Source organism: Urtica dioica, chromosome 1, assembly GCF_054948205.1.
Source record: "Urtica dioica subsp. dioica isolate 48M chromosome 1, U.dioica_male_clone48M_v1_H2, whole genome shotgun sequence".
Taxonomy (NCBI): Eukaryota; Viridiplantae; Streptophyta; class Magnoliopsida; order Rosales; family Urticaceae; genus Urtica; species Urtica dioica.
Window position 1 is genome coordinate 17645741 of NC_142756.1, and position 71613 is coordinate 17717353.

The 71613-nt window shown below is 41.3% G+C and overlaps 5 protein-coding genes and 1 non-coding gene across 9 annotated transcripts; 5 read left to right on the forward strand and 1 right to left on the reverse strand.

The window, feature by feature from the left end:
- Positions 1-10458: 10458 nt before the first annotated feature.
- On the forward strand, positions 10459-12418 carry LOC149407617 (autophagy-related protein 8C-like). Of its 2 annotated transcripts, none has more exons than XM_089614592.1 (6): positions 10459-10477; positions 10799-10850; positions 11403-11458; positions 11551-11603; positions 11923-12041; positions 12145-12418. In XM_089614592.1, the coding sequence occupies exons 2-6, from the start codon at positions 10814-10816 to the stop codon at positions 12237-12239; spliced, it is 360 nt and encodes a 119-aa protein (XP_089470718.1). In that variant the 5' UTR covers positions 10459-10477; positions 10799-10813; the 3' UTR covers positions 12240-12418. The 2 variants fall into 2 exon arrangements, with proteins under 2 accessions (XP_089470718.1, XP_089470723.1); XM_089614597.1 differs by lacking the exon at positions 10459-10477 and adding an exon at positions 10615-10680.
- Positions 12419-12711: 293 nt separating this feature from the next.
- On the reverse strand, positions 12712-14088 carry LOC149407618 (uncharacterized). The gene is made up of 2 exons (XM_089614607.1): positions 13991-14088; positions 12712-13242 (listed from the first exon to the last, which is right to left on the reverse strand). The coding sequence occupies exon 2, from the start codon at positions 13227-13229 to the stop codon at positions 12978-12980; it is 252 nt and encodes an 83-aa protein (XP_089470733.1). The 5' UTR covers positions 13230-13242; positions 13991-14088; the 3' UTR covers positions 12712-12977.
- A 264-nt stretch (positions 14089-14352) lies between these two features.
- TRNAN-GUU (transfer RNA asparagine (anticodon GUU)) lies at positions 14353-14426 on the forward strand. The gene has a single exon. It is a non-coding gene; the product is annotated as a tRNA-Asn (tRNA).
- Positions 14427-31055: 16629 nt separating this feature from the next.
- On the forward strand, positions 31056-37959 carry LOC149407620 (uncharacterized). The gene is made up of 4 exons (XM_089621071.1): positions 31056-31114; positions 31683-31701; positions 37418-37807; positions 37888-37959. The coding sequence occupies exons 1-4, from the start codon at positions 31056-31058 to the stop codon at positions 37957-37959; spliced, it is 540 nt and encodes a 179-aa protein (XP_089477197.1).
- Positions 37960-38864: 905 nt separating this feature from the next.
- LOC149407621 (phosphate transporter PHO1 homolog 9-like) lies at positions 38865-43017 on the forward strand. 3 transcript variants are annotated; one of them, XM_089614618.1, is made up of 13 exons: positions 38869-39548; positions 39636-40014; positions 40099-40147; positions 40226-40297; positions 40391-40520; positions 40616-40736; positions 41108-41366; positions 41451-41555; positions 41625-41669; positions 41750-41902; positions 41994-42272; positions 42394-42533; positions 42620-43017. In XM_089614618.1, exons 1-13 carry the CDS (start codon positions 39068-39070, stop codon positions 42714-42716), a joined length of 2310 nt encoding a protein of 769 aa, XP_089470744.1. In that variant the 5' UTR covers positions 38869-39067; the 3' UTR covers positions 42717-43017. The 3 variants fall into 3 exon arrangements, with proteins under 3 accessions (XP_089470739.1, XP_089470748.1, XP_089470744.1); XM_089614613.1 differs by having other exon boundaries at positions 38865-39548; positions 40226-40520; XM_089614622.1 differs by lacking the exon at positions 42620-43017 and having other exon boundaries at positions 38866-39548; positions 41994-42294; positions 42394-42532.
- An 8129-nt stretch (positions 43018-51146) lies between these two features.
- LOC149407622 (uncharacterized) lies at positions 51147-51494 on the forward strand. The gene has a single exon (XM_089621083.1). The coding sequence runs from the start codon at positions 51147-51149 to the stop codon at positions 51492-51494; it is 348 nt and encodes a 115-aa protein (XP_089477209.1).
- The last annotated feature ends 20119 nt before the right edge of the window (positions 51495-71613 follow it).

A 71613-nucleotide genomic window follows, 5' to 3' on the forward strand; every position in this document is an offset into this window, starting at 1 on the left:
AACCTTCACTCGTGTTCCACATATATGATTTTAGATTCAGCTATCCAGGCATGAATCAATCATTGACCATATTTTAATCCATCGCCCGAACTCGGATGCCCAGCATGCGATTCAGTTTAATACGGAGACTACAGATTGATGAATGTTAGATAAATCTTTTTTTAAGAAATAACCTCTTTCAATTCAAATAAATAATAAACGTCGAACTTTATTTTATTAATAATTTCAGATAGAATTACAAATAAAATCTTCTCGTGGACAAGAATTCCTAACAATCTCCCACTTTGACCTAGAGATGATATGGCATGATTCTACGACCCATCCCTTCTATGTGTTTAAGAAACACACGTTCAGGCAGTCCTTTAGTCATCGGATCCGCGATGTTATCCAACGTCGAGATCTTTACAACAGCCACGCATCCCCTTCGAACTATCCCATATCAAGTGGTATTTTTCGTTCTATATGCTTTCCTCTCTTATGGCTGCGAGGTTCCTTTGAATTTGAAATTGCTCCAGTGTTGTCATAGTGGAGTTGCACATGCTCATTCATGTCAGGAACTTCCTCCAGTTCAGCCAAGAAATTCTTAAGCAAAACAGCCTCTTTGGCTGTCTCGGAAGCTGCAATATATTCAGCATCCATTGTAGAGTCTGCGATGCTAGATTTTTTTATGCTTCTCTGGACAATTGCTCCTCCATTGAGAGTGAACATTGACCCAGACGTCGACTTCAACATGTCACGGTCTGCTTGAAAATCAGAGTCATTGTATCCCTGTACCACCAAATCATTACTTGTGTACACAAGCATCATATCCCTAGTTCTCTTAAGATATTTAAGAATGTGTTTAACAACTATCCAACGATCAGGACCAGGATTAGATTGGTATCTACCAACAAATCCCACTGCTCAGCATATGTCGAGTCTCGTACACAGCATATCATACATTAAGCTCCCAACAGTTGAACATTCCTGAACGCATTGGTAATAATGCACCATGAGCATTTTGCATCGAGAAGCGAGCAAGTACCTTATCAACATAAGTACTTTGAGACAAAGCTAGTAGTTTGTTCTTCCTATCACAAATGATTTGGATCCCTAGAACAAAAGTAGCATTCCTCAAATCCTTCATTTGGAATTGCTTTGCAAGCCAAGCCTTTATGTTAGACAACAACGCTATATTGCTTCCTATCAGTAGGGTGTCATCCACATAAAGCACCAAGAAAACCACAACTTTACTTTTTGAATACTTGTATACACAAGGCTTAGAAAGATTTTGTTCGAAACTATAGGTCTTGATCACCTCATCAAACCAGGAACGATACGCTTGCTTAAGTCCATAAATGGACTTCAATAATTTGCAAACCTTGTGCTCTTGACCCTTTTGTATGAATTCATCTGGTTGAGCCATGTAGATTTCTTCTTCCAGACATCTATTCAAGAATGTTGTCTTTACGTCCATTTTCCATATCTCATATCATAATAAGCGGCAATGGTCAAAAGAATTCTGATAGATTTAAACATGGCTACAGGAGAGAAGGTTCCATCGTAGTCGATTGCTTCTCTTTGGGTGAAACCCTTAGCCACAAGTCTAGCCTTATAAGTTTTGACTTGTTCATCAGCTCCTTTCTTCCTCTTGTAGATCCATTTGAACCCAATCAGTCTAATTTGTTTAGGTGCATCCACAAGAGTCCAGACTGAGTTCGAGTGCATGGACTCTATCTCTTGATTCTTGGCGTCTAGCCATTTATCTTTGTCCCAGTCGACCATGTCATCTTGAAAGGATGCGGGGTCATCGTCGTTCACATCCAATGCAGCGACGTTTGCTTCAAAGACAAGATATCGATCAGGCTCTCTAGAGACCCTCCCATTACGGCGAGGCTGTAAAAACTTGGACCGTTGTTTGTGTTTTCTTCTTCATCTCACACTATCACATCAGTTGTAGGTGGATCCTTTCGAACGTTAGTCGTCGGGGTTGGTCTAATCGTTTCCTCAAGTAATATTTTACGACGAAGTTTATGAGCTTTAACATAATCATCTTCAAGAAAAGTAGCATGAGTGGAAACGAAAGTTTCCTATCAATAGGATCATAAAAAAATACCTGTTTTTGTTCCATCTAGATAATCAACGAAGAAACATACGTCTGTTCTTGGTTCCAGTTTACTCGATTTCTTTTTCAAAACATGAGCAGGACATCCCCAAATTCGGAAATGACGCAAGCTAGGATTAGCTCCGTCACATAATTCCTTGGGAGTCTTGTAAAGATTTTGAAGGAACTTGATTTAAGATATGCATAGTAGTTAGTAATGCATAACCCCAAAAGAATGTAGAAAGAGAAGAGTAGCTTATCATGGATCTTACCATGTCTAATAAAGTTCTATTTCTCCTTTCAGCAACTTCATTTTGCTGCGGATTACCAGGAGCCGATAGTTGTGACACAATCCCATGTTCCAACAGATAATCGGTGAACTCAGTATCTAAGAACTCGCCTCCCCGATCAGATCGAAAAGACTTAATAGTCTTACCTAATTGATTTTCAACACGTGCTCGAAATTCTTTGAACTTATCAAAAGTATCAGATTTTCGATGCATTAGGTAAATGAAACCATATCTAGAATAATCGTCAGTAAATGTGATGAAGTATTCGTAACCTCCTCTCGCACCTTCACTCATAGGTCCGCAGACGTCAGAGTGAAATAGTTGCAGTGGTTCGGTGGCTCTTAATCCTTTTCCAGTAAAAGATTTTTTGGTTATTTTTCCTTCTATACAGGATTCACAAACAGTCAGAGTTCCCACATGTAGGTGTTTCAATGGCCCAAGCCTTGAAAGCTTCTCTAGCCTCTTTATATTAATATGACCAAGTCTTAAGTGCCATGGATATGTTTGTTCACCACTAGACACTTTAATTCTTTTATTAGATGTGAGTTTAGCTACCTTAAACATTTCAACATTAAATGTACTTTTAAATTCAGTGGTTAAAACATATAAGCCATTGCATAAAAGAGCATCACATATAATTCTTCTATCAAAAGAAACACTCATAGCATTCTCATTCAAAGATAAAGAATATTTATTTTTAAGTAACTCAGAAACTGAAATAAGGTCTCTACAGAACCCAGGAATAAAATAAACTGAATCTAATATCAAATATTTATCTCCAAATTAGAGTCGAGCTACTCCTAAATCTTTAGCCATGACGGACTTTCTGTTCCCCACTCTAAGTTTTAGTTCATCTCCCCTCAGTTCTTCCCACGAGTCAAACACCTGTAAGGTTGTACAAACATGATTAGTGGTCCCCGAATCAATTATCCAGGACAAGAAAGAATCTCCAGCACAAAATGCATCTAATCCATGTAATTAAGTGAACGGTACATTACCTCCACACGACTCAGAGCTAATATCATCATCATTAGAAATCACTATTAGTGATGACTCTCCCACTGCGAGAACATTCTCTAATGGTAAATCTTCTGGTGAAGGTTGACAGGGCGGTGATGCCACAGTCGGGCACCCGAACATACATTATCAAACCATCACGCCAAGTAAGAAGTTTCCTTTAAAACTTCGACATCTTATAATTCGGGCCGTAGCCACGAAAATAAGTGATGAAGTCGGCGTATTCCTCGGCAAGCGAATTCAGAATGATTTCGCCCCGAGTTGCCTCATCAATCTTTGTGCCTTTATAGGCGGCTGCATTCATCCAATCAGCCATGTCTCGCATATAGAGAACAACACATTCTCCAGACTTCATTTTGTTATCCATTATAAGTTTCAAGAGATCATAATTCGAAGCCATGTTGAAATTAATAAAATACAAGTACATAAATTACTATTGAAAAGAAAAACATTCATCATTAATAAAATTAACAAAGTTCTTGGCCATGAGAGAAATTTGATCTGACACATCTCCTTGATCTTTATTCTCTGAATGAGTTTCAGCCTTCAGAGCTAAGCCCGTGTTCTTCTTTTTAAGCTCCCTCATGTTGTTAATGGTGCCCACAAGAAGAGTTGTAATCTTTATTTTGTACATTTGATGTAATAAAGTCTCATGAAGACTCTTGCTTGTAACTGCCTATTCATTTAATAATAAAGTCGAAACGTTCATTCATTCTTTCTTTGTTTGAAGCTTTATGATAAAACCTTAGTCTTTTAGTCCATAAACAAACTTAACAACTTACGAAGAGACAAATGTAGATTTGCATGAACAAACTCTTCGTAGTTTGCTTAAAACAATATATTCGCAATCTTAGGGTCAAAGGACTATTGACCTCAGTACGATTGTTAGAAGAATCTATGATGTCTGGTTATAAGGCATTGAGAGTTGGAGACTCTATAGTTCTTCTAGGTATCTTTCGAAGGTACTGAATTGACCAGTGCACTTCTAGAGACAAGATAAGAACAAACCATTTAACCTCTTATGTCTCGAAGTCACTATGTATGAATTGCATAATGCTTACCTTAATCCTGAAATGAGACATGTCGTTTCACACCTTAGTATTCTCATTTGAGAAAGTCAGAGTTCGGACTCACTATGTGATTCCGAACAGGGCCTATTGGTGAAGTACTAAGTTGTGAGAATGTCATGAGTAACTTTGTGAAGTTCTCATAGATATGGAATTCATGTACAAGATTGCTGAAATGCAATGTATGTCACCTCATGCTTTGTTCCTTGGAGTGTGAATAAATGAACTGGCCAGTGTCCAAATTGAGTCCTGACTCTTTTGGATGAAACAATGTGACTTGTTAGCTCCTCGTCAATACATTGTTTCTAACTTATTCACAAGCGACAAAGGAGTTGAGGAAATAACAGCTAGAAGGGCAAAATGGTAATTTAGTAAATCCCGACTAGCTGATGACATTCATGAAGGGTAAACATAGATAATATTCAGTGGATCCGCTCATCATAATTAGGTCGAATTCTTGAGTAGAAAATAAATTCATTTGAACCGAGAGATTTTCAGTGTCGACTCTTTAGTGGAGTCAGTTGGCATTAAGCTAAACTTGGAAAAGGTTTGTGAACTTTTGAGTCCAAGTGTTTAGCTCAAGCTTTGTTCATTTGGGTCCATGAGGTCACCGTCACGAATCACATCGATAGGAATAGTTAAACTGGAAGCTAAGTCAAAACGAGAACGAAAATAGTCAAAAGGGTAATTTTGTCTTTTGAGACAAATGATGAAATGAATGTCAATAAATTTTTTGACAAGTTCATTTGATGACTTAATGTCACTCGGTCATGACTTGATCATTGGGCCTGGTGAATTAATTTCATTTCATAAGAATTTTATTGAAAATTCTAAATGGGCCTTTTCTTATGTTGTCATGAACAAGTGAAGAAAATTCTAGAAGCCTTTTCTAGACATAATGGGCGCCTACCCTATAGAGAAATAGAAGAGATTATTTAGTGCATAAATGTATCAAGATACTTGCCAAAAGAAAAAGAGGAAACAAATTTCCCACACATGCCTGTAGGGAATCGGCCAAGTAGAGTCAAGGCAAGGCAAGGAACAAAAAAGGAAACAAATCCAAGCCTTCTAGAAGGCTGCCTTGGCCGTGTGACTTAAGTGGGAAAGAGGCAATATTTGCTCATGAATATGTGATATTCTATAGAAGAGGAAACTACCTTATTGAAGGTAAAGCCTCTCCTATAAATAGGAGCCTCATTTCCTCACATTTCAATTCATCCAAGTTTAAGAGATTTGAGAGACTCTCTCTCTAGAACTTTGGCCGAAACTCCTCTCTCTCTCTCTAGTTCATTTTCGATTATTCTTGTTTTGGCACCTAGGTCCTCACTCGACCTAGTGTTTAGCTCTGCGACTTCAAGACTTGTTCTTAAGTCGTAGTGTTTAAAAGTGCCCACTCACTGATTCCTTTTATTTCGAGTGATTTAGTGATAGAAACTATCGTGGTTGCTCGAGGTGCCGAGGAAAGAAAGAGAGACGTGCTGCGAGGAGACGAGGGTTGCAAACTTTCCAAAAGCTTCTACAAAGTTCAAGCTTCAAGAAAGGTTAGTAAACTTGTATACTCATAATAGTTTTTAATTACATGTACTTGCTCTTTGTCTAGGTTAGTAAAAACTGTTTTTACTTGAAAAGAAATTTTTTAAAATTCCGCCGCTTCCCGAAGCGTTTAATCTTTTGCTTAAACCCTAGATCAATTCCAACACCTCACCTTAAGCTTCATCTCAAAAGTCTCGAGGGATCCTAGAAGATCATCAAGTTGAATGTTCTTTACATCATGAGTCTCTTCAACAACAACCACCTTCATGTCAAATCTATCTGGAAGAGATCACAACACCTTGCTCACAAGCTTGGGTTCCTTGATAGGTTCTCCCAAAGCAAACACCTCATTAAAAATATCATATATTCTAGCACCAAACTCAGCAATAGTCTCATCTTCGTTCATGTTAAGATTTTCGAACGTGGTAGTAAGCATTCAGAGACGTTGTGATCTGACCTTGGCAATGCCTTCATGAGCAACAAGAAGAATATCTCGTGCATCTTTTGAAATTTCACAGATGGAGATAAACTTGAATATGTTCTCATCAACATTAGCTAATATGACATTCATAGCTTTTGAGTTTTCTATAAATTCTTTATGATGATCATCTGTTCATTAGTCTCGAGGAAGATCAATGGCTTTTCCATCCTTATCAGTCGTAGTCGTAGTCAGAGTCTTTCATCTATTCTCAACAGAATTCCACGCTTTATCATCAATAGCTTTGAGAAAAGCTTAAATCCTAGCTTTCCAGTAACCATAGTTATGTCCTTCCAACAACGGAGGTCGCCCGATACTCTGTCCCTCCTTCATGTTTATCTTAACAAAAAGTCAATAGACACACCAGATCACACTCTGTGAATTGAGTTACCCCCCTCTAATACCAATTGACATTACTTCATGTGATTAAGATGGTTGTTCAATTAGCATGTTGAATAACTTGTTGAACAACAGATTGCTTTGAACAGTTTTAATCAAGACGATAAACAAACAAAACAATCAAACATAAAGCAATAAGGACACACAAGAATTGGAAACCCTGTTATAAAAAATCTACTCTAGAGGACTGATACGTCCAGGTGCAAATAATTCACTATAATCAATCGTCAAAGGAAGAAGAATATTAAGTTTGACAAAAGTCTCTTTTGCAAACACCGTCGTCTTAAACTTCCAATGGATGTAGATATGAGCTCCCTTCATATTAGAGACTCCCTCTCTATGTTTCACCCAATCTTCTCCTGAATATTATCTAGCACGTCAATGCAAACACACGCACTCTCAATCTCTGATAAAAGAATGAATCTAAAAATTGCAAGCACCAATAGCTAGTTGTCGATGAAGATCTAACAGGTTTTTCCAAACAAGCCATGCCACATGAGATCTAACAGACTTTGTTCTTATTTTTCGTTCTTTTTATTAATTCTTATTTGAAATACTTGTCGTTTTTAACCGAAAATGTTTATTCACCAATACATAATTTACTTCTCGGTATCAATTCTTTATCTTTATTGTTTATTCATCGATATATCCATGCAATATCCATATTTTCATCAACCATCTTGGCACACCATCTTGTATCTAAATTATTTTAGGAAATTTCGTAAATATTACATTTGGAATTTATGTTCAAATTGACAAAAATATCATCCAACACATCGATTTCAAATTTTAAACACAACACTCATTCTCTTTCTCACTCCTATCTCTTACACATCTCTCTCCCCTCTCTCACTCTCTTTCATCATTTCTCTCTATCCTCTCTAACGCTTTCTCACTGTCACTCTCTCCTCTTTCATGCTCTCTCTGTTGCTCTCATATCCGCACACTCTCCACCTCACACAAGGTCTTCTAGCTCATCTCCCCTCGTCTCCGCCATCCATCATGCTCATAGCAATTAAAAAAATAAATGATTTGTGTATTGAAATTTTGTTTCTTAGATTGAAATGCTAGAATTTTTTTATTTTTTATTATTATTTTTTTTTTATGGATTTTGCGTTTACAAGTTTGTTAGATGTTATTGTTGATGATTAGATGGTGTATATTTTTTTGCTGTTGCAAGAACCCATATGAACAAAGGATTCAATGTGCTACGATGGCTTGCGGTCGTCGCCCAACATGTTATGTTGCGGTAGCTTGCGGTCCTTTTGATTGTGGGGCCTTGCTTAATATGTTTTTGTACACAACTACAGATGATCGCAGGTGAACGCATATGACCACATATGACCGCAACAGGTCGAATAGGTATATTTTTGAAAAATTGGATTAAAAAAAGTGAGGCGCTTTTGTCCTTTTGTGAGTTTTAGTTCTCTCTAGTGGGAAGTGGGTTTTGGGGGTCGCTGTGGGTTTTGTGGGTTGCCTGAGAAAACATGAGTGCTGGTGAGAACAGAACAATCGGGAAACACGGGAAGTTGAGTATAGGGGATAACACAAACAGTGAGACTTTATCATTGGGCTCAGGAGCTGTTACTGAGGAAATGAACAGGGAAGAGAACGAGGAGGAGGACTTGGAGATGGCGACTTCATTCCTCGCAAGCAACCTGCATATTTCGACCAGGACGACGGCGGAGGTAGCCAGAGGGAATGCCTCGTTCCTAGCCGGAAAAATGCTTTCCACTAGGCCGGTGCGTGTCAAGCAAATCTACGATGTCTTCTCGGTGGTTTGGAGATGTAAACGCCCGTGGAATGTAAGGGAAATTAGACCTGGTATTTTTCAGCTGAGATTCGATTTGAAGGAAGATGCGGATAGGATCTTGGATGGCAGACCTTGGACGTGCAAGGGGGCTCAGTTTCTGGTACAGAACTGGCCGGAGATGCTTATGGTGGAGGAACTGACGTTCGATACGTCGCCGTATTGGATGGGGATGTTAGGACTTCCACCGGGCTACTTGAATGAGAGGAATGGGAGACAACTGGCGGCGATGGCAGGCAGGGTGATAGGGTTCACAGGAAGGGATGCTACCTCGGTCCGTTTGAAGGTAGTAGTAGACATAGCGAAACCGTTAATGGCTGGTTTATTCCTGGAACGAGATGGCTTGGCCCCGCTGTGGATACAGTTTAAATTCGAGAAGTTGGGAAGGCTCTGCTTCAAATGTGGGATAGTGGGTCACGAGGAAGACGATGGTCACATTCGGTGGATGTGGAGAAATGTTGTGGGTGCGAAGTCTGCCCAGGAAGCGGAGATGTTGGGGATCTATTTAGCCGTGTTAGTGGCGAAGTTTCGGAACGAGCAGCGGGTTGAAGTTGAAGGGGATAACAAGCAAATTATGGATAGCTTGCAGAAAGGTTTTGGCTGTCCGAATTGGAGCTTGGAACCACTCTTTGATCAAATTATTTGTGCTGCTCAATCTTTTGTTTCTGTTAAGTTTTGTTGGATTCCAAGAACGGGGAACGCGGTAGCTCACTCTCTTTGTAAGAGCACTGTCGTGAACCAGGTGGCTGGGTTTTGTAACAAGGCTGATGTAAACCAGGAGGTGCTTACAGCAATCCTCTCTGATTCTGGTTAATGAATTTTCTGGGTTTAAAAAAAAAAAGGTATATTTTTGAAATTTTCAAGTTTCTGTCAATTCTTTCCAAAATTCGTAGAAGAACATGTTAACATTTTACCTTTCATAATAAAATATTGCAAAAAATGTAATAAATTGACCTAAATTTTGTTTAAAGAGACGGCCGACACAATGGACTAAAGAGGGTGAGCTAAATTTTGGCAGCTGAGAAGTACAAACAAATTAAATTTCTCTAGAGGTTGCAAATTTTCTTGGTCTTCCTCATGATAGAGAGAGAGAGAGAAAAAATATTAGAGATTTAAGTGAGATAAATGACAATTTTGTCAAATTAAACATATATTTCAAATTCGAAGTATTTTTCTTTATTTAGTAAATTTCCTCTTCATTTAAAATTTTCATTATATTTTTTGTAAACTATATTTTGTAAGTCTAGCAACAAAATCTATGATTACTTGTCTCCCTTAAAACACTATTTTTTGACATAGTAAGCAAAATTTACTTATATTAAATAGTTGCGTGTGAATATGAGAAGTTTTTTTGTAAATTTATTTATTTATTCATATATTTGATTATATGAAATATGTGTTTAAATTACATAAAAATCTTAATAAAGATAAATGGTATGAAATAGCCGATTTAAACTATGACTTTTGCAAAATAGTCATAGTTTCATTAGGTATAGCAAAATAGTCAATTGAGAGTACTACGACTTTTAATCCTGTCTCGATTAATTTTAATCCAACCTTCATAAAGCTTACATTCTGTCTTTATAGTTCGTGGGATTAAATTTAATCCAACCTAGATTAATTTTACTTTGGTTAATTTGCTTATAATTGACAAATTATGGCTATTTTGCAAAAACTTAAGTTCTATTTAACTATATAGCCGTTTGAATGGATATAAATCGAGAGAGCGAGTTGGAGATAAATCGAGAGATTGAACTCACGCTGTGAGCCTGTGACGCATGAAAAAATACTTCACGGAGGGTAAGTTCCTTACCGTAGCTGTGGAATTGTAGAAAGTATTATAATTTACGAGTTTCTTGTGCGAAAAGGTAAAAATAAAATACATTATCTTGGGAAACAAATTAAATATTAAAATTCCTTCTCTTCGATTCCTGGCTTTCTTGTCGGGATCTCAATTATATCAAATCTCTCTCTCTCTCTCTCTCTCTCTCTCTCTCTCTCATGTAAATGAATTTTACAATTTCTCTATCGAGTTTGATTTTACTATAAAACACCAAAACCCTAATTCACTTTCGGTTTTCGGTTCGTGACTTTCGTGTGTGTTTCCTTTGTTGATCGCAGAGGTATATTGTTGCCATGTCCAAGTGTTCGTTCAAGATGGAACACCCTCTTGGTTCGTATTTCTCTCTGATCCTTGCTTTATAGAATTTTTTTTATTAATTTATTTTACTATTTACTTGATTTATTTCCACGAATTGAAGAAGCAGTTTTGATTCCTCTAGGTTGGGTTATAACTTATGAGTACCTTTTTTGGGATTTTTTTTGTCGGAGTAATCGGCAAAATATTCATAAGAATGTAATTTTGATAACCCGATGTTAAATTACTGGTGCATTCCTGATCGATCGATTTTCTGAGTGGAGTATAGTTAAGAATTCTCAAATAATTGAAGGGTTAGAAAAAGAAAAAGAAAAGCAGATGAAGAAAATTGATGATTTAGTCTTTGCGGTTTTCTCAAATGTCAATCTTTCCGAGTAATTCAGTTATGGAGTGATGAAAACTGAAGTAATTGCTCTATGAATAATGTATTTCTTAATCAGATTTTCTAGTCTTAATTCTGGCTACCATTAGTGTCAGAACATTCTGGTAATTTTTCCTGGTATGTTTATGCGTTTCAAGAAACGCAATTACTAAGAATTCGATTCTTTGTGTGTGTGTGGAAATCAGAAAGGAGACAAGCTGAGGCTCGTCGGATCAGAGAGAAGTATCCCGACAGAATACCAGTACGATTATAATTTGATCGTGCCGAGTCTGTTCTCGTCAAGATTATCAGATTTGACTATATACACGTTTCGTTAATGTTTATTTTCCGCAGGTGATTGTTGAAAGGGCCGAGAAGAGCGATGTGCCTGAAATTGATAAGAAAAAGTTAGTTTCTTTAACCCATTACTTTGTTACCTCGTATAAATTGTTTATTGTGTAATTATTAATGAGCAGTGTTCCGAATCTAGCTCGTTGCCTTCCATTTGTTTGATTTAATCTTCGGGGGCTGTTAGTAACATTGATTTTGTAAGATAATGTTGAGGTCTTTCTTATCTTTTTGATCAGTCATTTGAGATGGGACAGGAGCGTATTCGTTTCGTTCATTTTGTGACACACACACACACACACATGCGCGCACACGCATAGTTAATCGAACGATTTAATAATGAAAATTCTGATCTGGGTTTGGTTCGAATATGCGCAGATATCTCGTGCCAGCTGATCTAACAGTCGGACAGTTTGTGTACGTGGTGCGGAAGAGAATCAACCTCACTCCCGAGAAAGCCATTTTCATATTTGTCAAGAACATTTTGCCACCCACTGGTGAGCCATTAAACGTGTGTCACATTTTTTTAGCAGCATACAAAAATACGGATTTGCGCATATTATATCGAGACCGTGCTTATAATCGTTTGAACCCTTCCAGCGGCTATGCTTTCTTCGATATACGAAGACAACAAAGACGAGGATGGTTTCCTTTACATGACCTACAGCGGCGAGAACACTTTCGGGCTCCCCTGAATCGCTGCGACGAGCTGCGTTTGTGTGAATATTGAAGCGAAGGAAAACTAAGAAACAAGTTTGAAAGTTTAAGACCTCTCGTGTATATCTTTTATCATCTCATGTCCATTTAACATCATTAATACACTTGTCTGACTCAGCTTTTTACTTTTGAAATGAATAATTGTCCGACTTCTCTAGTTATTGTCTGGCTATGTCAATAATTTAATAATACTTGTATGTTGCCTGTGCATTTTAAACGGAACCAGAATTCCGTTCAGGGAATTTTGGAATTTCGGTTCTGGTTTCATTGGGAATGAAATGTTCTAATCCAACAGTAAGGACTCAACAAATTTTTTGTTCCGCCACACCGAACGGAACCAGAAGCGACTGCAAATATTGGTCTCATAACAGCAATTCCGATTCTGCCTATTTACACATGCTCAGGATTTGGTTTCTGCATCTCAAATGATCCCAAAAAAATTTCCCGAAATTTACGGCAAGATAATGCAAGCAGCGTATATTAACAAGAGCCGTCTGTACAGCAGATCTCAAGAGAAAAGAATATAAGTTTGTTAACCTTTTTTTTTATCTTCCTATCAAACACAATGCCAAATTTAATGCCGTCTGAAGAATAAAACTCAAACAAAAGAATATACCAAAAACTATCCAAAATGTAAATAAAATAAAATAAAATCACTCTGAGTTAGTCTTTTCAGCTAGAGAGACTAGCTAGCTTTTTTTTTTATGGTGTAAAACCTACTTAGAGGTTCTCTTCTGGTACTGATTCTTGATCCACTTGACTCCGAAGGAAGTTCCGGTTTTGACCTTCTGAGCTCCGAAGATCGCAGCTACCTTTGCCTTGGCGAGACCCACCGAGGCCGCTGCTTTCACATCATCCATCTTCTTCCCGCTCTTCTTCTTCTCCATCGCCTTCTCGTGTTCATTTTCTCCGACGCCGTAATTCCCCGAACCCCACTGATCAGACCAACTCGGTGCTTTGCTTCCCATGGCTTCTTAGATTCTGGAGAAGGTTCAAAACACGAGTCACGTATGAACTTAAGAAGAAAAGGCACAGAAATCAAATTATGTTCATCCAATTTTTCTTAGGTCTTGGGGGTTATTCAAGCGCTTTAAGCCCACGGATCGGACCAACTTGCCATCGCTTTTTAGATTCCGAAATTTCTTAACATGTGAATTACGGAGGAAATTGAAGGTTCAAGCAATATGAAGAAGAAAAAAAAAAAACAGAATCAAACCATGTTTATCCAGCTTTTCTTAGGTGTTAGGGATTACTCAGGAGTTTAACTAAAGCTACGGTGTAGGGGTATTAAAGAGTTTCAAAAACATTAATTCCCACATAATTGGCACCACTAATCCAGGAAAAAAAATATAACATATAAAAAAATTACAAATTCGGCGAATATTACATATATCTCGGATTTGATGGAAAAGCTTGAATAAGACCCATGGTCAAACACTTTCTATGAATATTCATCATCCAGTTATCGTATCTATTGAAATATAGGTATACAGATTCAGTATCAAAATCTGCCCTAGAATTACAACTCGAAAAGGGAAAAAAAAAAAAAACTAAAACTTGTCTCAAATTAAACCGATTATAGTACGGAAAACACTGTTCCATTCATCCTCATAATCAACTAGCTCTTATAACTTAGCATCGAATTCGAAAGGATAATAGAGCTAAGAAAACAATAATATTGAAGTGAAACTCAGACGAGCCATGAGGGAGAGAGTGAAGCTTCTTTTACCTTCGAGATATCTGCGATGAGATTGAGAGAAAAAAGGGAACGGGTTTTGAGGCGTGACGTTAAAGAGAGAAAAAGGAATAACAATATTTTGGAGCGTGAGTACTAACTAAGACGGGTTTATATATATTATAACTTTACATACATCCAGACTGGGATTAAGGGTTGTTTTCGTAATTTCGGTTAAATTGGCTCATATAATGCGAAATTATGTGAATTGACTTTTGTGTTATGCTTTATTTTCTTTTCTTAATCAATATCTTAGCCGTCCTACGTGCTTTACACCTATGATTGGGTATCATTCGACCAGGATTTATACATACTTTTATTTAAATACTTAGTCCGTGGAATTACCGCAAGATCATGCTGGAATAGCTCAGTTGGTTAGAGCGTGTGGCTGTTAACCACAAGGTCGGAGGTTCGACCCCTCCTTCTAGCGGTTTTTGCTAATTAATATTCACTGCATTACATCAATTAATTGTTTAAAAAAAAAAATGGAAAAATGTTACAAAATAACCGTTTGAAACTAATTGATTATTAAAATAGTCAAAATTTCAGATTTTCAATAAAGTAGTCAAAGATACGTTGTCAAATATTTTTTGACAATAAAATTACAATTTTTGATAATTATTATAAGGAATTTATCATTTAAAAAAATATTACTAGATTAATTTTATTTTTGAAACTTGATTCCTGCACATTGTGACTATTCTTCTAATCTTAAGTAAAACTTGGATATTTTGTAAATCCTTAACTTTAAATCGGCTATTTAACCAAATCACAAAAACAAAAAAAAATTATTCTTATTATTAAATAACATTTTATAAAAAAAAAAAAACTAATAGCATTTATATTAAGAACACGTTTTCTTATTTCAGTGCCCTCAAATGTTATTTTTGTATGTGTACTAAATAAATATTAGGATGAAATTTATCATAGATAATTTCAAGATTCAAATGGTTTGTGGTGCCACCTTTAACTCCCAAGTAATGCAAACTCGTTTTCAACCTCTGTCTTGGGCTTCCTTCGCTCCATACAACACCACCAAGGCCTCAACAAATTGGAGTGAAAAGCATCGGCATATGACCTGCATCCGTGACAACTTCACTGTCATATATTGGTCTCTAGCCACAACCGTTATGCATTGATGAGATTACTCTAGATGTGTCACGGTCATTCGGGAGACGACTGACTGGGAGGCCGCTGGGGGCTTGAGACGGGCAAGAAACGTGTGCCAAGCATGGGCAAACGTCCTGCACGGATGGCAATCTCCTAAGGAAGTCTAAGGGGATCTCGGACGGGAGTCGAAGGCAAAGACCCGGTCACTCATGGAAGTCATGGCAAGTCAAACCGCAGTATGTTAACGGTGTCTATTCGGGGTACCTCGGTGTAAAGCTCTCCCCTACCCGACAGTCTCAGTGACTGAAGTGAGCTTCCCGTGTAGAAAACGTTATCACAACAAGCAACGCAAGGGACATGGGTGCCAGAATCGGGAAAAAGCATTTTGCAAGAAGCTTTGGGAACGTCGCGATTTTGCGGTTAATCCAAACACACTTCGCATTTCAAGTACTTTGTTCCTCCAACGCCGAACGAAGAAGTAATTAAGATACGTTGGGAAATGAGCGAGTTGAAATCTTTGATCATGAAAGCCTTTGGTGGAAATGGTAGTATTAATATCGGAGATGCTAATGTCGAGTCACCTAGTGTCAAGCGTGTGGAAGAATCTCAACGAGAAGGTTGTTGATGATGAATAGATGGCAAATGTTGCAGAACACGTCAATGAAGCGGTCTCTTTAGGTATGTTCATTCGTTTTTTTTTATCTAATTTAGTAATAAAGCTAAATGTCTTAGAGAACAACTGTTGGCCATCGTCCAAAGATTGATCCTATCATTGTTGATGATCATCCGAAGATCGATCCTATCATTGTGGAAAAACTCAATAGTGTTTGTGATAGTTGCTCATTGAATTCAACCACCCTGAGTACACCGAGTTCGGATGAAAGCGTCGAGTGTCTTCTTTTCATTGATGATGTTGTGAAAGGAGGCACGATTCATGTTTCGAATGGGCGAGCGTACATGAATGGAAGCGTAGTTTAGTTCTTACCTTTGAACGAAGAAAATGTACGCATGACCGTTTTGGGGGTTTTGATTAAAAAAGAAAAATTGCCAATTCCCACCGAAGAAGCTCAAACCATTGAAGATGCCATAGGGCGGTTTGTCTCATGGCCGAAGATATTGATAGAAATGGACACGGGAATAGAGAGTCGTGGTCCGGTTGTCAAACAACTCTCAACGCTCGGTTTTGAGAGTGAACCTAGCATCGATGATGATAAGAAGATTTCGTACGAGTTGATTAATGCCAAGTTTTGATTGCTCGCTCAACATGCCAAAAAAGTAGTGTTATCGGAATGGGTTAGTCCAAGTCTCACCGATATCCCAATTCTGATGTCATTTGAAGATGTTTCCAAGTTTTTGTAATACTTGGAAATTGGCGCAGGGAGCATAACAGTTTATATGGAGTAAGTGTTTTCTTTATATGTATTTTTTAATATCAATATTCAATATTTAGTGTTTTGATCAACTAAATACTTGTTTGTCATAGCTATCGCTCGAAGCTAGAAAAGGCGAAGAAGAGTCGAGACTATTGCTTTATAGATCTAGGCTTAAGATTGCACATCGTAAACAACGACGATGACGCTTATTTGTCAAAACGAGTCAAGGACATTGGAAACGTGGTACGAAAATGCAAATTTGGTGCACTAGCTTTGATGCCGTATAATAAAGATAAGCATTAGATGCTCGTTGTCCTCGACCTTTGGAGGGATAGCGCTATGTTCTTCGACCCGTTGAGAAATAAAATGCCAATCGATTTAACTCGATTGATAAGCAGGTAATATTTTGATTTCTTGAACTATTTTTATCATAAATCATTGTAGTGGTTTTTTCTCTTATGATTTCCGTGTTATAGGGTTTTTGTGGATTTCAAGCTCGAGCACCAAAACGCCCATAGTAACGGCGAATCAACGTACATCAAGGCTTGGAACGCCCCGAGACAAACCGGAAACACGGAATGCGGGTATTTTGTGATTTCTTATATTCGCGATATAGTCGTAGGTGGTGTAGAAAAGAATCGATAACTTATGTACAAATATTTATTAATTATGATGATTAGTTAGTTTTTAGTGAATTTTGGATTGCTTTTAGATGTAAATATTTGCTTTTGAATGTTTTGAAGATATAGATATATTTTTTTTTTCTTCTGGATTTGAAGATTATTTTCAGGTACCAGTTTTTACAACGGGTTTCAGTACAGTGTAAAAACTGATACTTCTCGACGCAGCGACTTAGATTTCTCGCCGCCACATGTAACATGTGCCGCGACGAGAAATCTGAGTTGCCGTGGTGAGAAAGATAACAAGAGTACATATTTTTTTAAATCTTAAATTCGCCGTGACGACGTTTTATTTTCGCCGCGACAACAAATACCGCCGCAGCGAGTTTTTTTTTTAAAATTCAGAATATTCCTACAACGGATCTGGATCCGTTGTAGAAGCCTGTCGCCACGGCTTAGAATATACGTCGCCCCGGCAACGTAGAATTTTTGCCGCGGCGAAGTATTCTTCAACGGATATTTTAACCGTTATAGAAGCTTCTCGCCGCGGCAAGAATTATACATCACTGCATCGACATTTTGTAAAAAAAAAGAAGATAAACTTCTTGTGGCTGCAACGTATAATTGTCGCCGCGGCAAGAGGCTTCTACAACGGTTAAAATATCAGTTGTAGAATATCTCGCCGCGGCGAAATTATACGTCGCCGCTACGAGAAGTTTTAAAGTATTTGAAAGTTACACAATGAATTCATACCGTTGTAGAAGCTTTTACAACGGTTAGATATCCATTGTAGAAGCTTGGATTCTACAATAGATATTTAAGCATTGTAGAAGCTTCTACAACGGTGGATTCTATAACGCTTGACAAGCGTTGTAGAATCATTCTACAACTGTTTTTAAGCGCTGTAGAATCGTAGTTTTGTAGTAGTGATCCCACTTACACTTACGTTGAAATCATTCCCTTTCCCTTAGAATTTTGTCTTTAATCTTAACTTGCTCTTCATCACCATCCTTTTCCCTTCCAATTTCATTTGAAAGCAAAGGCTGCACCTTTAAAGCCGATATCCTCTCATGCATCAAAACTAGACCAAAGCCATCGACTTCCTTTCTTAACCTTTATGATATGCCCCTTAGTGACATTAAGGATTTTGTGGTTTTTTTTGGCTAAGAGCATCAGCAACTTTGCTTGCTTTTCAATGATGATAATGAATTTCACAATCATAATTAGATAGGAATTCAAGCCATCATCCTTGTCGCACATTCAATTGTTTCTGAGTAAAGACGTACTTGAGAGTTTTGTGGTTGGTGAAAATATCACAATGCACACCGTATAGATAATGTCTCCATAACTCCATGGCAAAAATGACTGCTCTAACTCAATGTCATGAATAGGATATCCTTGCTCATACTCTTTCATTGTCTTGACGCATAAAATACAATTTTTTCCATCCTGCATTAGAACTGCTCATAATCCAAACTTTGACGCATCACAATATACTGCGAATCATTCGCTTCCTTGTGGTACCGTGAGGATAAGAGCTGTTGTTAGACGATGTTTCAACACCTAAAAAGACTCCTCGCGGGCTGTGGTCGAAAGAAATTTGTGCTCTTTTCGGGTGAGTTGAGTGAGTGGCATGGCAACTTGGGAGAATCCTTCCACAAATCTCCGATAGTAGCCTGCTAATCCAAGAAAACTCCTCACTTTTGTTGCTGTTTTTGGTTGTGGACCATTTCAAAACCGTTTCAATCTTTGCAGGATCTACTCTCACGCCTTCCTTAGACACCACATGTCCTAAGAATATCACTTGACCCAACCAAAACTCGCACTTGGAAATTTTTGCATGCAATTGACGCTCTTGTAATCTTTTCAAAACAAATGCTAAGTGTTGAGCATGCTCATCTTCGTTCGGAGAGTATATTAGGATATCAACAATGAAGATAATAGCAAACTTGTCTAATTAGTCTTTGAATACCCAATTCATCAGATCCATGAATGCTGTTGCAGCGTTCGTCAATCTGAACGACATTACCAAGAACTCATAATGCCCATAACGAGTCTTAAATACCGTGTTAGGAATATCTTCTTTGCGTACCCTAAGTTGGTGATAACTTGATCATAAGTCCATCTCCGAGAATAGTGACACATTTACCAACTGATAAAAAAGATCATCGATCCGTGGTAATGGATATTTATTCTTGATAGTGACTTGATTGATACCCCTATAGTCTATACATAATTGAAGGGAACCATCCTTCTTTCTTACGAATAAGATTGGAGCTCCCCATGGTGAGAAACTTGTCTCACAAAACCTTTGTCAATTAACTCTTGTAATTGAACTTTTAGTTCTTTTAACTCGACGGGAACCATCCCATAAAGGGCTTTAGAAATTGGAGCGGTACCCAGTAAGAGTTCAATTGTAATCTCTATTTCTCTTTCTGGAGGTCAACCACGTAGGTCTTCTGGAAAGACCAACAAGAATTCTCATACTACATTCACGTCTCTCAGGCTTCGTTTTTATCCCTTCGTCCTATCCATAATATTGGCGAGGTACCAGTGCATCGACACGCTAACAATCTCTGAGCTTGCATATATGAGATTCTAGGAATGCCTTGTCCCCGCGGTGTTTCTTTAAATTGGAAATGCTTCATTCTGGGTGGTCGAAAATACAAAACTTTTTGACAACAATCTATTGTCGCATAATTAGCGCTTAGCCAATCCATTCCTAAGATAATGCCAAAATCTTCCATATCTAACATTATCAAATTTGAATGAAGTATACGTCCATCTATATACATAGGTATATCTTTATACCAGTATATAGGTTGGTAAACTTCTCCACCAGGGGTGGACACTAAAAAAGGGCTAGAGAATAGATTTTTCCTCCATTGAACCTCTTGCACTATTCTACTTGCTATGAACGAATGTGATGCTCCTGAATCTACTAGTGTGTATGCATAAATCTCGTTAACAAGAAGCTAACCTGTCACCATGATTGACGGTACCGCTTTAGTAGTTCCGACTCGACATTCTCCAGGATGATGACGTACGCACTTTAGGCATTGCGGTATACCTCCAGTGATGACTTGTGGAGTTCTTTGATCATTCAAGTTCCTCATTTTGTTTTTCCCTTCATTGGATTTGTTTTTGTGTCTCTTGTTGTTGTTATTATTCATGTGGTTTGAGTTCTGGGGTTGAAACCTTCCTGTATTTCCACGAGGTCTTTGCCTTGACTGAAATCGATCTATGTCCGATTTGTCGATCTAGAACTTGCTTCTACTCGTGTATTCTCTTTAAATCCATTTGGTCGATGAGAGTCAAGTACGTCATCCCAACCATTAATTCGAAGGGCTCGTTGAATAGCACTGACGTATGTTTGTGGGTCTTGCTCGCCACTATCACTTGCTTGACGATGTCCCTCTGAAGTCCCTTCATTGGATTTGTTTTTGTGTCTCTTGTTGTTGTTATTATTCATGTGGTTTGAGTTCTGGGGTTGAAACCTTCCTGTATTTCCACGAGGTCTTTGCCTTGACTGAAATCGACCTATGTCCGATTTGTCGATCTAGAACTTGCTTCTACTCGTGTATTCTCTTCAAATCCATTTGGTCGATGAGAGTCAAGTACGTCATCCCAACCATTAATTCGAAGGGCTCGTTGAATAGCACTGACGTATGTTTGTGGGTCTTGCTCGCCACTATCACTTGCTTGACGACGTCCCTCTGAATTCCCTTCATTGGATTTGTTTTTGTGTCTCTTGTTGTTGTTATTATTCATGTGGTTTGAGTTCTGGGGTTGAAACCTTCCTGTATTTCCACGAGGTCTTTGCCTTGACTGAAATCGACCTATGTCCGATTTGTCGATCTAGAACTTGCTTCTACTCGTGTATTCTCTTCAAATCCATTTGGTCGATGAGAGTCAAGTACGTCATCCCAACCATTGATTCGAATGGCTCGTTGAATAGCACTGACGTATGTTTGTGGGTCTTGCTCGCCACTATCACTTGCTTGACGATGTCCCTCTGAAGTCCATACATGAACTTAGTCTTCCTAGCAGCATCCGTAGGTATGATGGATGGTGCGTACTTTTCCAATTCATCAAATTTAGCCGAGTATTCGGTGACCTTCATATCACCTTGCCATAATTTCATAAAGTCGTGCACCTTTGAAGACACACGGGCCTCACCAAGATACTTATCATGGAACAACTTCAAGAATCTTGCCCATGTTAGAGTTTCCACATCCTCCATTTGTACCATGATCTCCCACCAACACTTTGCCTCTAAATCTAATTTTGATTTACGGGACATGCTACACGCTCGTTATCAGCCAGATACATGTAAGTGAAAATATGTTGAAGTCGCTTTACCCAATTCTCCGCTGCCGCAATATCATGGGATCCATCAAACGTTGGTGGTTTCTGTTTCCTGGACCTTTCATACATTAGTTCTCCAACATCCGGTGCTAATGGTACCATTGCCAATATATTCTCCTCCAAATCGGCTCTTTCATTTGCTGGTGGCACCGGGGGATAATGAACTGGAGGGTTTGGCACCGCTGGATCACCTTCAGGTGCATTAGGTGGCGGTGTTTCCACACCGATAGTGTCTAACCATGCCAAAACAGTGGCTAGCAACACATTTTGTTATTGGATATGAACATCTCGCTCTTGAGCGGCGGCTGTTTGTCGCTCTAAACTCGCTTTAACTTCATTTAGTTGCTCTGCTATTTGTACAGGTGTCAATTCTTGAGCCATTTTTACCCAAGATGAGACCTACACACGTATTTGACGCATATATTTACTTATCATTCAAACATAAAAAAAAAAAAAAATCTAAGTCTAGTCTTGTATTCATAAGCACACAAAAGTCATACAAACATAGTATTAATACTTATATAAACAAGACCACTACATACGGACAACCTCAAAAGATATCATACATACACTTCTTTGTTACAACAGATTGTTTTTTTAGAAGTACCCAAAAAATACAGTGTCACTATGACATTCGAAAGGTCATCCTAAATACTACACATATATGTGTTTATATACACATATAACCCAAAAGGAAAACATGTGTATAACCCAAAAGGAAAACATTCATCACCATACAGACTTCTGCTCTATGGCTCGCTAGGGTGATAGTCATGATCGTCGCTCGGTCGTCCTCTGACTGCTCATCAGAGCCCTCATCCAAGTCATCAGTAGAATCCTCCATTGTGTCCTCCTCTACTGCCTCGATAGGATCCTCAACCACGTCCATGATAGGATCCTCCACTTGATCCTCCTCGGGATCCTCCTCCATGTCCTTCATTGTAGTTCACCGCTTGGAAAATGCTCAATGGTGGTCTGTAATATAGATGAACACCATATAAGATGTCTTTCACCATCCGATCTGTGAAAAAATCCATTGGAGCTGGATACATAATCTCATCATGGAACCGTGCATAATACTCCGCGATAGACTCTCCGAAAATCTGACAGAACCTAGATACCTTCGCTCGCCAAGTCGTGATATTGTATGAGTAAGAAAATCGGTACGTGATATCTGCTCGTAACTCCATCCAATCAGAAAGTCCCTCTATCTTACGCGTCTCGATCCTCTCACCCCAAAATCGTGCAGCTTCTCCCCTCAGCATAAGAGCAGTAACTCCTCCACGATACTGGTAAGGAATTCGCATATCGTTCATCCATATCAACATATGCGAAAACCAGTCAGCAGCAGTGATCGGGCCTATCTCTCCGTAGAACGGCTTAGAACCAGCAAGGATCATATTCATATAGTCAATCCGGACCCTATTGTTTGGAGCAGGCATTAGGGCACTACTCGCTCGTGACGCATCAGATGGAACTGGGGCTGCTAGCTGCTGGTCAGCATTCGATTGCGCTTCATATTCGTTGCTCATTTTGCATCAACAATCTGTAGAGCACATCATTAGTTGTTCACATCTCAATATGCATATAGATAAAGTTCAAGGCAAAGTGTATATCTAGTTCACCTCTTACACAAATAATTAACTTATAACTATGGTTTGCCTAGTTGACCATGTTTTGCCCTGATACCACATTGTGACGCCCGCCCCTTAGGAGCTTCTCTCTTAAATGTTTAGACGAAAAATGAAGTGAAGGAAGAGAGAAATTCTAGGTTTTATCTAAAAAAAATTGGGGATTTTTTTCACTTGTCCCTAAACTTTTTAAAATTCTCTTGAGACCCCATTTTTGTGTTGACACCACACCAACACCCTTTATTATGATGACAACTCAGCCATCCTTACTGATGACTCACGAATTTTGCAGATAAGTCCCTCGAATGTTGTATTTTAGCCCTTTTTATATAAAAAAAAAAAAATTAACATTTTAGCCATCTCTCCTTATAAATTCTGCAAAAAAAATTATTTAAAATAATTTGCTTCCTTTTCTGGCTACCTTAATAGAAAATATAAGGTTCTGGAAAATTTCACATTTATCCGATATCGTTTGCTAACTATTCGGGATTTTCCGAATCTTGTGCTCGAAATATTCTATTTTCTCTTTATGTGGCCGAACCTTCTCGGAATTTTCTCAAAATTTCCAGTCCAACTCAAATACATGTTTATGTTAGAAGAAAATTTATTTTCCATAATTTTTTGACTTTTTCTATCATGAGGGCAAAAATGTAATTTATTTTTAACGTTTCGAGCAATTTTTACAAACTCAAATCATTAACTCCAAAATTCACTATTATAATGTGAGAGAAAAATTAAAAACCATATAATACTCAAATAAAAATCCTTATATATTATATAATGTGAGAGAAAATTAAAAACCATATAAAACTCTAATAAAAATCCTTATATATATATATATATATATATATATATATATATATATAAAACTTTTGACATTTTGATATAGTCGTGGCGAGAGCAGATAACCCGGTGGGTTACATAACTGAAGCTCCTACGAATCCGAACAAAATAAATGACATGTTTCTTATTTTCTCATTCGATTCGTCAATCTCAGCGTCACTCAACAAGATGAGCTGAGACTGCACCCTTTTTGTTATTAGAATTATATTTTACTCAATGTTATGAGCGTCCATTGATATAATCAGTTCATGAGCTAAATCCTCCACATATTCAATTCGTATCGAGAAATGTCAATTATTTCGTTATACATTACTTGATGTTACTCAATGTTACTAAGCATTCTTGCTTCCCCAACGAATTCTTTCGTATGTACTTACTACGAAAGTACGCGCAATCAATCGGTTCTGGAATCAATCCTAAGGTGAGTCAACATTGACCTTCTTTCTAGAAGGATGGATTATGTATCTGTGAACCACTTTCCGCTCAGATGTATTTATTAAACTTCGAGTAGCCATTAACGAATGAGTAAAACAACTCGATAATACAACCTAGAAGTCTGTGACCACTTCAGGATTATATTAAGTTTCACTGTGACTATCATAACGACATATCAATAATCAAAGTCTGTCCAGATTGTACACATACCAAATATGTAGAATGTTCCCCTCAAATGATCAAATTTTCACTTGTGTTCTACATATGTGATTTTAGATCGAGCTATCCAGGCATGAATCAATCACTGACCATGTTTTCACTCACTGCCCGAACTTAGATCCTAGCATGTAACTCAATTTAATATGAAGACTATGGATGATAATTGTTATTGATTCTAACTAGAAAATAACCTAGTAATCAATAATGCTAATAAAGTAAAATTGCTATGATATTTAGTAATCATTCATGTTTATCTTATTATCTTCAGCGGACAATATTCCTAAGAATCTCTCACTTTGACCAAAGAAGATAAGGCAGTGTCCTTAGATCACTAATGCTCAGCCATCGCACAACAAACAGCTCAGATTTCTAACTAGGATTGAGATTCTCACCTTAATTTATATCTCTATCAATTCTGTCGATCGATGTATATGACTCATTTGATATTTTTCCAGTACCTGCTTCTTTGCAAGTGATATTTGACTTACCACCTAAGTTCAAGTCAAATTGTTCATAGTTAATGATTTACTATTGAACACATTATCACTTTGCATATCTTTTAGGTCATAAGCCAGTCTTTATATCTTTAAGATAGTAAGACATATTCTTGGTGTACATCCCTTGTGGCGCCAAAACTAGTTGTATTATAGCATGTTTAATCTTTATTACTTGGTTATTTATATTTTGTAAGAACTATATATTGACCTATTTCCATTACTTGGTTATTTATATTTTGTCCTTATTAGTCGTGTTCATATTCAATAAACACAAGACTAAGAATTTACTATATTTTAATAACCCGATATCTCAATATTTCCATAAATGTTAGTGTTCAACACTTTATTATTTCATAAAAATTTATTCTTGTCTAAGGTTTGTTTATCAATCTCGCTAATAGAGTCTAGCCTCGTCAATCGAGTTTATACCTTATTTCAATAAATATAATTTAGACAATGGAACAAAATTGCCATTTCTAAACTTAATGTTATAAAAACAATTAGCTCAATCAATTTACCTATTTCATAATTTAGTTAACCATTAATTGGTATGGACTTTATTCATGACACATATTTATGAGTTCACAAATCGCTCATTTTCAAATCTTGATTCTTGATAAACCTTCATGTATACTTATACTTGGTTTATACGACACTTGGATCAACTTTTTATTTTCAAAAAGTTTAGTAGAATAACTACATTGATCCATGTCTGGTTTTTTCTAACATTATCCAAAGTGAAGTGTTCATTTTCTTAACTGAAGATCCCGATGAACTAGTTCGTGGTAGTAGAGAAAAGGACAAAATCGTTGCTGACGTCTTTTCTCAAGGGTTAAATCCATTCTTTAACAAATAGCTTTTCAAAGCTCGAACATATTCATATGTCTTTTTATAGATCTTTCTATTTCCATTAAGTCAAGGACTTAAAGGATAGATCAATTAAAATCGGGTTTATGACTTTTTCTAGTTAGTTTGATCTTTTGTGATACTTCACGATCAAGTGTTTCCATTTGAAAAAAGATCTTGTTGATAATAGCAGTAATGTTCCAGTTAAGGATTCTCCCACTAGCTTAATGATAAAAGTGGAAAGGCTCCACTCAAGGATGCTTTCACTCACCCATTGAATAATAGTGGCAATGATCTAGTTAAGGATGCTCATACTCGCTTATTGAATATCGTGGCAAGCACTACTACAAAATTGGGATCCTACAACGCTTAAAAACAGTTGTAGAATCCAGCGTTGTAGAAGCTTCTACAACGTTTAGATATCCGTTGCAGAAACTTGGCTTCTACAACACTTACGCATCCGTTGTAGAAGCCTCTACAACGATAGAGTTCCATTGTTCAATTTTCAAAAATTCCAGAATTTCTCGCCGCGGCTATGTATATTTCTCGCCAAGGCGAGGTATTCTACAACAGATAAGACATCTGTTGTAGAACTATCTCGTCGCAGCGAAAAATATACACCGCCGCGGCGAGAAATATCTGGGTTCTGCCCCAATTCTCGTCGTGGCGATGTATATTTTGAGGTTGTCTTCTAGTTTTTCTTTTACGGCTACCACTAGAACTAGTAGTAGTGGACGACATGAAATCTAAGAAACACAATTCCAACTAAATATCAAATGCAAACTCAAATCCAACGAAATATCAAACAAATATGGTGTTTTAACCTAAATTATATCAATCCATACTCTCAATTCCAAACAAACACATATTTTCAACCTAAATTATACATAATTCTCAACCAAAAACTAACCCGAGTGTAGATGAGGAGCATGGGGGCGTGGAAGAAAGAGAGAGTATGAGTTGTCACCGGAGATGCCTAGGCATGTGTGAGTTTGACGTAGTGGTGGATTTTATGGGTTTGTGGTTGTGGCTTTTGTTGGTTTGAGGTTTGGGTTTTATGGGTTTGTGGGACCGCTTGCGCGTCCGCCTTGCTTTCCAAAAAAGACGGAGAAGAATAGTGAGGGTGGAGAGAGAGTGAGGAAGGACAAGAAAAGAGCGAGGGCGGAGAGAGAAAGAGAAGTAAAGGCGGAGAGAGGGTGAGGGCAGAGAAGAAGAGAGAGGGCGGAGAGAGAGAGAGAGAGAGAGAGAGAGAGAGAGAGAGGAGAAGAAGAATGAAGAACAATGAAGAATAAAGAAGAAGAAAAATTGACTAAGTCTGAAATTCGGACGGGCTTTTTGAAAAAAAAAATTAAATTTTTAGGTTTTAAAACGATTCTACAACGCTTAGAGTAAGCGTTGTAGAACTCTCGCCGCGGCAAAGACTATTTCTCGCCGCGGCGAGACTGCTGAAAAGTAAACCCATAATTGTCTCGCCGCGACAAGAGATAGCCTTCACCGCGGCACGAATATCTTCTCCAAAAAAGGCTCTCTAGAACTCTTCTCGCCGCGGCAAAGAAGGATTCTCGCCGCAGCGAGGTTCATTAAATTTCACTAATCTCACAACGCTTAGATTATCCGTTGTAGAAAGTTCTCGCCGCGGCGAAGCTTTTACAACGGATAGTCTAAGCGTTGTGGGTGATCTGTAATATGGTGAAATTTTACAACACTTATAGTAAGTCTTGTAGAAATACCAAGCTTCTACAACACTTATAGTAAGCGTTGTAGAAACATCAAGCTTCTACAACGCTTAGCCATAAGCGTTGTAGAAACATTAAGCTTCTACAACGCTTAGCCATAAGCGTTGTAGAAGCAACCAGTTTCTACAACACTTATTTTAAGTGTTGTACAATCTCCAGTTTCCACAACACTTAGCCGTAAGCGTTGTAGAATATGGATTGTAGAATCCAACATTTGTAGTAGTGAAGGTTCCAATTAAGGATGCTCCCACTCAATCAATGCACTATCAACACTAACGTGGTTTGTGTCTCCTTATTACCTCTCACTCATATAAATCATTGTTGGTGTTTAAATAATAATTCAGACGCAATCATTGCTCTATATAGTTCTTACACTTTAACTATAAAGTTACATTCAACATAAGAAATAAAGAAAGCAATAAATGCTAATTAAATTTCTAGCAGAGATTTATCACTTAAAAATATAAATTATGCTTTTGATAAATTATGAAGGGTCATCCAATTCTTTCATATCTTCTATCATTTGTTTCTAGGGAAAACATTAATGCATATCACAATATCATAAAGCATTCAATAATAAAGAAAACAAATATTTGTTGGTACAACCATGTGATTAGAAATAATGAAATAAATAATAAAGAAAGATAAAATTCATAATTTCTAAAACAACTATAAAATGTCTGCAATCCTGAAAAAATTGGATTATTATTTTCACACATCACGATGTTCATAAATAAATATTAATCCAGTATATGAAAGTAACAAAACTAGGGGGATATTAGATCTACGATTGGAGCATGAGCTTCTCTACAACTCGGGCTTGAATCCGACATTGTGTAGCAAGCTCCTCGACTCAATCGAGCTCCATTAAATCTTCTCTGCAACACAAAAGATGAATGCTCGTGATTAATTATCCTAAAAAATATTTTGAGGATATCTTTAATCATGAATTTTAAGGTACCATACCAGCATTCTTCTTATTGTCTCAAGCTCAGCCAAGTGCCTCTTCCAATGACCATCTCTGTTGAAGCGATGACATATACCAACGTTATATCGCTTCTTCTCTTTCCCTTTTCCATTCCTCTTGAATTTTCTATTTTCCTTCTTTGCAGGAGCTTTAGAGGACTCAACACCAGAAGACCACTTCTTCTTGGTTTTAGGCGAAGAATCTTTGTCAGCATAGTGAGTCGACCCCTTGTTCTTCCCATGTCGAGAAACAGACTCAAAATTATGTAATTCATTCAACAACTGAGATAGTACATAACTCAACTTATTCATGATATAGTTGGATGTGAACTGTATGAAATCACTCGATATGGAGTTCAGTAATTAAATGAATTTCAAAATTACGCACCGCGGAAACCAAAATTATCATCATAGTGGATGTTATTATCGTCACGGGATAATATGTATCAAAGTGGTGAAGAATCTCGAGACTTGTAATCAAAGGTTATAAGACTCTCTAGATGTCTTATAACCTTTGATTACAAGTCTCGCCTTGTAATTAACAATATAAGTTATCTAATTTCATCTTCCTCGTAACGATACACTTATTAGCCAACTTCCAAGTGTTGACATGATAGAGTCTCTTTCACATCTTATGGCATAAGTCCATAATTGACTCTCAAACAAGTTTATAGACTCTTAATATGTTATTAATATGTTAAGTCAATCCTTTAGCATATATGTTAGAAATTCATAATCAAATGACATTTTTACATATAATTACTCGGGTCGTCTAGATCCTTCAGACACTATTTCTTTTTTCGCCTCTTGATCAAGTACTTGAGTTATTTTCTCAATAACCTTAATACTTTACTAAGATGAGCTCGGTTCATCTTCCTTAGAATTATAAGGAAATATGCATGCTCGAAGAACGAAGCAATTTCAGATTTTATAATTGAATCTTACTGTATATTGGGTTATTCGACATATACACAATAAACCAATGAGCATCACTAAGATGTGCGTATGCAAAGAAGATGCAACCAAGGCTTTTGGTTCAATCTTCATTTTTTTGGGAGTGGTTGCCAATACACAGACAGAGTACCCCCCACATTCACAAGTATATGTAGGAAGACTTCATTCCTTTAAATAACTCAAACTAGGATATAAAATCCTTCTTTTAACATACCTTATTCAGAAACAAACTGTTATATCACGTGGAGGTCGCATACAATCCAAATACGGTGGCGCACTCAGATACACAATTAAAATTGTAGTCTTCAAGTTTGTACAGAATAAAAAAAACACTAGTTTCTCATGAATATTTTAACAACGGAAAATAAACAAACCGTCTAGAAACTTCGGGAATGCAAGTTTCCGTTAGATTGAAATACAAATTTTTAAGATCATTAGCCATAATGCTATAATAGGCGGGAATAATTGACAAATCTCTTAAATATTATTTAAATAAATAATAAACAAAACTAATAAATAAGCATGTAGACATGAGTACAAAAATAAAATAAATAATTAAAACTGAGTTGAACGAAAGCCAGTGTAAGAGAAAGAAATGGAGAATGTCGAGACTTGTTTGACGATTTCCTTAAAACGTTATTGATCTCCCACCGGATGCTGGAAAACATATGTAATTGCCTCTTAGGATACAACGACGTACGAGATGAACAAAGCACCACCTTGTTCAACTCCGGCGAACTTGAACATGTGCTAGAAACTACCACCACCGCAAGAGAATTGAGAGGAAAGTTAGAGATATTTTGTGTGTGTTTGAATTCTGCCTTTCTACCCTTGTCTTGGATGTTTTTCTAGTCATAATGAGCAAAACAATTCCAGCCTTATATAGGAACAAAGGCTGAACGGTTATGGAAACATAGTAATGCACCATGAATTCATTTTACTGCCCATAATGCTCATAATTTTTAACGCTTTTAACTAGCCATAATATATGGTGTTATGTGCACTTTAACAGCCATTAAAATGGAAAATCGTTTATAACAAATTAAAAATTAATGAATGAACTCAGCCTAAAATATTTAGACTTCAACCAAGCCAAGCCAAGACCAACTCGGCACGATAGACCGACTGAACAGACAGTAGGGACGGCGTGCGTTCGTGTGTTATGGATATGAGCTTGCCTACGCTCCAATATTTCTACATATAAGCACAACAAATCCACACATCTAATCCATGTAGGACTCTTGTATGTGCATATCCATTCACAACACACTTAAAATTTCCTTCACAATATATTTAATTTTTTTAACACACTTTTAAACATCAATTTCTCATTTACCTTAACTCGATTTCGGAAAATAAATAACCGATCTCATAGTTCTCGTAACAAGGAATAGAATATGTCAAAAAATTTCAGTTTCAACGAGTCGTTTTCACAAATATTTACCCTCCATGAATGTGAGAATGTCCAACCACGTGGCATCATCAACCTCAAAGTCTGTTTCGTTGATGTTCAAGAATGCGTTACTAACTTTCCATAGGGAATCTTCCCCTTGTTGAAGTAGTTATCCGATAAATCGATAAGGGTGCCATGTGTTTGAATTTTGTCTTTCGATCGCCGGTGGGAGATCCATAGATAAACTCGTGATCAATAAATATTCGAAACGCAAAAATCTGTTCACATAATTATATTTAGTAAAACATTATAAGTTAAGGTTTAAAATCATTAGAAGACTATAACAAATTCAAAAATTTAGGAAAATAGTCAACTTAAAAGTTTGACATTGCTAAATGTCCAACGTTTGTTAAATCTATTTACCTAAGATTTACCAAACATTGGCTATTTAGCAATGTCAAACGTTTAAGTTGGCTATTTTCTAATGGACCCTAACAAATGATAGCTTACCTGCATTCGATTTCTCGTAGCTTGAAATGGATCTCATCCCTCTTTGATATCTCTATATTCCGGAGTAGAAGACTATGCATCAACATACCATGAAATTCCATTTCCGGAACAAAGAAAAAGGACCAAAGGGTGACTTCTTAACCCTAAGACAGATTTTTAAATTCTTGATTTTTTTCTTCTCATAGGCAATACAACCTCCACAAGGTTTTTCAAAATAGCCAGAAAATAATTTTCATTGGGAATAAACAAAGTCACCATCTATAATATAATGCAAACAAAACTAATCAAGTTAACCACATTCAAACAAAAATAATTTTTCTCAATATTTACTTTTTCTCCTCAACAATCTATAATATACCGCAACTCACCGTATACTGTCATGTTTTTTTTTCTGCGCAATAGACCGCAAGCTACCGCAAGTCTAAGCATGAGACCGTATAATACCGCAGATAAGAACCCTCAAACCATGAAGCTCAACTATTTTAAACAATTCTATCACATACAAGCCAAGATTCCAACAAAAAATAACCCTAATAAATCAAGTCCAATCGACAAAAAAATCTAATATTAATCTATCAAGTTAAACACCAACACCAATTCTAACCCACGAATCTAACATCCATGTGCTATATAACACTAAATCCCTTCTACAGACCTTTTTCCGGCGAGGATTTCGCCTAATGGAGAGCTTGATGGGGCACTAGTGGCGTGCTTGCAGCATGCGACGCTGGCTTCCGTTGTGAGGTGCGATAAAGGTGCTTGCAACTTTAAGCTTCGATGGCGGCGGGCAGCATGCGGCGGTGAACACTACTACAAATTTTGTTTTCTGATGCGCATGACTATCATGTGCGACTAGTCGCACCTAAAAGTCGCATCTAAATGACTTTCGGGTGTGACTAATCGCGCCAGATTGTCAACCCAAAGTCCAAAAAATTTCACTAAAATTGTTTTTGCTTTTGAGTATTAGGTCGCACCTGATAGTCAAAAAAACTATCCGGTGTGACAAAGTCGCACCTGATAGTTCACAATTTTAAGCGGGCCAATTCTCCCCCTCATTTTTTCATTCATGATTGACGTGGCATTTTGGGTTAGTGTTTTTTGAGATATTATTTGATGCGACTAGTCGCACCTGATAAATTATTAGGTGCGACTAGTCGCATCGAATAGAGCTTTCGGGTGCGACAAAGTCGCACCTAAAATTTAGGGTTTCTATAAAATCAAATCTCTGCATTTCGTCTTCCTCATTTCACTCCGCCGATTTAAAAAAAACACTCTCTCCAGTTCTGCAATTGCGCTCCGCCCTATCCACCACCTCCGCCGCGCTCCACAGCCTCCGCCGTGCTCCGCCGCTTCTCTCTCTGCCACCAGGAAAAGAGGAAAAAAAACAGAGCAAAGGAAAAAAAATTTCGTCAACAATAACCGCTCAAGAACGTCCCCGGCCGCTTGAACCACCATCGCCTCTCCTTCATCTTCTCTTCTCATTCTTGCTTGCGCTCGGCCAGCAGCTTCTCCACCAAGCCGCGCGCGCGCCACTAGCCACAAGGAGAGGATCGGGACCTCCGCCGCGCTCCGCCGTCTTCTCCGCCTCTCAACCGATATTTCTCTCTCTTGAATTCGCTCTCCCTTAATTAAACTCAGTGTTTCTCTACCTCTCTCTGCCTCGCTCACAGCCTCGTCGTCCCGTGTCTCTGGACCTCGCCGTGCGCTCAGCCCCGGCCCCGCTGCCGAGTTCCTGTCCTCCGAGTCCCAGCCACCGAGCCGTTGTCCCCGAGTCCCAGCCTCCGAGCCGCTGTTCCCGAGTCCCCGGCCGGCAGTCTTAGGTTAGTATATATATTAGTTTTTTTTTATAAATATATATTAGTTAGTAAGCTAGGTTAGTTAGGTTGATAAATATATATTAGTGTATATATTAGTTAGTTAGGTTAGTGTATATATAATATGTTAGTTAATATGTTAAGTTAGTTAATATGTAGGTTAGTTAATGTGAAATATGTAAGTTAATATATGTTAATAATTGTAAATGTTAATTAGCTAGTTAGTAATTTAATTTTGATTAGTTTGTTTAATTTGATTTTGATTAGTTTATGTTAATTGTAATTGTAATTGTAATTAATTTGATAACATGTTAATGTTTTGTAATATGCTACTTTGAAATTGATTAGTAGCTGTATTGATAATTTCACATGTTTAATAATTTAATTAGTTTAGGTTAAAATTAAGTTTTAATTGTGTTTTGTGACCTGTTTAGTATAAAATGAAGTTTAGATTAAAATTAAGTTCATGAATTTGTGATTAGTTTTGTTTGGTTGATTTAACATGAAATGTAATTGAACTTTAAATAAGAAAAATAGTTTGTGACATCTTTTGATAGTTTGTGATATTTTGTTAATTTCGGTTTTTCATTTATAAAATGTTGTGACCGAACCACGGAGATTCGGTTTAGGACTGAGCTAATCTGTAGGATAGTTCTGGATGGTTTGTATATGTTTTTAAATAATTTTGCAGGTTTTTGGTTTGTTAGTATAATAGGGGAAACTCTGGCGAAATTTCGGTAGAGTTTCGAATCAATTAGTCTAAAAACTCCCAACTTATTCAATCCGACTTCAAAATAACATACAATTCATAATCTCTCTTTCATTTTGTTCTCCGTCCTTTATCAATAACTCTTCACAACTTTCATTTTTCGCTCTCATTCTGCGAAATGTCCAATCCAAGTAGAGATTGGATCACGGAGAATAATCGGGTGACATTGCAGTACAAAACCGGTGTTAACGAGTTTATTCGCGCTGCAAGAAGATTCCACAACGAAAATGACAAATATCGGTGTCCTTGCAAACCTTGCAACAACGTGAGATGACACGACATCGGGGTTGTCAGGAATCATTTGCTGAACAAGGGGTTTACCCTAGGCTACACAAAATGGTATCATCACAGCGAGCTCGAGCGTGCCGTCCTTCCTCGTGAAGAAGATTCCATCGGATGAACAAATCAGAGAGGAATATGAGGATTGCACGGTGTTGTGGAGGATATCAGGGATCACGAGAATTTCGATGGATATCAGCGACAAGCAGCGGAGTCAGGTCAAACGTTTGACATAGACCAGGGGGAGCAGTACGCGATGGATACTGTTCTCGGGCAACGTCAAGATTGGTCAGTCGGGATAGGTCCCTCGATCCCTAGATCATCGTATCTCTTGGCTCAGGCTCAGGACGAGAGCTCGTCATCAGGTTCGTCATCGAGGCGCGTTCCAGATCCAGTGGTTAGCGAGCTACAAGCAGCGTTGGTCGCACAACAGGTCGCAATGGAAGAGATGAGGCGTGATCAACGAGCTCAGATGGAGGCCTTTCAGCGACAGTTCTTTGCCTACACACAGCATCATCCGTCTCCCATGCAGACATCCCCCGCGATGCTGCACCTTGGGACGACGCCGCCATCAGCTTCAATGCCGAATGTTCAGACGCCACCATCCGCTTCAATGCCGAATGCTCAGACGCCGCCACCAGCTTCAATGCCGAATGCTCAGACGCTAGATTCAGTAGAGTGTTAGTGGCATCGTTTGAGCGGCAGCGCACCAGGACGCCAAGGCGCACGAGGAAGATCTGGCGGAAGAGGAGGTCGTGCATTGAAGAATTTAATATTAGAATTTCTATTAAATTATTTATATAATTATTATATGAATCAACATATATATAATTATTATTCTAATTAATATTATATAATTATTATTATTAAAATTATTTAATTAATTTAACAAAAAAATATTGATTCTAATAGAATCTTTTTATATGCTGATTCTATTAGAATTAGCATTTAAAAAAAAACTAAAGATAATCAGATGCGACTAGTCGCATCTGATTTATTCGCGCCAAAGGTTTCAGATGCGACTAGTCGCATTTGATTGTATTGTATCCCGCCAAAATATTAGGCGGGAATGAGTATCAGATGCGACTACTCGCATCTGAAACTTTCGCGGGAAAAGTATCAGATGCGACTAGTCGCATCTGATACTATATATCCCGCCTTAATATATTATTTTGGATTAAATTTAGGTGTGACTTTTGGTGCAAGAAGTCGCACCTAAAATGTCGCACCTGATAGTGATGACTTTCAGGTGCGGAAAGTCGCACCTAAAATCATCAGGTGCGGACTTTCAGATTCGACCTTATCGCATCTAAAGTCGCACTTGAAAGTGTCATCAGGCGCGACTTTTGCACTTTCAAGTGCGAAAAAAAGTCGCACGTGATGCTATATTTTGTACTAGTGGAAGTGTGGCAGGGTGTCGTCGAAGGACTTGGCCGAGACTTTTGCTTTGTTGTGCGTTTGTGCGGTAGCAAGAAGAGAGAAAAGAAAATAAGATTTTCTTATGTTTATTTTGAAAAGTACGTGCAATGAGTATATATGAGTTATTTGGCGCGCGCATATATATATATATATATATAGGGAAAATAACACATTTATACCCTGTGTTTTAGTGAAATGTCGAGTTTAACCCTCGGTTTTCAAAAATGTCGCGTTCATACCCTCTGTTTAACTAAAATGACGAAATTATACACTCTGTTTAACTAAAATGACGAAATTATACCCTGAAATAGACAACAGTGTCACGAATATTATTTTTATTGACTTTTCATTGACGTTGACTATAATATTTATATATAAACACCGATTATCTTTATTCATTCGCGCCATATATGTAATTTATTTAAAAACTAAAAAATAAACAGCAGTCTCTTAATCGTGAAGAACACAGAAAGAGGCAAATGAGTAAACATTGATAGTTGATAGTCATCAAAATCACATATTCTTACAGAGAATCCAGGATTTAGAGTTACAATTCGAACACGGAATGAACTCATTTATTAGGAGGTATGAGTTTTATTATTTAATTTCAATTTAAGACTATTTTTATTTCAAAATTGAGAATTTAGAAGTTAGAGTACTGATTTAGATTTGATTCGATTTTTCTTATATAAGAGTTAATATCAATGAAAGGGAGATTTGTGACGCTGTTATTCATTTCAGGGTATAAATTCGTCATTTTAGTTAAACATAAGGTATAATTTCGTTATTTTAGCTAAACAGAGGGTATGAACTCGACATTTTTGAAAACCGAAGGTTAAACTCGACATTTCACTAAAACACAGGGTATAAATGTGTTATTTTCCCATATATATATATATATATATATATGTGTGTGTCATATTTTCATATTTAACCTCATTTATAAAAGGCAATTGTTGTATTGAATTCATGACCTCCAACTTATCATGATAAGGTGCAGTATCATACAATACAATTTCCCTTTCCCTTTCCTAGAGTAGATATCTTATCCAACTCGGTGGCTACACTACACCTACACAAAAGCGCCTCAATCTGATGCCTAGTGGCTCTTCTAAGACTTAACTCTCATTTTTTAACCATATTTTTGTCTTTACTCTTATTCGGAGCTGTATAATTGGTCCTTTAATTTCTCTCTCTCTCTCTCTCTCTCTCTCTCTCTCTCTCTCTCTCTCTCTTCACATTCAATCAGTTGATAAGAACTCAAAATTATATTATGTCATTTGATAATCAGTTGTAGCATTAAATCATGACTAATGACTGATGACTGATGACTGATGACTGATGACTGATGACTATATGCCATGTACTACAGTCAAAATAATTAAAGGGTAATATAGCTAAATAGCCTCCTATAAATATGTAGTTTTGGATATGGCCAACATTTTGTTAATTTCGGGTAAATGGCCAGCCCAATTTATTTACACACACAAATGTACCATAATGTCCTCACTGCAGCAGTTTCTCTATATAAACCGATCCCGCCCAAAAAGCCTACAAAATATATTAATTAATTAAATATTAAGGCTAATAACTACCTCATTTATTGAGGCCATTTAACGCTCTGTAATTAATACCGAAGATAAACGTAATCTTCTCTGATACAAACGCGAATGGCAACACGAAATCCCCAACCGATGCAAAAGCAGGAGGCAAAAGGTCGGCCGTCGCGAGGGAAAAGGTGTTTTGGACACAACCGGTTCGCTCTTGCAAATTCATTTGCACAATATTGACATTCATTTTTTTTGTTTTTTTCTCTTTGAATCTGAGTGCGCAGAATAAAAGCCAGACGTACAGGGACAGAGCGGCCGAGAGGAGAGCCTTGCACGGCGCTTTCAGCGTTGCTCCGGGACAAGACGGTGACAGTGAAAGTGGTCTCCGATCGGAGGAAGCCGCGGCTCAGGCTTTGGACATGTCGTTCGGGGCCGGAAGTTACGCCAGAAAACTTTTGGAAGGCATGGGATGGAAGCAGGTAAATAATGAATCGCTAACTGTGGTTTACTTCAACAAAGTCTGATCAGTGTCTCTGTTTTTTTTTTCTTTTTCCCTTAGGGTGAGGCATTTGGAAAGAGTATGAAAGGTTTGGTTGAACCGATTCAAGCCGAAGGAAATATTGGAGAGTGAATGATTTTACTTTCTTTTTTTTTCAGGGTGAAGACCGTGTGGGCCCAGAGAGGAAATCAATTAACATCAGAAATCAATTAACAGACAATAAGCTGTCAAAATCAATTAACAGACAATAAGCTGTCAAAATCAATTAACAGACAATAAGCTGTGAAACTAGTCATGTTAATGGACAATAAAACAAAATTCATTTACAGGTTATTTGTATTGTAAATAAGCTGACAAATCAATTAACAACAGATAACGTGAAAATTACCATTATCGTGAAATATTGATAATACAAAAACTGGACGTTTACAGTGCTGTTTATAGCATCATGGTATACTAAATTCTAAAATAAATTGCCACCAGATTGAATGAAATATTTTCGCTCATTATGAATCAAATAAACTCTATAACTGCTAATAAGATATGGACTAAAATTATCCCGCCAGAATTATAGAAAGTAAGTCTCAATAACTTCTCGCACATTTTTCTCAAACCAAATAAAAAAAAATCGGGATTAGAATAACTACTATTTATTCAGTTAATAATCACGTCAATTAATAAGGGCTGAATAACTACTTCCCTATTTTATTTATTTTTAAAAATAAAAAACTGCTGAATAACTAATAAGTCACGTCAATTAATAAGGGCAATTTAGTAACAAAAAAACAGTTAATTTCCTGCCACGTAGGCGCAATGGCCATTTACAAAAAATTAACCAAACGTTGGCTAAAACTCAATTGCCACTGTTTTTAAGGCTTATCTAGCCAATTTTTTGATAATTAAATCCATGTTCAAAATTAGTCTAATATATTGACTGTGGGTTGGCACAAATTATCGTGTTCGCAAATATTCACACATGTCAGATACAAAAATCCAAACCATTTTAAGCATAAACTCTTAACGGATGTGATCGCGCGCTCTCATGCCAGCTTGGCCTCAATTATTCAAAGAAGAAATAAATCTCCACAAATTCAATCCCGCATTAATTACACTGTCCACACTCACCTACGTACTCTCTCTCTATACATAGATAGATATAGTTGTATTGAAGAAGAAGAAGCCCACATCATTCTCAGTAGTAATACATTGACGATCTCGAAGCCTTCAAAGCAAATTCGATATGAAGTTCGGAAAAGAGTTCGCTGCTCAAATGGTCCCGGAATGGCACGAAGCTTACATGGACTACAATCACCTGAAGAAGATCCTCAAAGACATACTCCTCTTCAACCATAAACACTCTGAGTCCATAACCACCGCTGATCAGAGCCAGAGCTCTCTGAAGAGGAAGGTTCATCTCTACCGAGCTTTCAGCGGCCTCACGACTTGGAATCGCTCGAACTTGACGAGGAACAGCGACGAAGAGGCGGCGGTGCTTTTTGCCGCCGCGGATGGTGAAGCCGAGGCTCACGTGTCGGCATTCTTCTCCGCAATCGAAGGCGAGCTTCGAAAGGTCGCGAGGTTCTACTCGAGCAAAGTCGAGGACGTGGTGGCTGAGGCCGACGAGCTTAGCAGGCAAATGGATGTTTTGATCGCGCTCAGGATCAAGATCGAGAATCCAGATGCGACTTTGGGAAATTTCAACAAGCCCGATAGAGAACAAGGTGATTTCTATTTTTGCGCCAAGGATTTCGTGTTTGACAAAGGTTTTTTTTTTTTTACAATTTTTTGTTTGGTTGAATATTTTGAAGTCCAAGTGAAGCACATGGATGCGATTCGTGAGATCGAGATGAACAAAAAAGGAGTGGTTAGAGAAGAAGAAGAAGAAGAAGAAGAAGAAGAAGATGAAGAAGATGAAGAAGTAGGGATAAATCAGATGAGAGAAGTGAGTGATCAAAGTGGAAGTAGCGGAAATAAAGTGGAAGGAGCGATGATAAGTCCGATGGAGATACTCGAAAATGTGAAGATAAATAAAGAGCACGAAACTCCGATTTCAGCCTTAAAACGCAAACTGTTTCAGGCGTATTCTTCGTCGGAGTTCAACAAGGACCAGCTCAGGCAATCAGTGGATTTGATGGCACAGGCTTTCAGTGAGTTCTATCAGAAGCTCAGGCTGTTGAAAAGCTACAGGTAAATATAAGCAGATATAACGAAAAACCAAGGTATTTTGTCTTTGAGTCTTGAATAATTGTTTTTGTGATGAAATTGTGACAGGTTTATGAACAGACTGGCTTTCTATAAGATCACGAAGAAATACGATAAGGTCCCTAATTAAACACTTACTATTCTTTTTATATCAGTTCTAATTTGATGAACTAAAGTAGTTGTGCTAGTATTGCAGATAACAAAGAGGAGTGCTTCAAAGGCTATCTTGGACATGGTTGATAGAACAGATCTTGGAAGCTGCGAAAAAGTTAGTGCATTTTGTTTAATGATCAATCAAGGAAAAATTCGTGTTCATAAGCGAGACGATCAATCAATCGTATGGTCGACATTGTTTCATCAGGTAACTAAGCTGATGGAGAGGGTTGAACATTCCTTCATAAAGCACTTCTGGAATGGAGACCGCGAAAAAGGAATGAACGTCTTGAGGCCGAAAAAACGAAGAGAAAAACACACCATTACCTTTTTCTTGGGTAAGAAATTCATTAATTCCATAAAAAGGAAAAAAAAACAAAACAAATATATATTGACATTGTTCTGCCTAAATAATATGGGAAGAAATTTGCAGGCTGTCTCTTTGGTTGTTCACTGTCTCTCGTAGTGACTATTGCCGTGCTTGTTCATGTAAGAGGTATAGTTGACAGCGAAGGTCGTGGTACATATATGGAAAATATATTTCCTCTTTACAGGTAAACTTCTCGATTCTCATTATTGTGTCTATTTTTTTTTTTTTGGTGACCTGAATGGGGTTGGTTTGACCAAAAGGCCTGTCGTGCGATAATATGAAATTCAAATTACATAGTTGAAGAATTGAACTGATATTCACGGGACAAAATCTGATACTCATGGACCTTTATGGTTTCCCACTTGCATTTTCTCCAATCATAACAAAATTTCTCAACATAATGAATTTCACTCATCTGCCAGTGACTTTTCACGTGTATCTGTGTTCTCGATTTTCGTATTCTACAGTTTTATTGTTATCCATTTATAAAAGTTTCATTCTATTAATATGCTAATTTAGTGAACGTCGTTTTCATTTAAATTTATCTATATCCAGCTTGTTCGGGTTCATCGTCCTTCACATGTTTCTGTTCGCGGGGAACATATACTTTTGGAAGCGGTACCGAGTCAACTATCCTTTCATATTTGGGCTCAAAGAAGGAACGGTACTGGAATACAGAGAGGTGTTTCTTCTCAGCGCAGGTCTTGCCGTTCTTTCTTTGGCTGCTGTAGCCTCGAATCTGAATATGGACATGGACCGAGAAACTAATCACTTCAAAACATTACCCGAACTTGTTCCTCTTATCCTAGTTTCTGTGAGTTTTTGCTCTATACAAGTCCACTCAACCAAACATATATGCTCTCTGATTAAATACAAATAAATTGTTTCTATTTTACAGGTTATTCTTATCATATTGTTCTGTCCTCTCAACATAATATATCGCTCCACTCGCTTTTTTCTGCTAACCTCTACATTGCATTGCCTTTTAGCCCCGCTCTACAAGGTCAAGATTCAAACTTTTTAGTCCCTCAAAAACTATTATCATCAAAATCACAAATGTCAAATCATATAGGTTACTCTTCCGGACTTTTTCTTGGCAGATCAACTGACAAGTCAGGTTTGAACTCATAGCGCTTGTTTTAACATGTGAACCATAACCAGTATCTAAAAATAAACCACTAAAAAACAAAAATACAGGTTCAAGCCATCAGAAGTTTGGAGTTCTACGTGTGTTACTACATCCGAGGAAATTTCAGGAAAAGAGACAGCAGAAAGTGCCTAGACAGCACCGTCTTCGAAGCTTTCTACATCATCGTCGCAGCTTATCCGTTTTGGATTCGGTTCCTTCAGGTACCCCAGAAAAGACCCTTAATTATATATTTAATTTTTATTTTTATTTTTTATCATTCTGATCAAAACCACGTCCTTTATAACGTTGCAGTGTGTACGGCGTTTGGTAGAGGAGAGAGACAGAATGCACACATATAATGGCCTTAAATACTTCTCCATTCTTGTGGCAGTGTGTACGAGGACACTTTACGAGCAGAAGAAGGGCAATTTACTTCTTGTCATTGCTGCAACCACGTCAGCTGGGGCAACCATCTTCGCCACTTGGTGGGATATCGTCTTGGATTGGGGTCTTCTTCAAAGGAAGTCAAAGAACCCTTGGTTGAGAGACAAGCTCGTCCTGCGCAGCAAGGCAGTCTACTTTGTGGCAATCGTAAGAGATCAAATTTAAAAAAGTATATGGATTTTTTTTTTTATATAGTTTTCTGTGGCCAGTCTCTAGAGTTTTTATTATACTACTGTTTATCTAAAACCGGTGCTAATTTTCCCGGCAGGTTTTGAACTGTTTGCTGCGGTTTGCTTGGATGCAGACGGTTTTGGGGTTCAGAGAAGCTCCATTTATTCACAGAAAGGCATTGGCCGCAATTTTTGCATGTCTCGAAATCATCCGTCGAGGCATTTGGAATTTCTTTAGGTATCATTGTGACTTTTTATCTATTCTTTGCTTGGAAAGCAACATCATGAACTGAAAAAATGGTGATGTTTTCTTTTATTTGTTAGGTTGGAAAATGAGCATTTGAACAACGTTGGCAAGTACCGAGCTTTCAAATCAGTGCCGCTGCCCTTCAACTACGAAAGTGGCGACAAAGAGTCCTGAAACATACGTAAGAATGGTGGGAATTGAGAATTGAACCTAAGTAGGAGTCTCTTTATGGTGCATTTCGAGATAATACAACACATTTCGAGCAGTAGTCTCATCCTTATCGGGGGTGAGTCTGTTGAAGGTGTGGAGCCTAATTGGTAGCCCAGTTGAAGGCCGACACCAACTTAATGTTGTCAATGGTGCCTACAAGAAGAGTAGTAGTAGTCTTTATTTAAGGCATTTGATGTAATAAAGTCTCACGAAGACCCTTGCTTGTAGCTGCTGAATTATTAATAAAAGTTGAAACGTTCATTCATTCTTCATTGTCTGTTTGAAGCTTTATGATAAACTATAGTCTTTAGTCCTTAAACAAACCTAACATCAAATGAAGAGTCAAATATAGATTTGTATGAACAAATTCTTCATGATTTGCTTAAAACAGTATATTCACAATCTAAGGATCAAATGGCTATTGATCTCAGTATGATTGTTAGGAAAATCAATGATGTCTGGTTATGGGACATTGAGAGTTGGAGACTCTATAGTTCATCCTAGGTATCTTCTGAAGGTACTGAATTGACCAGTGCACTTCTAGAGATAGAATAAGAACAAACCATTTAACCTCTTATGTCTCGAAGTCAGTACGTATGAATTGAATCGTGCTTACCTCAATCCTGAAATGAGACATGTCATTTCATAGATTACGTATTCTCATTTGACAAAGTAAGAGTTCTAGATTCACTATGTGATATAGACAAGACCTATTGGTGAAGTACTAAGTTATGAAGATGTCATGAGTAACTTTGTGAAGATCTCATAGATATGGAATTCATGTACAAGATTGCTGAAATGCAATGTATATCACCTCATGCTTTTTTCTTTGGAATGTGAATAAATGAACTGGCTAGTGTCCAAATTGAGTCATGACTCTTTTGGATGAATTAATGTGACTTATTAGCTCCTAGTCAATACATTGTTTCTAACTTATTTACAAGTGACAAAGGAGTTGAGGAAATAACAGCTAGAAGATAAAATGGTAATTTTGTAAATCCCAGCTAGTTGATGATATTCATGAAGGGTATACCACTCCGTCTTCTCGAAGCATCAGCTCGCAGCATCAACCTCTGTCTCCGAGACCTCGGAATGAGCACACCTTTGCGAAACGCAAAAGTGCAGTCGCCTTCCATGCTGGCCGAGACAGACGCCATGATCTTCCCGTAACAGGCCACAATTAGACAATAATTGCCATGCTAGTCATCGACGAGTCCCACAAACTCCGGCTTGAAGATATCATCAAACAAAACGCCATTGAAGAAAGACTTGGGCGGGACTTCACCCAAAGATCAACAAGTCGCGACACACCGGTCCACCTCCGCACACGCGCCCGCCTGCTTGCGCGCGCACGTTCCCTTGCTCCGAGGCTAGAGCGATGGATGCAGTTGCCTCCGCCTCGCCCACGTCGAGCTACGCCTCATATCCGCTTAGATCCTCCTCCACGTGTTGATCACACACTCGTGTTGAGAGAGAAGGAAAAGCGAGAGAGAGCACATGGAATTGTGGGAACATTCTTCATAATCACAAAGGCTTCGTGACGACGAAACTCTGGGAAATAAATTTTACTCAAACACTCGGCTGAAACAACTGAAAGTTCACTGCCCGGAGCCTCTCGAGCGAGGAACTTGTGGGGCTAATGTTGTCGGTCGTTTTCGGAAAATCCGAAATACCGAGAAGACACGCCGTTCAAAGGGCCGAAGGTCCTGAAGAGCGGCAAGCCTTCTGTCACGAGTTGACTGGCAAGTCCTCGTGCCAAAGTTTTAGCTCCTCGAGTCGAGTCACTTTCCTCTAGTCAAGCCTTGCTCCTCGAGTCAAGTCATCCTCCTCGAGTCGAGCCGTCTTCCTCCTCGAGTCGAGATAAATCCTTGAGTAGAGTCACGTGTCCACGAGTTTATTAACAAATCCTCGTGTCGACCTTGATTCCTCGAGTAGAGACTTTTATGTTTCATGCGACTTGCATGAAATACCTAGCCCCGAAAACCCAACAGGCCAGGTCATCGAAGATCAATAAGGCCCACAAACGGCCGACAAGGTGGGCCACACACCCCTGGAAATGAAGCGTGCGCGCATAGCTATCCATGCCCCGCACCAAGCATTCTGCGTGCCGCGCCGTGCAGACTGCTCGCCGCGCCATACCATGCTCACACCGCGCGCGCTGCGCTCCTCTTCTTGGCGGAGCGCGCTCTCTAGTCCCACATGGACGAAGTACAGGCCTCTTAAGGCCCTTCAACTACTATAAATACCCCCTCTCATTGAGGGGAAACCCATCTCATTCATTCCCTTGGAAACTCACTCTTCTATCTGCTTCTTTGGATACCATCTTTGACCTGAAGCACCCTCAGCAAGATTTCTCGCTCTCAGAGATTCTGAGACGCTCTCGAGGACTCCCAAGCGTCGCTTCTTCTGATCGAGCGTTTAATCTAGAGCCCAAGCGTGCTCCCAAGATTTTCCACTGAAAATCTCCTGCGTGTCTAACACACTAGACGCGTCCACCATTTTTGACAGAAAATTGCCTACGCGTCCACCATTTTCGACAGAAAATTGCCTACGTGTCCTGTACACCCCCCCCAACAAGGAACTCTTTACTTAGAGTCTCCAACGCCTCCAAATAAGAGAAAACACACATTCTCTCCCGAGTCACTCGATCCCAGTCGTCGAGGACTCCTCCGTGCTCGGCCTCCTCTGTCGAGCACATCGTTCAGGCTCCGCGCCTGATACAGCGTTACATACCCCTTCAACTACGTTCTGACTTGATTCCTATTCACAAGGGCACAATCACTCCCCCGATTCACCCCTTCTCTCCTCTAAAAAACCCTCCGACTGGAGGAAACCCAACTCGAGACTTTCGAGTTCACACTTTTGGCTCAGGTGCGGCCACTTGGTCCGACCTTGGATCGAACCGACCGAAGATTTTAATAGTTGTTCATTTTCGTGCGACAATATTTTGGCGCTAGAAGGAGGGGTACTTCTCGACCTATACAGCCCGAAAACCCTTCTATCCATCTTTTTCTTTTCTTCTGAAATCTCGATTTTCTCGGACTCGAGAAAAGATTAGTAATCAACCACCCATATGTTCTGAGGGTGTTAACAACCCCGATAACGCTGCTGGGACAAAAAAATATTTCTTGCGCTCCCGAGCGCATGGTGATGAAGAGTCGCTCCCTGAAGAGAGCTCGACCAGCTCACCATCTCCATCTCCAGATAGCAGGGACGACCGCATCATGGAGTTGGAGGAGAATATCCGCCTAATAAAGTCGAAGAATGCAAGGTACCACAGGCAGACTGGCTGCGAAATAACCTATGCATAACACGGTGATCTCCAACAGGGATCCCAAGAACCTTAATGAGGAAAGTCGCGACCGCGATCTAGATTACGAGGGCGCTAATGATTCGGACGATATCGAGGCTCCTCTCACAAAGGACGGGGAACTCCCCGCTGTGAATGAAGCCGGTCCTTTGGATCCTTCACCCAAGACGGGGAATACAAATGCGGCCTTGCAGGAGGGGAACTCCCGACGTTCGGCCCATGACCGACTTGGTCAGAGGAAGAATGTTGTGGAAAGTCAGGGCACACGAAGAGCGCGCCGTCTTAGACGAAGCCTGCACCTCCGTGCGGCAAGCCCAGATCTTACAGACATCTTACTACCCAACGCAACGAGCGTGATGATGACTTAAAAGAGCGACTAAGCTCTCGGCGAAACATCCCCCCGGCAGCCCCGACTAACGGGAACCGCCGCACAGGTCAAGGGTCCAATGAGAAGCGGCAGGTGACTCTTCGCGAACATGGAGTTACTCCGACTACCGGTCTCGATGTGGTCACTGTGATCCATAATCTTCGAAATGAAGTACGAGATCTCCGAGAATATGGAGTAGGCGGAAGCGCCTATGGGGTCGTTGGGGAGAATTCCTTGCCTTTCACGGCTTAGATATTGGCCGAGGTATGCACGGGAAATTTCAAACTCCCGAGCCTCGCTCCATACCATGGGAAAGCGGATCCCGCTTACCATATCCAGCACTATGAAACTTGGATGACGATGCAGGGTGTCGCTCTCGGTGCCATGTGCCAAGCTTTTAGTCTTACCCTCGTCGGAATCGGCTTCGAGTGGTTCAAGAACTTAAGGCCGGGAAGCATCCCATCTTTCAAATACCTGAAGGACATGTTCCTAGCATGCTTCGCTACATCTATGGTCCAAAAGAAGACCAAGATGTACCTATGGTCAATCAGCCAAGAGAGTGGCGAGTCTCTTAGATGATACCTTGCCCGAATCAATGAAGAATCGAACAAGGTCGACCGCTTTGACGACAATGACGTAATCGCCGCCATCATTGAAGGCATGCGCACAAGTGACTTCCTCAAGTCCGTCATCGGCCATGTCCCTTCTACCATGACCGAGTTAATGACTCGAGCGAAGACATTCATGGGAATCGAAGATTACCTCGACGACTGCAAGAGCAACAATCAAAGCACTCGTTGTCGAGATGAACCTAGCCACGAGCAAGGCGACTCCCGCAAAAGACGAAATAATGGGAGTCAGGCTTCCAATACCCAACCCCCCGTGCCTTAGAATCCGCCACTTGCGGAAGACTTTAAGGGTTATTCATCGTTCACACCTTTGAACACAACCCCGAATCGAATCTTGTCTTTTGCTCGTGACAAGTTCACTACCCCGGCTCCAATGAAAAAAGATCCCGCGGCAGGAAGCCCTTATCCAAGACAGGAAGCTGAAGGAATACGTCCTCAGAATGATCGGGACGACCGCGGCAGGCGGAGAACGCACGCGGCAGGAAAGGAAAGGTCCGGCGATGGAGAACCGGAGAGCTCGCAAATGCACGTTGTGGGCTCAATCATGGGCGGACCGGAGTTTGGAGACTCAAGCACGCAAAGGAAAAAATACGTGCGGGAAGTTTCGCAAGGGAAAATAGCACACCATATCAACCACACGTACGAGGCTTCGCCTCCGACCCCATTCGAGTCCATGTTCTTCATTAACCAGGAAGCGGTGCGGGTGCTCCACCCGTACAATGACGCGATAGTCATCTCGGCCCCTGTCGCTAACAATCTTGTCCGAAGGATCCTGATTGACAAGGGCAGCTCTGCAGACATCATCTTCAAATCGGCTTTGGACAAGATGAAACTGACCAGACTGAGGTCGACCCCAATCTCAACCCCACTACTCGGCTTCTCCGAGGAAAGGGTCATGACGGAGGGCAACATCGACCTCCCGGTTACCTTCAGGACACCTGGGGGGATCGAGGTCACCTACATCATGTTATTCCTGGTTGTGGACCAGCCGTCAGCATACAACATCATCATATGTCGTCCAACTCTCAATTGGCTGAACGCCATAACTTCCACCTACCACCTGATGATGAAATTCCCAACCGAAAAGGGAATCGCCATAATGTTGGGAGACCAATCAATGGAAAGAATGTGCTACATCCAAGGTGTGGATGGAAAGGGGAAGGGGAAGATGGTGAGCACCGTCTTCCAACTCGGAGACAAATTCCCGTGCAAGATCGAGGAAGGAGGCACCCTTGGGGAATTAGACCAAAGGGACGATGTCGAGCGTTAGAAGGTGGATACACCGGATGACCTCGTTCCCGTCGTGTTGGACGCTGCCAAGCCTGACCAAGTAGTCAAGATAGACGCCCAGCTCCCGTCCGAGATCCAACTCCAACTCGCAGCCTTCCTCTGTGAGTTCAAAGACGTCTTCGCGTGGACACACGCAGACATGCCAGAAATCGACCCCGAGATAACGGTCCACCGCCTCAATGACGACAAAAGGGTGACCGAACGCGTCCAACCGAGATGGGTTTTCAGCGGAGAGAGATACCAGGCCATTGGTGAAGAATTCAACAAGCTTCTCGCCGCTAACTTCATTAGGGAGGCGGAACACCCCAAGTGGGTGTCCAATGTCGCCATGGTAAAGAAGCCGAACAGGAAGTGGCGGATCTGCATCGATTACAAAGATCTCAACAAGGCCTGCCCGAAGGATAGCTTTCCTCTCCCAAGAATCGAGCAACTCGTGGATGCCACGGCGAGCCATGAACTGCTAAGCTTCATGGACGCCTATTCGGGATACAATCAGATCCGCATACACGAACTGGATCAAATCAAGACCACCTTCGTTACGAACCGCGGACTCTACTGCTACAAGGTCATGCCTTTTGGCCTAAAAAACGAGGGTGGGACGTATCAAAGGTTGGTCAATCGAATGTTCGCCAACCAAATTGGAAAGACAATGGAGATCTACATGGACGACATGTTAGTCAAAAGTCTCAAAGCCCACGACCATGTTCGAGACCTTAGGGAGATGTTCGCAATCCTGCGGCATTACAAGATGAAACTCAATCCCAACAAGTGCGCTTTCGGGGTTGAGTCTGGAAAATTCCTGGGCTACATGGTGAGCCTCCGTGGGATCGAAGCTCATCCCGAGAAAATTAAGGCGATCTTGGAAATGAGGTCGCCGTAAAGAGTTAAAGAAGTGCAGAGTTTGACGGGAAGATTCGCCGCCCCGACGCGATTCGTTTCCAAGGCCACCGACAGGTGCCAACCATTCTTTAAGGAATTGAAAAAAACCGACGGGTTCGTGTGGACGAAGGAGTGCGAGGAGGCATTCCATGAAATGAAGGCGTACTTCAGCTCCCCTACATTCCTTGCAAAGCCGAAAGACGGCGAGACCTTGTATGTCTACCTCGCGGTTTCGGACATGGCCGTGAGCGCTGTTCTAGTACACGAGGAAAACAAGGTCCAATGGCCGGTTTATTACGTTAGCAAGGCACTCCTTGACGCCGAGACTCGATAACCGGGAATCGAGAGATTGTCCCTCGCCCTTCTCATGAGCGTGAGAAAATTGCGCCCTTACTTCCAAGCGCATCCGATCGTGGTTTGCACGGGACATCCCATCAAGAAGGCTCTACAAAAAGGGACCTCGTCGCGAATGGCTATATGGTCCCAAGAGTTGGTAGAGTACGGGGTCGAGTTTCAACCGAGAACCGCTATCAAAGGCCAGGCCCTCGCCGACTTTGTGGCAGAGTTCACCAGCACGCCCTTAACGGATAAAGACAACGAAGACGAGGAAGACAAGGAGAATGACCACGATGGGTCGTCGAAGAAAAGTACAAGTGACCCGATAGGGCCAGTCTGGGACTTGCACATAGATGGAGCATCGAATGCCCGGGGGCTGGCGCCGGCGTCATACTCACAAACCCCGAAAGGGAAAAATTGAGGTATGTCATACGATTCGAGTTCAAGGCCTCCAACAGCGAGGCGGAGTACGAGGCTCTGATTGTTGGCTTGGAGTTGGCAAATAAGCTAGAAGTCCAGAACCTGCGCATCTATTGCGACTCACAACTAATTGTGAATCAGGTGAAGGGTGACTTTGCAGCCAAGGAGCCGCACATGGTCGCATATCTGTCAAAGACTCAGAAGAACCTGGAGGCCCTGTCATGGTTTGAGATAGTCTAGGTTCCCCGAGAGGCGAACTTAAAGCCGACGCCCTGGCGCGCCTTGCATCTGGGATAGACGAAGATGGAGAGGGCAGCGTTCCGATAGAAGTGCTAACTTGGCCCTACATCTCGAGAAGCGACGTAGGGGTGGTCAACGTAGTTCCACCCCCCTCATGGATGACGCCACTTGTGGAGTACCTCAAGCGAGGAGTCGTCCCCGAAAATAAGGAAGAAGCCAGAAAGCTAAAAAGCTTGGCGCCGAAGTACATGATGAGGGGGGACAACCTGTTCAAAAGAGGGTACGCTATGCCCCTCCTCTGATGCTTAACCGAGGTCAAGGCAAAGAAAGCGCTCCGTGAGATACACGAGGGGTTGTGTGGGAACCACGCCGCCGGACAGTCTTTGGCCCTGAAGCTGCTAAGGCTCGGGTACTTTTGGCCGACCTTGAAAAAGGACTCTTATGAGTGGGCCAAAAGATGTGACAAATTCCAAAGATTTGCCCATATCCCACGCCAGGCGCCGGCCCAGCTATGCCCGATCGTTGTACCTCGACCCTTCGCAAAGTGGGGAATCGACCTCATTGGTGAGCTGCCTACGACCCCGAGACAATACAAACACGCAATCGTGGCTATCGATTATTTCACAAAATAGGTAGAGGCAGAACCCTTGGCAAAGATCACGGAGGAAAACACGACTAATTTCATCTGGAAAAACATTGTCTGTTGCTTCGGGATCCCCGCGTCGATCGTGATTGACAACGGAAAGCAATTCGACAACGTACGCGTCCGCGACATATGCGAACTGTTGGGCATGAGCAAGACCTTCTCCTCCCCTCTTCATCCTCAGGCCAACGGCCAAGTCGAGGCGGTCAACAAGACAATCAAGGAAAACCTAAAGAAGAAGCTGGAAGAAAGAAAGTGGGCGTGGGCCGAGGAGCTCCCCATGGTCTTGTGGGCATATCTGACGACCGTGCGGAACGCAACTAGCGAAACCCCTTTCGCACTTGCATTCGGCATCGAGGCCGTAGTACCCATCGAGACCAAGCTCTCGACCTTTTGCATCGAAGAATTCGAGGAAACCGCCAACAACGAAGCAATAAGGCTCGAGCTGGACCTCATTGACGAGAAGAGGGCGGACACACTTACTCGCCTCGCTGCACTAAAGAGAAAGGTCGAAAAGTACTACAACTCCAAGGTCAAGCTTCGGAAGTTCGCCGACGCGAGCCTCGTCCTCCGAAGGGTGTTCCAAAACACCAAGGTGCAGGGGGCGGGAGTCCTAGGTCCCACTTAGGAAGGCCAGTATCGTGTGCGCCAAGCCATCCATGGCGGCACGTACGAGCTTGAGAACCTGGAAGGACTCGTATTCATGCATCCATGGAACGCCGAGCATCTGAGGTAATATTACCAATAGAAGCTTGTTCCCGATTCTTTATGCTCGTTTGTTTTCATTTTATTTCCGATTTTGTTGAGAGACAATTTCAAGTTTAAATAAGGCCAATGGCCTGGGAATGTAATTTTAATCTATTTTGACATAGTAATGGGATTACATTTCGCCTCAAAACCTTTGTCGCACATTATTATAATTTCTAGTCTCCTCTACGAGTACACAAGAAACTCGGGGGGCTAACAGGTACATATCTTTTTCGCACGACGCTCTCGCACGATTCGATGCCTCGCACGCCGAAAGGTAGCAAGATGTCAAAAGGTCGCGTCCGCGCAACGGACCGCTGATCCTTTTTCGCGCGACGCTCTCACACGATTCGACGCCTCGCACGCCGAAAGGTAGCGAGATGTCAACAGGTCACGTCCGCGCACCGGACCGCTGATCCTTAGGCGGCAGTCAAAACCCAAAACGTAATACGCATACCGACAGGTACCGCGCTCGATGGGAACTGCGCTTGCCTCATGCCCGTCCCGGCACATAACACGCACGCCGACAGGTAGCGTACACGTTGGAAAATAAGCACGGTAGCCATCCAGCTCGCGCACCGATAGGCAGCGAGTCGCGAATGGATTTCAAAGGCTCACACCTGCCGGACGAAACTGGTCTAGCCAGCGTCCACGGGAAACCTCGCCACTAAGTATGGCGTTAAGCCGTGCAAACTGGTTACGCTAGACATAGTAAACCAAGGGTCGTAAGACACGCACTAGCCGGATTACACGAATCGATTACGCTAAGCATAGTAAATCGAGAAAATAAGACGCACAATAGACCGGGAAAAGATTTAACAGAAACAAACAATGTTGCGGAAAAAACCCAACGAAAGAAAAAGAAAATACGACAAATATTCGTAAGGAAGATAAGACAAGCGCTAAACAAATGCGCGGGAAATCAAAACAAAACCGACTACTCGGAACCAAAGTCGATCTGCTCCTCATCAATCTCGGGCGGAGGGACGCCCGACCCGTCGGTGGCCTCTCCGTCAGGTGGGCAGTTCGTCGACTGAGCAGCCTCTGCAGGAACCTGGGGACGAGGGTCGTCCACCTGTGGCACGTCATCCAAGGGAGGAAACATGCCATCGAAGAAAGAAAAGGTGGTCCCGCAATACGCGTTCTCCTTTGCGGTCGCATCACGGACCCGTACGGCCGACGTGTAACGAGCCTCCTCTAGGGCGATGTCCCAGTCATCCTCTAAGTCCGTCTTAGCCCGCACGGCGTCGTCCTTCTCTTCAATGAGGGCTTGCATCTCCACCATCAGGGAGTCTCTTTCCCTCTTCTCCTTGACGCGAGAAATCTAGCTCGCCGGCTTGCATCTTCAGTTCCTCGTCTCGGCCCGAAAGTGACGCTTGGAGTTTCCTCGTCTCCCCTAGAAACGTGTCGGCCGACTGTTCTGCCTTCTCCCGAGACGCTTGCTCAGCCGCTCGCAATGACCTCTCGGTGGCCAGCTCCGCGCCTAGATGAGACACCTCCTCGCGAGTCCGCTTCGACTCGTCCTCGAGCGCTTTAAACTCATGGGCAGTCCGGACCCCCGCTAGAGCGGCGGCATGATCGGCCGCCGCGCTCTCCATGTCCCGGAGAATGCGGTCGCCTCGCTCTTGATGTGCAAGCATCTGCAAAAGAGGGGTGCGCGTGCGCAATCGAGATAAGTATCATGGCTATGTATGAGTCAAATAGCAGATCGTACCTTCCGAGCATCGCTGATCCCGTTCTGGAAATATTCGATGTCGCTTGTCGTTAGAAGACCTTTGAAATCTCTCAGGGGGGCTTCGTTGATTCCTTGGGAGCATTGGCCCCTCAGCTCCACCGCTTCCGCTAGGAGCATCGAGTTCATGCCGTCTGGCGCCACCGACGTATGAGCGCGCTTATGACTTAAGGGCGAACTAAGAGAGACCGACGACGTCGGTCGCGTGTTCGAAGAGATCACCTCATTCCTCGCCCGCACCGGCGATCCCCCGCGACGAGCCTCAACTCAAGAGTGGGCCGCGGCCACAGCTTTGGCAGTAGGTTGCATCCTCGGCACATGCGCATGCGAACGATCTCGAGCCATAGTATCTGTTACAAAGAGCGTCAATCAATTAGAACGAGATAACAAGCGTAAGTGATAAAAGTACTGCGATAGCAAAAAAATTAATATATGTGGTTAGTACCCCCCGCGTCGGGGATGGGAGCAGAGGAACCTCCCGCCTCAGACTCGAGGCCCTCCATGACCTACGCACTGAGGACCGGGCATCGTGGCATGTCATCGCCGGGAATGAACCACCCGGTCGTCGCCATTAGGTCCAGGGATTCAACGAGCGATCCTTGCAGCCTCGAATCTGGGACCGCCCTGATTACCGTTTCAAGCTCGGAGCCCTTAATATCGCATACATGTGAGAAGTCGGCCGCGGGACCGAACGCAAGGGGCGCCACCCCGAAGGCAGACTCAGACACCCACACCTAAGGATATCGGTGCTTCGAAGTGACCTTCATGATGATGGCGAGGCGCTTTCGGTGTGCCACTAGATAGGAACCCGGTTTCCCGGGCACCCCGCGAACAACCATGAGGTTCTGGATGTCGTCTACAGTGACGGCTCTCTTCTTCGCTCGATAGAGCATCATGTGGCATGATGCGACCACCCGGTAGAAAAAAGGGGACATCTGCGAAGCATGTACCTTCAATCGAACCAACAAGTCCTGAATCACAGGCTGGAAAGGGAGTTGCAACCCTTCGTGAAGGCTCGCTTCGTGGACTGCAGCGTACCCCTTTCGCAGGTGAGTAGGAAGGTCGTCGGGCAGCGGCCTCAAGATCGATATCGAATCTGGGATGCAATAGCGCTTTCTCAGACTCATAAAGTTAGCGAGCGAAAACGAGCTTGGGACGTCGACACCTGAACAATCAATGTCGCCGCGAATCGCTGAATCTCCGACCGGAAAGGCTAGAGCTCGCGCTTCCTCGCGCGCGGTCAGTGAAAGCATCATGGTCGGCGTGGCGTGGCGGCCAGACGAATCGCCCGAGCGCTCGGCATCGGGAACGCTCCTCGAGCAAGATGAGACCCCCTGACGATCGCTCGATCGAGTCGGCCGGCTCCCCGCGCGCACCCGCGGTACGGCAAGGCCCGCCTACCCCACGTCAGACCTGCGAGATCACCCGTATGCGCGTCCGGCCCCTGGTCGGCCGGGCTCCCAACTTCGGGCCGGCCCGGCCCTTGACCGTTCAAGCTCTTCCCTATGCGCGCGTACGGCCCAATGGCCCGGCCCAGTTTTCGGCCGACAGGGTCATTCCCACTCAAGCCCGGCCCGAGCGGGCCCTCACCCTCCTCGCGTGCGTCTGGCCCAATGGCCCAGCCCAGTTCTCGACTGGCTGGGTCCTTCACACTCGGGCCCGACCCGAACGGCCCCACGCCCTCCTGGCGCGCGCCCAGCCCAACGGCCCGGCCCGGTTCTCGGCCGGCTGGGTTTGCAACGCGCAGGCCCGGCCCACTCGGGCCTATGGTTTGCTCGGGTGACAAGCAGGCCGCCACCCCCTGGCCGGCCCGCCTCCTGCCTGGCACCTCCTCATCGGCGCGCGCCCTCTCCGGCGCGGCCACACCCGGGCCGCTCGCGTCGCTGGCACGGCCGACAGACGGTGAGCGCGCTCCACCCAGGACGTCCACGGGCAGCCAAACACCCCATCCCGGCCGGGGGGGGGGGTGGGGGTCTCTCCCGACACCAGCAGCGACCCGCGCGGCACCGCCCAAGGCTGGCGCGTCTCCCGAAGACGCCCTCGCCAGGGTTGTGCAACCCGCCGGCGTCCTCTTAGTCGGCCCAGCCTGCGCGCACGACGTCCCCGGCATGCCTATCGCCCAGGCAGGTCCCGCGCCGGTCGGTCTGGCCCTCCTCGGCGCCAAGCACGGTCGGGCCGGTATCCCTCTGGCGGCACGGGCCGTCTCCAACACGCGCGGCCCCTTCCTCGCCAGCCAACCATGCTTCAATCGAAGAAAAATCGTCCCCGACCATCTCTATCTTGTTCGTGTTTGATGAGGACGAGTATGGTACGTTGTAGGCAGTTGAGGGGGATGAAAATTGGACCAAAAAACCGTCCAAGTCCACGTGTTGATCCCCGAGTAGAGGAAAAAGATCATCCTCAATGGCCCCACACCCTGAGAGGTGGTTGGTAGGCTCCATAGGCACGTGCAACGAGACGAAAAGATGTGGAAAATAGAGCGGCCAAAGAAAAAATAATAATTAAAAGCGATCGGGACATACCTTTTGACGATGGGTTGCTCCGCTGGGCCAACGACAACGGAGACCTTGAGTTTACCACACGAGTTACACTCGATGATAAACTTCGGGGGCTAATGTTACCTGCCAGTCCCAACCCGGTGAGACGATGACGACCGCGATACCAGCCAACCTTGGGTCTTCCTTCGGTGCACGGCCGGCCCTAGGCCGTCACCTAGCCAATGGCCGGCCCAGGGCCGTCACTTGGCTGATGTTCGGCCCTGGTTAGTCGCTCAGCCAGCCCTGGGCCGTCGCTCTGCCAATGGCAGCCCAGGGTCGTCACTCGGCCGATGGCCGGCCCTGGGAAGTCACTCAGTCGGCCCTGGGCCGTCACTCAGCCAATGGCCGGCCCAGGGCCGTCACTTGGTCGATGGCCGGCCCTGGGCCGTCACTCAGCCAATGGCCGACCTAGGGCCATCACTCGGCCATTGGTCGGCCCTGGATCGTCGCTCGGCCGGCCCTGGGCCGTCACTCGGCCAATGGCCAGCCCATGGTCGTCACTTGGCCATTGGCCGGCCCTGGATCGACGCTCGGCTGGCCCAGGGCCGTCACTCGGCCAAGGGGCCTTCAAAACGTCCCTCGGTCACCTATAAATATAAGGCTCGACCCCTCGAGACAGGTAATCCGAAATTGAGTACCGAAACGCTGCTGAACTCATAACTCACTCGTTTCTCTCAAGCTTCGGCTCTCTAAACACCTAACCTCTTTTACCCACCTCAATCCTACTAATGTTGACCGTCAGAGAGGTAAACAGAGGTACCCCATTTGTTTTCCCTTTGTAGTTCACACATTCTTTCCCTCTTTTCAGGTGTTTGGACGAGGCAAGCATCTTCAACAGCTAAGGGACGACTTGAGATACCAAGTCCGACACGCTCGAGCCAAAGCCAAATCACTTGGTCCGGCCTTGGATCTAACCGTTTTAGGCTCCTAAATAGTTGTCCAAAAACGAGCGACAACATAACGGTGTATGAGGCGCGGAGCCTAGGGAGTGTGCTCGACAGAGGAGACGGATCACGGAGTAGATCTCGACGACGTCTCTGGACTCTAGGATCGAATTACTCGGGAGAGAATGTGTGTTTTCTCTCTTTTGGAGACGTAGGAGATTCTCAGTGGAGATTTCCGGGCGCGTTTGGACGCGTTGGGAGTTCTTTAACGACTTGAAGCCGAGTCCGGTGAGGGTAAGACTAACAGCTTGGCACATGGCACCGGAAACGACACCCTGCATCTTCATCCAGGTTTCATAGTGCTGGATATGGTAAGGAGGATCCACTTTCCCATCGTATGGAGCGAGGTTTGGGAGTTTGAAATTTCCCGTGCATACCTCGGCCAATATATGGACCGTGAAAGGCGAGGAATTCTCCTCGATGACCCCATAGGTGTTGGAATAGATCTAGGATTAAGAATAATTTATCGCTTCTTGTAAGCGACTAAAACATGTAAAACGATTTTACTACCTAGACAAAGTGCATGAACATGTAATCTAAAATAAAACTATAATGAGTTTTCACTTGGTACCAACCTCGCTTGAAGCTTGAGCGTTGAGAAGCTTGTGGATTGGTTGAATCTCTTGTCTCCCCACTTAGCTTGTCTCCTTCGTGTCTTCTTGAATCCGAGTAACCACGATAGTTTCTACCACTAGAGTCTTCAAGTTTGGAAAAGATTTAGTGATTGGACACTATTAAACACAATTACCTAAGAACTATTCTTAGAGCCAAAGAGCTAATACAAAATGCTAGGTCTAATGAGGACCTAGGTGCCAAAACAAAAGAGCAAGAAGAAAAGAGGGAGAGAGGGTACGCGGCCAAACAAGGGAGAGAAAGGCTCACCAAAACTTGTTTTAACATTATGAATGAGGTGTGGTATTTATAGGAGAATGAATTGCCTTGAAACAATGCAAAAGATGCAATTTCCTCTTTTCTATTATGGCTGAATATCACATATTCATGAGCACAATATTTGTTTCCCATTCCTATCATAGTAATACCAAGGCTGGAAATTTGTTTCCCTTTTTCTCTCTTTCGACGTGTAACTCAATAGCCATGTGCTATAATTTTGTTTCATCTTTTCTTTTTTGGCAAGTATCTTCATACATCAATGCACAAAATAATTTCCCTCTTTCTTTGATGGAAGCCACGAAAATTATCATCTAGAACATGCTTCTAGATGTTTCTTTATTTGTTAAAGACAATACAAGAAAAGCCCATGTAGAATTTTCACATAAAATTCCATAAAATGAAATTCGATCCTCAAGGCCCAAATCCAATCTTGGCCATGTAAATTACTTCACATTGTCATCATATGACAATGTCCAAAATCGTATTTTGACATTTATACCATCTTATGTCCAAATAGACAAAATTTCCTTTTAGACAATCTTTGTAAAATTCGTCTAGTTCAACACTTGAACTTGTTTTGATTTAGCTACTAGTTTAACAAATCCTACTCTAATGACTTGTGATAGTGACCTCATGGATCCAAATGAAAAAAAACTTGAGCTAGCATACTTGGGCACAAAAGTTCACAAACCTTTTCCAAGCTCTAGCTTAATGTCAACTGTCACCACTAAAGAGTTGACACTAAAAATCTCTCGGTTCAAATGAATATATTTTCTACTCAAAATTCTACTTAAGTGTGATGAGTGGATCCATTGAATATTATCTATGTTTACACTTCATGAATATCATCAACTAGATGGGATTTATAAAATTACCATTTTACCCTTCTAGTTGTCATTTCCTCAACTCCTTTGTCACTTGTGAATAAGTTAGAAACAATGTATTGACGAGGAGCTAACAAGTCACATTGATTCATCCAAAAGAGTCATGACTCAATTTGGACACTGACCAGTTCATTTATTCACATTCCATGGAACAAAGCATGAGGTGATATACATTGTATTTCAGCAATCTTGTACATGAATTCCATATCTATGAGATCTTCGCAAAGTTGTTCATGACATCTTCATAACTTAGTACCTCATCGATATGTCATGTCTATATCAAATAGTGAATCTAGAACTTTGACTTTCTCAAAAGATAGTATGTAAGCTATGAAGTGACATGTCTCATTTCAGGATTGAGGTAAGCATGATGCAATTCATACATAGTGACTTTGAGACAGAAGAGGTTTAATGGTTTGTTATTACATTTTCTCTACAAGTGCACTGGTCAATTCAGTATCTTTACAAGATACTTAGAAAGAACTATAGAGTCTCGAACTCTCTATGTCTCATAACCAGACATCATAGGTTCTCTTAACAATCATACTGAGATCAATAGTCCTTTGATCCTTAGATTGAGAATATACTGTTCTTTAGCAAACCATGAAGAGTCTATTCATGTGAATCTGTATGTGACTCTTCATTTGTTATTAGGTTTGTTTAAAGACTAAAAACTAAGGTTTATCATAAAGCTTCAAACAAACATGGAAGCATGAATGAAAGTTTCAACTCTTTATTAATTATTCAGCGGTTACAAGCAAGAGTCTTCGTGAGACTTTATTACATAAAATGTACAATAGTAAAGACTACTACTCTTCTTATAGGAATCAAAGCCTACAATAGGCACTTCCGCCAACTCCCTATTCTCGGAGATCTCGTACTTTATTTCTAAGATTGTGGATCGTTGTCACCACTTCGAGACCGGTAGTCAGAGTAACTCCCTGTTCGGGAGGAGTCACCTGTCGCCTCTCATTGGACCCTTGACCTGTACGACGTTTCGCGTTAGTAAGGGATTCCAGGGGAAGGCGCATGCTTCAGCTAAGACGGCGCGCTCTTCGCGTGCCCTGACTTTCCGCAACATTCTCCCTTTGACCAAGTGGTCTTGGGCCGAACGTCATGAATTTCCCTCTTGGGAGGCAATAGGTGCATCCCTTGTCTTGGGTGAGGGATCCAAAGGACCAGCTTCATTCACAGCGGGGAGTTCGCCATCCTTTGTGAGAGAATTCTCGATATCCTCCGAATTATCAGTGCCCTCGTAATCTGGGTCGCGGTCGCGACTTCCCTCATTGAGGTTCTCAAGATCTCTGTTGGGGATTACCGTGTTATGCGTAGGTTGTTTTGCGGCCAGTCTGCTGTGGTACCTCGCATTCTTCGCCTTTAGTCGACGGATATTCTCCTCTAACTCCATGATGTGGTCGTCCTGACTATCTGCATATAAAGATGGTGAACGTGTCGAGCTCTCTTCAAAGAGCGACTCTTGGTCACCAGGCGCTCAGGAGCGCAAGAAATATTTTTTGGTTCCAGTAGATTATCGGGGTTATTAACGTCCTCAGAACGTATGGGTGGTTGATTACTCATCTTTTCTCAAGTCCGAGAAAGCCGAGTTTTCAGAAGAAAAGAAGAAGATGAATAGAAGGGATTTTGGGATGTGCAAGTCAGGAAGCCCCCTCCTTCTAGAGCCAAAATATTGTCCGCACAAAAACAAAAAATGATTTAAAGCTTCGGGCGGTTCGACCCTAGGCCGGACCAAGAGGCCGCACCCGAGCCAAGGTGTGAACTCAAAAGTCACGAGTTGAGGTTTTTCTCCAATCGGGGTTCTCTGAGGAAAGAAGATGTGAATAGGTAGAGTCACCGTGCTTTTTGTATAAGCCGCCTACGCACCATGTGCAAGATCAGGTCAAAACATAGTTCAAGGCATGTGTAACGCTGTATGAGGCGCGGAGCCTGGGGAGTGAGATCGACAGATGAGACGGAGCGCATAGTAGATCTCGACGACGTCTCTGGACTCTAGGATCGAGTTACCCAGGAGAGAATGTGTGTTTTCTGTCTCTTGGAGATGTATGAGATTCTCAGTTAAGAATTTCGGGCTCGTTTAGATGTGTAGGGGATTTTCAGTGGAAAATCATGGACGTGACGGGAGTGTTGGACGCGTAGGCGATTTTCACTCGAAAATCGTGGATGCATCTTGTGTGCAAGACGCGTAGGGGATTTTTAGTGGAAAATCCTAGGAGCGCGCTCGCGCTCTAGATTAAGCGCTCGATCAGACGAACTGGTGCTCAGAAGTCTCTGGCAGCATTTCAGAACTCTGAGAGGGAGTAATCTTGGAGATGAAGGAGTTTCCGGCCAGAGATGGCATCAGATGGAATGAGATGGAATGGGATGGAATAAGATGGTTTCTCCTCACTGGGACGGGGTATTTATAGTGAATGAGGAGGCCTATGAGGCCCTAGGGTCGCACCTCAAGGAGCAGGGAGCAGGTTTCGAGCGCGCGCGGCGCGCCGTGTGCTCAATGTGCCACGCGCGCCCTATTTCCAAGAGCGCGCTCGTGCGCTCCTTTTGAGGGGCGCACGCTCCTTGACAAGGAGTGCGCTCGCGGCCTCAGGGAGCGCAGCGCGTGCTCGTTGACAAGGAACGGACTTCGAGTGTGCGCTCCTTGACAAGGAGCATGGTCTCGAACTTTTTGGGCCGTTTGTATGGGCCTTAGTCGTTGTGGGCCTCAGTGGTCTTTGGCGATCCGGCCCGTTGGGCTTTCGGAGCTCGGGATTTCGCGCAAGTCGTGCAAAATAGGAGAGACTCTACTCGAAGAATTATTGTCGACACGAGGACTATACAATCGAATCGTGAACACAAAATTCGACTCAAGGAGCAAACTCTATACGAGAAGAAAGACTCGACTCGATGAGCTGAAAGTTTCGACACGGGAGTTGTCAGTCGACTCATGGAAGAAGGCTTGCCACTCTTTAGGACCTCCACCCTGACCATTGGCCCATTGAATGGCGTGTCTTCTCGATGTTTCGAGTTTTCTGAAAACGACCGACAACAACCCCAATTGAGTCCTTTGACCCCTTAGAAACATCTTCATCAATATTTTGCGAGCAACAAGCCACGGACTTGGAAAAGTTAACCCTTTTGCCCAATCCACGCTCATAGACTTCCAAAATAGAAAACACCGGACTACAATTTTGGTCATTAGTCTCACAAAGAAGGACACAATCTTTCATAAAGAGTAGACGATTTATCGTAGGAGCAAATGGGCAACAAGCAAAGCCCTTGAGAAGTCCAAGCCGTCCTGACTCCGGATGTCTGGATAAGCGTGTAAAAGCTTTCCGCACGAAGGAGGAAGAGGTAAGGGGATAAGGTGCACCCTTGTTGTAGACCCCTCTTGGGAGTAATCATACTTCTCACCCTCCCATTATTAATCACCACCGAGAACACCGGCGAGGAAATACACTCAAGCAACCGCCAATAATCTTAGCCCAAATCTCATCCTCTTTATCTTGGCCTCCATGAACTACCATTCCACCTGGTCATAAGCTTTACTCATGTCCAATTTGATGGTCATGATACCCTTTTTGCCTTTAGTCTTCATCATGAGTAAGTGGAGGAGCTCGCAAGCGACCAAAGATGATCAATGAAAGCGACCGTGAACGAATACGCTTTGCGCCTCGGAGATGATCAACGAAAGAACAGCTTTGATATGATTTGCCAAAGCTATTGTGACAATCTTGTTCACCACATTACATAAGCTTATGGGTTTAAAATCCACCACCCGGCAAGGATTCTTTACTTTTGGAATACGGACAATGTTGGTTGCGTTCCACTTTCCCACTGGCTCGCATTCATTCAACACATCCAATAAATCTTTCTGATTTCCAGACTCACAATTTCCCAATTATTTTTAAAAAAAGAGGGTATGGAAGTCGTCCGACCTCGGAGCCTTGGTGGGCCCCATTGCGAAAGCACCCCGGTTGATCGCATTGTCGGAGAAGCATTCCTCTGTCATGTCCTTCACTTTCATTCTCAACGAAGCCAACTCCTCGTTGGTGATTCTTCGAAAGTCTTATTCACTCGCTTCGTTTGACCCAAAAACCTCCGAGAAGTATCGCTCCACAACGCCACTCAACTCTGCCTCATCAACAACCCATCTATCTTCCTCATCAAAGATGCCTCGGATCGAATTATGGCTCTTACGGAGATTTGCACTCGAATGGAAATACTTCTTGTTTTTATCCCATCATTTAAGAAACTCCGCTCTAGGCTGTTGTCTCCAATAATACTCCTCCATGATAATTAGGTTTTCCAATTATCTGCACATCACTTCTGCCATTTTGCAATTAGCCTATGTAAGGGCCGCGTTGTTGATCTGCTCAAGCAATCCCGACATCTCTTTGATACGTCCACTCGTGCAACTTTTCCTCGCAGAACTTTAGGTGGTGCGCGCAGGTCCCCCTGGCCCCATCACAGCTCGAGCTATGCCACACTTATTTAATAACGTCACGACATTCCGAATTCGTAAGCCAACAGGCTCAAAAAAAGCCCACCTTTTCCTTGACACCATGTGGAGCGGAGACACTGGAGGCGGGGCTTCCAAGTCGATGAGGATGGCCTTGTTATCTGAGCTGTGGAAGTCGAGAACATCCATACAGCTTGCCAGGAAGACCTCGCACCACTCTTGGTTATCCGAAGCTCAGTCTAGGCGGCTTTAGACATTCCTATCTCCATGATTCTTGTTATCCAACGTAAGCATTTTTCCTTAGAGCCCCAGGTTGCTCAGCCCGCATTTCTCCAGCACCTCACCGAAGCCCTCTATGTTACTGGATCGTCTTATCAAGCAACTCGCATGTTCATATTCAAACAACACTTTATTAAAGTCTCCCACGCATAACCACGGACCCTCCCAACCATATTTGAGATGCTTCAGAAGTTCTCATAAGAGATGGCTCTTGCTATAACTCTGAACATTCACCTCAATATTTTCTCTCCACATAACCCGATAGAATTCACACCAATACAATTTGTAAAACCTAACCTCCACTTCAGATTATCCGCATGTCGTCCTCTTAATTTTGTTTCCAAAATAAAGAAGAGGTTCGGTTCCGATCACGGATCAAGTTTCGTAAGCGGCCCATCGCCTTTGAATTCCCAATCTCCGAACGTTCGAGCATAAGATTTTCATGGCTCTCGGAATATTCCCCCCCCCCCCCCCGCGCGAGACCGGCTGCCGATATCGTGGGTTCCAAGTGACTTGTGGTGTTCTTTGCTTTCTTCTTTTCTTCCTCCGCGGTTCGTATTTTGTAACTCTGGACGAGCACTTCTAGTTCTCGCCAAAGAGCAACGGAGAATGGCCGACACCAAGAAAATAGGCTCCCCTGAGTTTGGTGGTTCTGCCAGACAAAGCGACTCTTCCTGGTCTGCTCCCTTCTATCTCTTTCCTTGTTGTCAACGGGTACCGCTTGAAGAGGAGACACCACGCTTCCCCTTAACAGAAGCAGACTCCACTCGTGTAAAAGTACCAATGACGATTGCCACCTCAATGAGGTCTTCATCATCCTGGTACCCTGGTTTGTCTTCATACGAGAAAGCTTGACACTGTTTTTGGATGCATAGGCAAAAACGTGATGTGGACATTCAATAATTCCAAATCTCTAAAAACCATATCCACAAATGGGCCGAGAAAAGTCGGACCCTTTCGTTTTCCTGATTTGAACCTGGTGGGACTTTTTGGCCCAATAGCCTTTTTACCCTTCTCAGGGGGACGTTATGGGTATGACTCAATTCCAAAAAAATGGAATTAGGGTTTGCTACAGTTCCACGACCCAGATAGCCCAACACATGTGAAACACTGGAGTGGAAATAAATATTACCAAGCATTCCAGACGATAGGGCCAATGCAACACCCGAGGTCTTAGATGAATAGAGCCACCATGCCTTTGATCACACCTAGGCTCCTTTTCGTGGTCACCCAGGTCAACCCTTGTGGTCCTCACCTAATAATCCTCGAGAATCTTCTCTTTCGACAATGATTTCTTCTTCTGAATCTTCTTGCGCCATTATGTCAGAGAAAACACTTACCACATTCGAATTCACATAGAGCTATTCTCCGAACATATGTACGCTTGGAAACCCCTCTTTCTATAAGAGAACATTTCCTTTTGTGTTGCAATCGACTTATCCTTACCCAAGATATCCGCATCCAAAGAAGAACAAGCCAAGATTCTCATATTTCACCGAGACCCATAGCGTAGGGAGATCCCCCCTATCTAGGAAGAACCCCGGGCACAATGGTTTGAGCATGGACACCAGAATTCAACCCTAATAAAATGATTAAGTTTTGAATTTCTTCCCAGCTTGCACTCAAACGCTTTGCCAAATTATGCGAACTTCTTTAATGAGTGTTCGTTTACCATGGCCAGTGGGAGCCCCATTAACCATACCCAGAATGGACCCTTATGGAAGCAAACCTCGTCCATCGTCAACTCATCCTGCCATTATTCTAGCAAGAAGTGTTTTCCCTTCACCGTGCAAGGAAATCATTAACCAATGGTGTCCATATCGCTTCAAAGATCAAATGAAAGGATAAAGATGTTTCTGCAGAAATCCGATATAGTCCACTTTGCCGCCGTGTTGCAAGCTCGAGAAAGGACCCCCATTATGGTACTCTTGCTAATGGGCTTCCTTGCTAGCACTTCCCGACCAATATGTGCTTCCCTTCATCGCTGCTCGAAAAGCCTTGGGAATTTTTGTCGAGGCGGAGTTCCGACGCCAAGGTAGAGGTCGTCTCAGCAACCACCTCCACAAACTATGTTCCTTCATTCTCCACCTCAATCTCCGAAGTACTTTCTTCGTTCTCCATTTGCCAATACAGGGATAAAAACCTCAAGGATCATATGATTTCCCACTCCAAACCTCAGCCTAAATCAAGAAAAGCCCACATGCTACCGTCAAGAGATTAGTGAAGGAGATTTTGAAAAAGTGTACGGAGATAATTTTCACCCATTTTCTAAACTTAATTCAATAATAATCAGTTTGGATATTGGACATCATAGATTAAGAAGAATTAGACATAGATACAAGTATATTTTGAAGGTTTCACATGGTATAGATTTTCAAGTATACATTTATAATAAGGTGTATTTTTACGTAAAATTTTAAGCACATTATACAAATGTTGTTTATTTGCAAAAAAGAAAGAGAAAAAGAAAAAAAGGCATTGTATATATTTGTACAATGCATTGATTTAGGTGGTTTTATGTTCTCGAGCAAGGATTGAAATTTCGCAGATTCCGATCGAAAATCGGACCGAAATCCTCTTTTTTTAGAGTCCCCGTACCGGTATGTACAAAATCGTAATTTTTCTTGGATTCCGAGGAAAACGTTCCGGTTTTCGGCGTTTTCTGACGAACTCTTCCACTTTCCGGTTATCTTTAGGTAAATTCTCTCGCATTCCGACGGAAACTTACCAGTAAGTGGTCAAATACCGGCAATTTTTAAAACTTGATGATATTTAGTCGTCTTCACTAAATTTGTCATTATTTTTTATGATTTAATTCAAATTCTTAGTTTCTAACTTCATTATTGTGTTTAATTTGAGTTTGTTTCCAATTTTTTTTCAATATTTTTATTACATCCGAAAATAGGGTTTAGATTTGAATGTGTTTTAGGATTTTTTTTTTTGTTAAATTAGTTGTAGAATATGAAATTTTATGTATAATTAGTTGATTTTTAACATTAATATTATCATTATTTTGATTTCGTGCTTTGTATTCAACTATGGCATTAAATTTGTATTGGATGTTTGTTGAACTATTATTGTAGACTTTTACTATTTAAGTCCTATGTTATGTATGATTTTTTTTTTAAATATTTATTAACTACATTCTTCTCGGTAACTATGGTATTTAACGATATTTCTAGACGGTAATGGTATTCTGAATGGTACGGTTAATTTTTGTTTTGTTTTTTTTTTTTTTTCTGAATTCCACGGTATTCCTCTGGCTTACCTTCGGATATGAGTAAAATCTGAGTCCCGTAACTGTTGGAATTGATCTATGGTTAAGAAAAGATTTAACGCTTCGAGCAAGCGGCGGAAAATAAAAATTTTCTTTTAAACAAGTAAAACAATTTTATTAAACTAGACAAAGAGCAAGCACATGTTCATATTTAAATTAACACTATTAAAGAGCATTACTCGTTTACTAACCTTTGTGAAGCTTGAACGTTGAGAAGCCTTAGGAAGGTTGAAACGTTTGTCTCCCCACGTTCATGAGTATCACACATTCATGAGCAAAATTTTGCTCCTTCCTTCAACAAGGTAGTTTCCTCTTCTATAGAATATCACACATCCATGAGTAAAATTTTGCTCCTTCCTTCCTCATTCACACCGCCAAGAGAGCTTCTAGAAGACCTTGGATTTGTTTCCTCTTTTGCTTCCCCTCTTGCTTTGGCCGAAATTCCTCTTTCCTTATAGAGGAAATTTTTTTTTCTCTTTTTCTTTTGCCAAGTATCTTCATACATCAATGCACAAAATAATCTCTCTTTTTCTAGCTATGTTGGGTGGCCAAGGGGCATCTAGAAGGAGCTTCTACATGTTTCTTCATATGTTCATGACAACATAAGAAAGGCCCATTAAGAATTTTCATGTAAAATTCCATGAAATGAAATTATGTTGTCAATGGTGCCCACAAGAAGAGTTGTAGTCTTTACTATTGTACATTTGATGTAATAAAGTCTCACGAAGACTCTTGCTTGTAATTGCTTATCCATTAATAAAAAGTTGAAACGTTCATTCATTATTCCTTGTGTGAAGCTTTATGATAAAACCTTAGTCTTTAGTCCATAAACAAACCTAACATCACATTAAGAGACAAATGTAGATTTGCATGAACAAACTCTTCAAGGTTTGCTTAAAATGATATATTCGCAATCTAAGAGTCAAAGGACTATTGACCTTAGTACGATTGTTAGGAGAATCTATGATGTCTTTGGAGACTCTATAGTTCTTCTAGGTATCTCCGAATGTACTGAATTGACCAGTGCACTTCTAGAGACAAGATAAGAACAAACCATTTAACCTCTTATGTCTAGAAGTCACTACGTATGAATTGCATCATGCTCACCTTAATCCTGAAATGAGACATGCCATTTCACAGCTTACGTATTCTCATTTGAAAAAGTCAGAGTTCGGACTCACTATTTGATTCTGAACAGGACCTATTGGTCAAGTATTAAGTTGTGAAGATGTCATGAGTAACTTTGTGAAGTTCTCATAGATATGGAATTCATGTACAAGATTGCTGAAATGCAATGTATATCACCTCATGCTTTGTTCATTGGAATGTGAATAAATGAACTGGCCAGTGTCCAAATTGAGTCTTGACTCTTTTGGATGAAACAATGTGACTTGTTAGCTCCTCGTCAATACATTGTTTCTAACTTATTCACAAGCAACAAAGGAGTTGAGGAAATAACAGCTAGAAGGGTAAAATGGTAATTTTGTAAATCTTGACTAGCTGATGATATTCATGAAGGGTAAACATAGATAATATTCAGTGGATCCACTCATTACAATTAGGTTGAATTCTTGAGTAGAAAATAAATTCATTTGAACCGAGAGATTTTCACTGTCAACTATTTAGTGGAGTCAGTTGACATTAAGCTAAACTTGGAAAAGGTTTGTGAACTTTTGAGTCCAAGTATTTAGCTTAAGCTTTGTTCATTTGGATCCATGAGGTCACTGTAACAAATCATATCGAGTAGGAATAGTTAAACTAGAAGCTAAGTCAAAACAAGAACGAGACAAGTTTTACGAAAATTGTCTAAAGGGTATTTTTGTCTTTTTGGACATAGGACGAAATGAATGTCAATAAATTTTTTGACATTGTCATGTGATGACAAATGAAACTTAAACCACTCGGCCATGAATAGTTATTGGGCCTTGAGGATTAATTTCATTTCATAGAATTTTACTTGAAAATTCTTAATGGGCTTTTTCTTATGTTGTCATGAACAAATGAAGAAGCATCTAGAAGCTCATTCTAGACAGCATGGCCGTCCAACCCAAAGGAGAAATAGGGAGGCTATTTTGTGCATCAATGTATTAAGATACTTGCCAAAAGAAAAAGAGATAATAAATTTCCTCTATAAGGAAGGGGGGATTTCGGCCAAAGCAAGAGGGAAGCAAAAGAGGAAACAAATCCAAGGCTTCTAGAAGCTCTCTTGGCCGCCCAAATGAGAAAGAGAAAGAGGGAATATTTGCTAATGAATATGTGATATTCTATGGAAGAGGAAACTACCTTATTGAAGGTAAAACCTCTCCTATAAATAGAGCCATCATTCTTCACAATTCATTCATCCCAAGTTTTAGAGATTGAGAGCTTCTCTCTCTAGCTTGGCCGCCCCTCCCTCCTTCTCTCTATACTTTTCTTTTGTTTTTGTTTTGCCAACTAGGTCCACATTTGACCTAGTGTTTTAACTCTTCGACTCCAAGACTTGTTCTTGAGTCTTCGTGTTTAAAAGTGCCCACTCACTAATTACTTTCTTTCTCGAGTGATTTTAGTAATAGAAACTTTCGTGGTTGCTCGAATTCCCGAGGAAAGAAGAGAGACGTACTGCGAGGGGAGACGAACGTTTCAACCTTCTGAAGGCTTTTCAACGTTCAAGCTACTCAAAGGTTAGTAAATTTATAATTCTCATTAATGTTTTAATTTATATGTACTTGCTCTTTGTCTAGGTTAGTAAAATCGTTTTACTTGTTTTAAAGAAAAATTTTAACTTCCGCCGCTTGCTCGAAGCGTTAAACTTTTTCTTAACCCTAGATCAATTCCAACGAATTAATCCTCAAGGCCCAAAATCTTATCATGGCCGAGTGGTATATTTGTCATCATATGACAATTTCAAAAAATTTATTGACATTCAATTCATTAGATGTCCAAAAAGACAAAAATACCCTTTTGACAATTTTCGTAAAATGTGTCTCATTCTTGTTTTGACTTAGCTTCTAGTTTAACTAATCCTACTCTATATGATTTGTGACAGTGACGTCATGGATCCAAATGAACAAAGCTTGAGCTAACATACTTGGACTCAAAAGATCACAAATCTTTTCCAAGTTTAGCTTAATGTCAACTGACTCCACTAAAGAGTTGACACTGAGAATCTCTCGGTTCAAATTTTCTACTTAATAATTCAACTTAGTTGTGATGAGTGGATACACAGAATATTATCTATGTTTACCCTTCATGAATATCATCAGCTAGTCGGGATTTACAAAATTACCATTTTACCCTTCTAGCTGTTATTTCCTCAACTCCTTTGTCGCTTGTGAATAAGTTAGAAACAATGTATAGAAGAGGAGCTAACAAGTCACATTGTTTCATCCAAAAGAGTCAAGACTCAATTTGGACACTGGCCAGTTCATTTATTCACATTCCAAGGAACAAAGCATGAGGTGATATACATTGCATTTCAGCAATCTTGTACATGAATTCCATATCTATTATTACTTCACAAAGTTACTCATGACATCTTCATAACTTAGTACTTCACCAATAGGTCTTGTTAAGAATCACATAGTGAATCCGAACTCTGACTTTCTCAAATGAGAATACGTAAGCTATGAAATAACATGTCTCATTTCGGGATCGAGGTAAGCATGATGCAATTCATACGTAGTGACTTCGAGACATAAGAGGTTAAATGGTTTGTTCTTATTCTGTCTCTAGAAGTGCACTGGTCAATTCAATACCTCCAGAAGATACGTAGAAGAACCATAGAGTCTCCAACTCTCAATGTCCCATAACCAGACATCATAGATTCTCCTAACAATCGTACTGAGATCAATAGTCCTTTACTCTTTAGATTACGAATATATTGTTTTAAGCAAACCATGCAGAGTTTGTTCATGCAAATCTACATTTGTCTCTTCATATGTTGTTAGGTTTGTTTAAGGACTAAAGACTATAGATTATCATAAAGCTTCAAACAGACTAGGAAGAATGAATGAATGTTTCAACTTTTATTAATGATTCAGCATTTACAAGCAAGAGTCTTCGTGAGACTATATTATATCAAATGTACATAAAAAGACACTACTACTCTTCTTGTAGGCACCATTGACAACAAAACTCCCACTTGACTCAAAGAAGATGTGAGTAGTCCTTCATGCGTAATCCATCTCAATGTCGGTCGAAGACCTTGTTCGCTAGGGCCTTGGTGAATGGATCTGCCAGGTTGTCCACCGTTGAGATCTTCTTCACCACCATGTCTCCGCGCTGCACAATCTCTTGAATCAAATGGTATTTCCTCTCAATATGTTTAGAGCGCTTATGGCTTCGAGGTTCCTTTGAGTTAGCGATAGCCCCACTATTATCACAATAAAGGGTTATGGCCTCGTCGACATTTGGAACGACTTTCAAATACTTAAGGAATTTTCTAAGCCATACAGCCTCCTTGGATGCTTCACAAGCAGCCACATATTCTACTTCCATTGTGGAGTCAGCAATGCAAGATTGCTTAATACTCCTCCACACAACAGCTCCACCATTAAGGATGAACATGTTGGAATTGATCTAGGGTTTAAGAAAAAGTTTAACGCTTCGGTAAGCGGCGGAATTTTAAAAATTTTCTTTTGACAAGTAAAACGATTTTACTAACCTAGACAAAGAGCAAGCACATGTAAATATAAAAACTATTATGAGCATAAGTAACTTACTAACCTTTTTAGAAGCTTGAACGTTGATGAGCCTTCGGAAGGTTGAAAACGTTCGTCTCCCTTGCAGCACGTCTCTCTTCTTTCCTCGCCAACACGAGCAACCACGATAGTTTCTATCACAAGAATCACTCGAGAGAAAAAGAATTAGTGAGTGGGCACTTTTAAACACTACGACTCAAGAACAAGTCTCAAAGTCGAAGAGCTAAAGTCGCTAGGTCAAATGAGGACCTAGGTGCCAAAACAAAAACGAAAAAGACTTAGAGAGAGAACGAGAGAGGGGCGGCCAAGCTAGAGAGAGAAGCT

Bases quoted from the DNA above. Each gene is read 5' to 3' on its own strand.
- LOC149407617 (XM_089614592.1), top strand. From the start codon at position 10,814: ATGTCCAAGTGTTCGTTCAAGATGGAACACCCTCTTG. The intron at 10,851-11,402 runs GTTCGTATTTCT...TGTGGAAATCAG, and splicing joins CAAGATGGAACACCCTCTTG to AAAGGAGACAAGCTGAGGCT. The intron at 11,459-11,550 runs GTACGATTATAA...TATTTTCCGCAG, and splicing joins AGTATCCCGACAGAATACCA to GTGATTGTTGAAAGGGCCGA.
- LOC149407618 (XM_089614607.1), bottom strand. From the start codon at position 13,229: ATGGGAAGCAAAGCACCGAGTTGGTCTGATCAGTGGGGTTCGGGGAAT.
- LOC149407620 (XM_089621071.1), top strand. From the start codon at position 31,056: ATGTCCAACCACGTGGCATCATCAACCTCAAAGTCTGTTTCGTTGATG. The intron at 37,808-37,887 runs GTAAATAATGAA...TTTTTCCCTTAG, and splicing joins AAGGCATGGGATGGAAGCAG to GGTGAGGCATTTGGAAAGAG.
- LOC149407621 (XM_089614613.1), top strand. From the start codon at position 39,068: ATGAAGTTCGGAAAAGAGTTCGCTGCTCAAATGGTCCCGGAATGGCAC. The intron at 40,015-40,098 runs GTAAATATAAGC...AAATTGTGACAG, and splicing joins AGGCTGTTGAAAAGCTACAG to GTTTATGAACAGACTGGCTT. The intron at 41,556-41,624 runs GTCAAGATTCAA...CAAATCATATAG, and splicing joins TTTTAGCCCCGCTCTACAAG to GTTACTCTTCCGGACTTTTT.
- LOC149407622 (XM_089621083.1), top strand. From the start codon at position 51,147: ATGGTCTTGTGGGCATATCTGACGACCGTGCGGAACGCAACTAGCGAA.